Source organism: Taurulus bubalis (genome assembly GCF_910589615.1).
Source record: "Taurulus bubalis genome assembly, chromosome: 3".
Taxonomy (NCBI): Eukaryota; Metazoa; Chordata; class Actinopteri; order Perciformes; family Cottidae; genus Taurulus; species Taurulus bubalis.
In genome coordinates, this window is record NC_136591.1 from 39,970,009 (window position 1) to 40,040,377 (window position 70,369).

At 47.2% G+C, this 70,369-nt stretch overlaps 6 protein-coding genes across 6 annotated transcripts in view; 2 read left to right on the plus strand and 4 right to left on the minus strand.

Annotated features, from left to right (window-relative positions):
* Positions 1 to 902, minus strand: part of LOC306734099 (uncharacterized protein) — a 3,005-nt gene extending 2,103 nt beyond the window's left edge. The window contains exons 1-2 of the mRNA XM_079215431.1: positions 694 to 902; positions 1 to 478 (exon numbers count right to left, since the gene is read on the minus strand). The exon at positions 1 to 478 is cut by the window's left edge and continues 529 nt beyond it. Coding sequence (XP_079071557.1) covers positions 1 to 478; positions 694 to 760 — 545 coding nt within the window. The 5' untranslated portion in view covers positions 761 to 902. The remainder of the gene's footprint in view (positions 479 to 693) is intronic.
* A 1,135-nt stretch (positions 903 to 2,037) lies between these two features.
* LOC306734106 (uncharacterized protein) lies at positions 2,038 to 5,136 on the minus strand. The gene is made up of 8 exons (XM_079215438.1): positions 5,028 to 5,136; positions 4,640 to 4,763; positions 3,065 to 3,755; positions 2,909 to 2,980; positions 2,775 to 2,822; positions 2,608 to 2,630; positions 2,210 to 2,296; positions 2,038 to 2,120 (listed from the first exon to the last, which is right to left on the minus strand). Exons 2-7 carry the CDS (start codon positions 4,679 to 4,681, stop codon positions 2,267 to 2,269), a joined length of 906 nt encoding a protein of 301 aa, XP_079071564.1. The 5' UTR covers positions 4,682 to 4,763; positions 5,028 to 5,136; the 3' UTR covers positions 2,038 to 2,120; positions 2,210 to 2,266.
* A 13,921-nt stretch (positions 5,137 to 19,057) lies between these two features.
* On the plus strand, positions 19,058 to 21,235 carry LOC306734103 (tripartite motif-containing protein 16-like). Its single transcript, XM_079215435.1, has one exon. The coding sequence runs from the start codon at positions 19,091 to 19,093 to the stop codon at positions 20,780 to 20,782; it is 1,692 nt and encodes a 563-aa protein (XP_079071561.1). The 5' UTR covers positions 19,058 to 19,090; the 3' UTR covers positions 20,783 to 21,235.
* Positions 21,236 to 32,621: 11,386 nt separating this feature from the next.
* LOC306734101 (uncharacterized protein) lies at positions 32,622 to 35,623 on the minus strand. The gene is made up of 4 exons (XM_079215433.1): positions 35,415 to 35,623; positions 34,193 to 35,199; positions 33,991 to 34,102; positions 32,622 to 33,802 (listed from the first exon to the last, which is right to left on the minus strand). Exons 1-4 carry the CDS (start codon positions 35,479 to 35,481, stop codon positions 32,748 to 32,750), a joined length of 2,241 nt encoding a protein of 746 aa, XP_079071559.1. The 5' UTR covers positions 35,482 to 35,623; the 3' UTR covers positions 32,622 to 32,747.
* A 1,135-nt stretch (positions 35,624 to 36,758) lies between these two features.
* Positions 36,759 to 38,368, minus strand: LOC306734107 (uncharacterized protein). Its single transcript, XM_079215439.1, has 6 exons — positions 37,800 to 38,368; positions 37,644 to 37,715; positions 37,510 to 37,557; positions 37,343 to 37,365; positions 36,931 to 37,017; positions 36,759 to 36,841 (listed from the first exon to the last, which is right to left on the minus strand). The coding sequence occupies exons 1-5, from the start codon at positions 38,260 to 38,262 to the stop codon at positions 36,988 to 36,990; spliced, it is 636 nt and encodes a 211-aa protein (XP_079071565.1). The 5' UTR covers positions 38,263 to 38,368; the 3' UTR covers positions 36,759 to 36,841; positions 36,931 to 36,987.
* A 14,192-nt stretch (positions 38,369 to 52,560) lies between these two features.
* LOC306733672 (tripartite motif-containing protein 16-like) lies at positions 52,561 to 54,756 on the plus strand. The gene has a single exon (XM_079214951.1). The coding sequence runs from the start codon at positions 52,594 to 52,596 to the stop codon at positions 54,280 to 54,282; it is 1,689 nt and encodes a 562-aa protein (XP_079071077.1). The 5' UTR covers positions 52,561 to 52,593; the 3' UTR covers positions 54,283 to 54,756.
* Positions 54,757 to 70,369: the final 15,613 nt, after the last annotated feature.

Sequence of the window (70,369 nt, forward strand, 5' to 3'; positions counted from 1 at the left end):
ACACGCTGAATCCTCCACATGTTCAGCATGGAGGACTTGAAGAGGAGCAGATCGTTGGCATCTTTTGCGAGGTGGAAGTGATGCAGGACGTCTTCTACCCTCTGCAGCAGCTCTCTGGGCTGTGGCACCTTTGTCCTGCAGTGCTCTCTGGTGTGCTGCTTGGTGGGATTAGCAGGAGAGATACCACAGAAGGTGTACGCCTCCCTGAGCCTCTGGAGATCTCCCTGGTCCACAACAAGGAAGGCTGCAGAGAGGAACTGGCAAAAAGAGCTGTAGAGCGAGTGATGCTCTGAGACACACTCTCTGGTTAAGCGCCGCATGCAGTGAAACAAATCCAACTTGATGGTGATGTCAGTGTTGAATTTGGTCCTTGAGGCGCTGTTGTTAGCCAGGTTTCCAGACGTGGCCTCTGAGGTCCTCCAGCAGTCCCATGAAAGCTGCTCCTGGGTGCAGGACCCTGAAGGCAGCACAGCAGTCCCTAAAACATGGGAAATAAATTCACAGCCTAAGTACAAACTCAGCCTCAATATGTTTTACAGTATAAAATAATCAACCTGAAGTTTTCCATGTTTATATCTTTTCAGTCAGAAAACACTTTAAACTGAATAAAAAAATAAAAAAGACAACAAAACTATATAACGTCCAAGTCAAAAACAAAAAATGAAGTTTTCAATCTAAACTGGTTCTTCATACCTGTCCACCCACTGGTAGCCGGCCTTCTCCACTCCAGCTGCAGTGTAGCGCTGAGACAGACCCTCATACATGGGATGAAGGGACCGGTCGCACTCTGACTGCAGCATCACCCAGCTCAGGATCATCCAGTTCTCGTTCATGATGGCGTATGAAGACACGGTGCCGGACGACAGCACCACCTTCCTCGCCACCTTGCGGGTGTGGTCGGACCTCAGTGTCTGTCCGAAGGTGCCCTGTAGCAGCAGAGTGAGGTGCTGATGCTGCCGCCGGTACTCACGAACCAGACAATGCACCAGGTAGTGTGAAGATATGGACACTCCACACCAGCCGTCAGCGTCAGAGTATCCACCGAATGGCTCTGGAGCGTCGGCCTGTCTGAGGAGCCCGGTGATGGTTCTCTGGCCGTAGACTCCGGCCTCAGCGTCCCTGACGTTCTGCACACTCAGCAGGTAGGCCAGGTGAGCCCTCTCATATTTCAGATGCAGCGTCTCTGTCAGCTGCTCGGACATGTCTTCTGGTGATCTGCCGCTGCGCCTCATCTCGTCCATCACTGACTTGCAGACGGCCTTTTTGTGCGTCAGGAACGCCGGCACCATGTTGCGGAAGCGCTGCGGGAGCTTCTCCAGCCACTGAGGCTTGTCCGCATGCCAGTACTTCTCACACCCCCTGCAGGTGAGCCGGGAGGCTAAAATGTAGTACTGACAGCCGGTGCCAATAATGACCCTCGGCCTTCCAATGCCGGACGATGCTACGTGAGGGTTGGGACAACCGTAAAGACAAGGCAGGTCGTAATTGTTCCTCGCCCTCTCCATGAGCGCGTGCTCCGGCTTCCAGATGAAAAAAGGGTGAAGCTGAAAGTACTTTGGTGACGGCAGCTCGGAGACGGCGTCTATGAGCTCGGGTTGAGGTGGATGACGCCACAGGGACAGCATGTTCATTAGGTGACGTACTGGACGTGAACCCGGCCACAGCCCCAACGCCTCTAGCTCCGCCTTCATCCACAGCCTCTGCTGCTGAGAGCACTTCCACTGAGCAACGTCATGATCATGAGCAGGGACGGAGGATGCAAGCTGGTGTGGAGCATCGACAGAGACGGCAGGAGCTGCACATGGAAGAAATGTAAAACCAAATACAACATTACATGTACAATAAGAGAATATACACTGAAGTGCTGGATGGTCTGGCTTAACACAGAGAACGATATGGCAGTGACTGAAGGGGAAATAGGTGAGTGGGCCGGTGAGAGTGATAGAGCTGACAAGGTAATACAGAAGGGAGTGAGTGCAGCAGGGTGGGCAGGAGAACATGCACGCTGAACTGTGACAAGGACTACATACTTTGCATCAACACATTGGGTTCCTGATCTGCTATCACGAGCTGAGGGCCGATGGCGAGCAGCTGAGGAGGGACCGGCAGCACAGCCTTCACTGTGGATTCAAAGAACAGCAAAGAAACGACACACAGTTAGAACGACTTCCAGGACGGTGGAACGTGAGGAGGAGAGTAAGATGATTACCTTTTACTGGAGCTTTAGCCACAAGGGGCTCATCTGGCTCAGCAGGTCTGGAAACAGTCACGGTAGCCGGCGACTTAGTCCTGTGTGCTGTAAAAACAACTCTGCGTCATTTTCTTCACACAAAGTGTGTGTGTGTGTGTCTTTACCTGTTGCTTCTGCACACTGAAAATGTCCTTTACTTTAATTGCAAGTAGCGATTTTGTTTATTTAACGAAAACCAATGTATTTGTGTTTGTAAACAGGTAAAGCACAGAAACTATATCAATATATAGTATAAACACAACCTGTCAATAAAAGATGTGGCATGTTAGCCTACATATGTATATGTAGGCTAACATGCCACATCCTGGAATGATAATAAAAAGTATGCAAAAAAAAAAAAAAAGGAAAACACTTACCATCATCGGTGACATGTTAAATCCTTCAGTTAGTAGGAGAGTAAGAGAACACAGGCATGAGAACAGGCCTGAACACGGCCAAAACAACAAACTATTTGAGAGAGAACAGTAATGGGAGGGGAATTCTGGTGAACACAGAATCCTCCTCCACACTGATTGATTGAAACCTGTTGGTGAAGATACAGCCGGGGTCCTGGAGACGGCTGCTGGTGGCCCTGAAAGCACAGGCGATGACATTAGATTGTTACATGTACAGTACCATGTGTATGAAAGCTCTGTTTGTTAAAGTAGATCCACTTACTTAGTTCAGTGTGGAATTTGGACGGAGACAGATTCAGCATCTCTCTCTCCAGCTGCTCGTCCTCCTCAATTACTACGAGATGAAACATTAACATGAGGTGTGTTTGGACACTGAATGTTCACAACAAACTGTGTTTGCATGCTTTTGTGAGCTGACCTAGCGTTGTAGGCGCTGAAGTAGCTGCAGGTGGTGGACAGGACTCAGCCCTCTGCTGCTTGAGGATGTACTGCTGCAGGTTGTACATCCTGCTGTTTCTGATGCACTTCACTCTTGAAACGAAGGCCGCATAGCCATCAGCCCTGCTCTCCCAGATCTGCCCCCAGGTGTTCTTGGCCCTGGCTCCAAAGCCGACAGTAGTGTCACCCTCTGTTGCCGCTGGTGAAGCAGGCTTCCTGGAGACGAGGTACTCCCTCAGGTCCTCCACCTCCTGGAAGCTCCTGGCATAATCCAGAAAGGACAGCAGGCTGTCCTTACTGTGTCCTTGAGGGTTGAATGTACCGTCTCTCTCCTCCTCTTCTACCTTCTTCATTAGGTAAATGGTGTAGCCAATGTCGTTTTCAAGGAGCCACCTGAATAACTTCCCCTTGTACTTTCCAAATTGCAGCACATACTCCCCCATCACCTCCTGTCTGTCTGACACATCCCCTCCACGCTGGAGGACCAGAGAGAGAGCATTGGTCCTCACAAGGTCCGGTCTCTGAGCACAAGACTTGTCCTGGAGCGATGGGTCTGTTTTAATCTTCATGGCCTCATCAGAAGGGTCCTGTCGCAGATGGCCCGATGGACCCGTTCTGAACAACACCGCCTTCCTTCCTGGGAAGAAGTTGATGGTCTTCTTCATCATCTCCTGCACAGCAAAACACAATGCACTTCATAGACAGAGTCCCTCACGGTAACGGTGATCAGCATGTGTAATAACTAGGTAACAGCATGTGTTATGACAGACAGGCAGGCAGACAGGCAGATAGACATGCAGGCAGACAGGCAGATAGACATGCAGGCAGACAGGCAGCATCATTATTCTGTTGGTCACAGTTGTATTTACCTATTCAAAAGAATATGATTCATGAAGATTCAAATTACTACTGTTAATGCTGACAACGTTACACACACAACAATATACATGCATACATCACCTCACACACACACACACACACACACACACACACACACACACACACACACACACACACAATAACGTTACATGCATACGTCCCGTTACACGTCACCTTAATGTACTGACGTGACGTTGCTAGCATCAAACAGAGCTATAACCAATGCTAAACAACAACACTAAGTAAACTACAGAAACAGTTGACCCACAAATACAACTCAGAACCGTTCATGAAGACCTTGGAAGAAGAGCCGTACTTATGTTTGACTGTTTGTCCGGAGAACAAGCCGTGAAAAGACGCCGTGAGGTACAGGTTGTTTATCTACTGTAGTCTGCTCGCTGCTGCTGGACGTCTGTCTCAGGGGGAAACGGAGTTTCTTTCCCTCTAATCCAAGGGAGGAAACAGCGCCCCCAAAATCTCACTTGTGGCCAAAAATATATGACACTTGTAGTGATAAGGACTACCATAGAGAATGAATGGTAAAAGTTAAGGAAGTTAAGTCTTACTATATTCGGCTCCCGCGCGGAGGGTTGGAGGTTCGATACCAGGCCTGGAGCCTGTCGTTTTGCATGCATGTTTTTTTTTAGCACAATTTTTAGAGAGAATTTTAACATACCTGGGGTACTCTCACGAGTATCTGCCAATTCTTCATTGCCATGCCGAGCTCTATAATGCCTCAGCATTGATGAAGTGCTCTTATTGATATAAGATAGCTCTGTGGAGCAGAGCCGACACTTCACCTACAATAACATAAAAAGTTAATTTATCTGAAAACAATTCAAACCTCTTACCAGAACATTGCATTCACTTGTTAAACAAAATAGACACCCTATCTCATGATTACGAGATCAGGATCTCATAATTACATGATGACATGAATAAAGCAACTGTAAGGCTCTTTAACTGACTATCATATGAATCACAGGTCATTCACTTGATAAACTGATAAAGTGATTGCAATGCGCCACCGTAAAAAATAGTATATAAAGGAGAAAAAGATTTACCTTGTTTGGCGTCACGAGATCAAAATTATTCCACACCGGGGAAAACTTCCTAGGACGATCCATGATCAAGCAAAACTCCATCCGACAAACCCACGACATGTTGATACAGTTTGTTTCCTGATAAACACACTTTGGCGCGGCACATCCAAACGACACAGTTCCTGTATCGGTCACGTGATTCTTTCTTAAAGCAATACACGCACCGATACGAGGTTTCCCTCTTGAGCTCTCGGCACAGTGCTGATGCACCAGTGTCGCTCGTCCCATCACTAATCGAGAATGCCCTCCAGCAGCACGAGGCGCAGATGGTCCGCTTCGCTGCGGAGACGCAGCAGTCCAGGAGCAGGCTATGACGGCGATGACCGCCCAGATGCTACAACTGACGACGGCCCTGACCCAGCTGGTAGCCGCTGCGCCGTCTCCTGCCTCTCCACGTCCGGCCTCTCCACCTCCGGTCTCACCGGCGCCTGTGCCAACACACGAGCCTCGTGTGGGTACCCCGGAGCGCTACGCTGGAGAACCTGAGGGCTGCAACCCATACATCACGAACTGCTCCATCCTGTTCTCTCTGCAGCCCCACACCTTCGCCTCGGAGGAGGCTAAGGTAGCCTTCACCATCAACCACCTGACTGACAGAGCGCGACTGTGGGGTACCGCTGAATGGGAGAGACGCACGCCGGCCTGCTCTTCGTTCCTGTTTTCGGCAGAGCTTCGCAAGGTTTTCGGGGCAGTTTCCAAGGGCCCAGATCCAAGCGGGGGACTAGCGGAGCTGCGTCAGGGAGACCGGACTGTGGTAGATTATGCCTTGGAGTTTCGAACAAGAGCACGCCTTAGCGACTGGAACGAGGCAGCACAGTGCGAGGTGTTCTTGACTGGGCTAGCGGAGTATGTTAAAGATGAACTGATCTCTTTTGATTTGCCTGCCAGTTTAAATGGCTTAATAGAATTGACTTCCCGAGTGGACAGACGCATCCAGTCAAGGCGACAGGAGCGACGCAAGGGGGAGACAGATCGCCGCGCTTTCAACCAGCGCCGAGCTCCTCCGGCAGCCACCAGCTTCACCTTGGCCTCTCAACCAGTGGAGGTTGAGCCCATGGAGGTAGGGCGCACCAGTCTCACCCGCGAGGAGCGGGAGCGCCGTCGCCGGGGAGGTCTTTGCCTCTACTGTGGCCAGGCTGGTCACTTTGTATCCCGGTGCCCAGTAAAAGACATGGCTCGCCCGTAACAGGGGAGGTACTGGTGAGCCGAACCACAAGACTCTCTCCCAACCAAAGACCCCTTTTCCACGCTCAGCTGCTACTCGTGAATGGATCACAGACCCTAGCTACGTTCATTGACTCTGGTGCTGATGACAGCTTCATTGACGAGGACCTAGTCCGTCAGCTGGGTATCGAGCGGGCACCGCTGCCATGCCCTGTTCCTGCTAACGCTCTGGACGGCCACCTACTGGGGACAGTGACTCACCAGATCGAACCAGTTCGTATGCTCCTGTCGGGTAACCACCTGGAGACCATTCGGTTTCTTATCCTGCGGTCACCCCAGCATCCACTAATCCTGGGACACCCCTGGCTCCGTCGCCATAACCCCCACATCGACTGGGCCACAGGGGCCATCAGGGAGTGGAGTGCATCATGCCATCTGATCTGCCTGAAACAAGCTGCTGCAGTTCCGCAGTCAGCTTGCCCCAGCTCTGCGTCGGATCTGTCAGGAGTGCCTACGGAGTACCATGACTTTCGGGAGGTATTCAGTAAGGTCAAGGCCACATCCCTGCCCCCACATCGTCCCTACGACTGCTGCATTAACCTGCAACCAGGCACCACCCCCCCCCAGGGGCCGTCTCTACTCCTTATCGGCACCTGAGAGAGAGGCCATGGAGGCGTACATCAGTTCCTCCCTAGCTGCTGGGATCATCCGTCCCTCTTCTTCACCTGCAGGTGCGGGGTTCTTCTTCGTAGGGAAGAAGGACAAGTCACTTAGGCTATGCATTGACTACAGGGGCCTCAATGACATTACCATCAAGAACCGCTACCCACTCCCACTCATCTCTTCTGCCTTTGAGTTGCTGCGAGGGGCTACCATCTTCACCAAGTTAGACCTACGTAACGCCTATCATTTGGTCCGGATCCGAGAGGGGGACGAGTGGAAGACAGCTTTCAACACCCCCACTGGACATTATGAGTACCTGGTGATGCCCTTCGGTCTGACTAATGCCCCAGCCGTCTTCCAGGCACTGGTGAACGATGTGCTGAGAGACATGCTGAACAAGCAGGTATTTGTCTACCTTGATGACATTCTCATTTTCTCGAGGTCCCGAGAGGAGCACATCCACCATGTTCAATCGGTCCTCCAACGCCTCCTGAGGAATTCCCTGTTTGTGAAGGCAGAGAAGTGCGAGTTTCACGCCTCTTCTGTCTCCTTTCTGGGCTACATCGTGGGACAGGGGATCGTGCAGATGGACCCTGCCAAGGTGTCAGCGGTGACGTCCTGGCCCATCCCTGACTCGCGTAAGCAGCTGCAACGATTCCTGGGATTCGCCAATTTCTATCGGCGGTTTATCCGCAGCTATAGCACCGTGGCTGCCCCACTCACGGCACTTACCTCATCTAGAGTGCAGTTTCGGTGGTCACCTTCGGCTGAGGAGGCCTTCCAGAACCTGAAGGCCCGGTTTACGTCGGCTCCCATCCTGCAAGTCCCCGACCCAGAGAGACAGTTTGTGGTGGAGGTGGACGCCTCCGATGTAGGGGTGGGGGCCATCCTGTCCCAGCGGTCTGCCAGCGACCAGAAGCTCCACCCGTGCGCCTTCTTTTCCAGGCGGCTCTCACCGGCAGAGAGCAACTATGACGTGGGGAACCGAGAGCTGCTTGCCGTTAAGCTGGCCCTTGAGGAGTGGCGTCACTGGCTTGAGGGGACCAGTCTGCCATTTCTGTGTTGGACTGATCACAAGAACCTTGAGTACATTCAGTCCGCTAGGAGACTGAACTCTCGGCAAGCCAGATGGTTGTGGTACTGTTCAATGTTACTCATGACAGCTCTAGGTTGGGAGGCCAGAGACCAATAAGAGGAGGGAGTCAATGTGTGGGGCGGGGTTGAGACACGGGGTGAGCTCGGAATAAACATGTTGGCTTTACTACACAGTCTGTCTCACGCACGTTATTAAGAGAACCCGACATGGTGTCAGAAGTGCTGTGTAGCTAAAGCAGGATATGTACAAGTTGTACTACTGTAGGGACGTAGGCAAAAGTTCGGAAGAAGTGTTCGGTGAAGTTAGATGAGTAATAACGAGCAGGACGGGGAAGTAGCTACCGTTAGCATGGCGGCTAACGTTCCCGGCGCTACGTTTAACATCCAGCCGCCGGAGCCCTTCGATTTTTCCAAACCGAACGACTGGACGAAATGGATTCGGAGATTTGAGAGATTCCGTCAGGCAAGCAACCTGTTTGCAAGCTCCGAAGACAACCAGGTGAATACCTTGATATACTGCATGGGAGACGACGCAGATGACGTCTTGAGAGGCTTAAAACTAAGCGCTACAGACCAGCATGTATACACAAAAGTGAGAGACGGATTGGAGTCGTTCTTCATTGTTAGAAAGAACATTGTGTATGAGCGTGCGCGCTTTAACATGCGCAAGCAGGAGGCAAATGAAACAGTTGACGGTTTTGTAACTGCCTTACATGCATTAGCAGAGCACTGCAATTATGGGACATTGCATGACGAACTAATCAGAGATAGGATTGTAGTGGGACTGGCTGATGCAAGGCTCTCCGAACGCATGCAGATGGAGAAGGATTTAAACCTGGAAAAAGCCATTAATATGGCAAGACAATCAGAGGAGATAAAAAAACAACAAAACACATTGAGGAGTGATGCCAGTAGTGTAGGGCAGATGGATGCAGCCACTGTGGACAGAGTGTTCGAAGGCAGGAAGCTAAAAGAGAAGCCCAGGTTTAACAGATACAAAAGTGATGGAGCAAAGCCACACTTCGGCAGCCAGAGTAAACAGCCACATAGTTCCCAGTGCTACAAATGTGGTGGCTCACCTCACCCTAGACATGAGTGCCCTGCCAACGATGCAAAATGTTATTCATGTGGGAAAAAAGGTCACTTTCAGCGTGTCTGTCGTGCAGGCGGAAATGTGGACGGTATTGAGACGGAAGAGGAGGATGAAAGTTTCTTCCTGGGTTCTGTGACGTCCGACAAAGCTGCATGGACCGTTAACATAGGAATAATGAACACCACAATCAGGTTCAAACTCGACACCGGAGCGGATGTCACTGCTGTCGCACAGACTGATATGAACCGCATATTTTCCGGTACGCAGCAGCCTGTTCTCCAGAAAGCAGAGAGACCTTTGCTTGGTCCGGGACGGATGCCGCTGGATGTGTCAGGGTTCGCCAGTATGCAGCTGAGAAGTGGAGTCAAACAGTCCATGCAGAAGGTTTATGTGGTTAAAAATCTGAGTACGCCTTTGCTTGGATTTCCAGCCATTACAGCCCTTGGCCTGCTCAAACGTGTTGACGGCATAGATGTGGACACTCTCAAGTCGACGTACCCTAGACTGTGCAGTGGGCTAGGTGAGGTGAAACGGGCATATCACATAAAACTTAAACCAAATGCTGTGCCTTTCTCTCTGAAAACCCCTAGGAGAATTCCCCTGCCGCTGGTGGGGAAAGTCAAGGAAGAGCTCCAGCGAATGGAGAAGCTGGGCGTCATCAGCCGTGTGGAGGAGCCAACAGACTGGTGTGCCGGAATCGTGGTCGTACCAAAAAAAAACAGTACACGACTGAGACTGTGTGTGGATTATACTGGCTTGAATGGGTATGTGTGCCGTGAAAAGTACATTCTGCCGTCTGTGGATCAGTCCCTTGGAATGCTAGCCGGAGCAAAGGTGTTCAGTAAATTGGATGCTAACATGGGGTTCTGGCAGATCCCCTTAGCAGAAGAGTCAGTCATGTACACCACATTCATAACACCCTTCGGGCGGTTCCATTTTAACCGCCTTCCCTTCGGCATCAACTCGGCACCTGAACACTTTCAGTGCATGATGGCGGAAGTCATAGAGGGGTTGGAGGGTGTGGTCTGCCACATTGATGACTTACTGGTGTGGGGGCGGGACCAAGACGAGCATGACACTCGACTCCATGCTGTGCTACAAAGAGTAGAGAAAGCAGGCATCACCCTGAATGTGGAAAAGTGTGACCTCTCCAAGAGCGAGATGGCCTTTTTGGGCCACATCATCTCAGCCACGGGCATCCGGCCCGATCCGAAGAAGACGGAGGCTATCACGGAGATGAAGGAGCCCACAAATGTGAGTGAGATGAGGAGTTTTCTTGGCATGGTCAACCAGCTGGGGAAATTCATTCCTCAGCTGGCGGAAAAAGACAAAGCACTCCGCGACCTCCTCTCGAAAAAGAACTGCTGGGTGTGGGACACGGACCAGGTAATGGCGTTTAAGGAGCTGAAGGAGGCACTTACTTCTCCTCCAGTGCTGGCCATGTATGACCCAAACAGGGACACTAAAGTATCAGCCGATGCATCTTCGTATGGCTTGGGAGGCGTTATTCTCCAGAAGGTGAACGGTGAATGGAGTCCTGTGGCTTATGCATCGCGGTCACTTTCTCCAACGGAGCAACGCTATGCACAAGTGGAAAAGGAGGCTCTGGGCCTCATATGGGCCTGTGAACGGTTCCGGGATTACCTCCTGGGAAAGCATTTCGTCCTGGAGACCGACCATAAGCCTCTTCTCAGTCTTCTTGGAGCCCAAGCACTCGATCTTCTGCCGCCAAGAATCCAGCGCTTCAGAATGAGGCTCATGCGCTACTCATACACAATCATACATGTGCCAGGGAAGTCACTCTGGACAGCAGACACACTGTCACGCTCGCCTGTGAAAGCAAGCATGTCCCCAGATGAAAACGAACTGATGGAGAGCACAAACATATATGTGGACTGTATCATTGAAAATCTGCCTGCCAGCCCCTCATACATAGAAAATCTGAAAGAGCAGCTCAATGCTGACAATGTCTGCTCACGGGTCATGATGCTGTGCAGAGAAGGATGGCCAGCGCATGATAAACAGGAATCAGTGCTGAAAAACTACTGGCTAGAGCGAGCCACACTCACAGTGGAAGACGGGTTGCTCCTAAAAGACTCACGGCTGGTCATACCTGCAACGCTGCGGAACGATGTGCTGGCCAAGCTGCATGAAGGACACCAAGGTGTCGTGAAATGTAAAGCGCGCGCACGCCAGTCTGTATGGTGGCCGGGACTTGGTCAGCAGATAAATGACATGGTACTCAAATGCAGAACATGCATACAAGAGAGACACAATCACAATGAGCCGCTCATGCCCTCAGAGCACCCTGACCGACCATGGCAGAGGTTGGGGGCGGACCTCTTTGAACTGCTTGGTAAGACGTACTTACTTGTCGTCGACTACTTCTCGAGATATATTGAGATTGCTCTCTTATCCCACACCAGGTCCACCGACATCGTCACGCATCTAAAGGCAATCTTCGCTCGCCATGGCATCCCGGAGGTAATGATGTCAGATAACGGACCTCAGTTTTCTGGACAGGCCTTCGCCTTGTTTGCAGCTGCATACGGATTCAAACATGTCACCAGCAGCCCAAGGTTCCCGCAAAGCAACGGAGAAGCAGAACGGGCAGTCAAGACGGTGAAAAACCTTCTAAAGAAGGCAGATGATCCCTACCTGGCTCTACTCTCTTATAGAGCCACTCCTCTTCAGAATGGATACAGCCCGGCTCAGCTTCTCATGGGCCGACGTTTACGCACCACGGTGCCAGCTGTTCCCTCTCATCTGGACCCTGCACTGCCTGACAGCTGCGCACTGGCTCGGAAGGAAAAGGAGAAGAGGATGTCAGATGCTGCACATTACAACAGGCGCCACCGTGCAAAAATGCACAGTGTCTTGTCACCAGGAGAACATGTATGGGTCACCAACGCTAAGACGTCGGGAACTGTGATCCAGAAACACTCTACTCCTAGATCTTATTTGGTGGATGTACCTCAGGGGGTGGTGAGACGTAGCCGTCTGCATCTGATACCTCTACAGGAGCCTACACAAGAGAGGACATCACCACAGCAGCACACGTCAGAGCAGGCTTCCATGTCACCTGCTGCGACACCTCCAGTGTTACCTGCACAGTCTCCCACTCTCAGAACTAGGTCTGGGAGAGCCATCATTAAGCCCGATAGGCTTAACTTGTGAACAGATATGAAATGAAAGAAATCTTTGAAATATATGTTGAGTTATTGTTGTGTTATGGTGTCATGGTCATGGGAAGGCTTAGTTGAAGTTAATAAGGTTAGTTAAAACACGTGATGTTACGATGTGAGAATTCAGGGAACTGCAGTTGTTTAATTAATACACTTGTTTCATACTAGTTCCAATGCTCACCAAAATGCCTAACATTGTTTTCCTTACAGGGTTCGAATGGTCTGATGGGAACAACAGTTTATTCTTTGTTATCTTGAAAGGGAAGATGTGGTACTGTTCAATGTTACTCATGACAGCTCTAGGTTGGGAGGCCAGAGACCAATAAGAGGAGGGAGTCAATGTGTGGGGCGGGGTTGAGACACGGGGTGAGCTCGGAATAAACATGTTGGCTTTACTACACAGTCTGTCTCACGCACGTTATTAAGAGAACCCGACAATGGTCTCTGTTTTTTACCCGGTTTAACGTTTCCCTCTGTTACCGGCCCGGAACCCGTAACGTCAAGCCGGACGCCCTGTCACGTCAGTTTGTGGACAAGGGGGATTCCACCCCTTGCACTGACAAGATCCTGTCTGCCCCTGTTCTGGTTGCCTCTATCACCTGGGAGGTAGAGGAGCGAGTCAAGGCTGCCCTGGAGGCCCAGCCCGGGCCGAGCTCCTGTCCCCCTGACCGCCTGTTCGTTCCCCAGACCCTGAGGTCCGAGGTCCTCCAGTGGGCCCATAGCTCCAAGCTCACGTGCCATCCTGGGAGCCAGCGTACTAAGGATGCCTTGCAGCAGAGGTTCTGGTGGGCTACTCTGGAGAAGGATACCCGGGAATTTGTCAACGCCTGCCCTGTCTGCAACCGGCACAAACCTTCCCACCAGGCTCCCGCTGGTTTCCTGCAACCTCTGTCGGTGCCGCATCGGCCCTGGTCTCACATCTCCCTGGACTTTGTGACTGGTCTCCCGCTGTCCAACAAGCATGCCACCATCCTAACGGTGGTAGATCGGTTCAGCAAGATGGCCCACTTTGTCTCCCTGCCCAAGCTCCCCTCGGCCAAGGAGACTGCTGAGCTGGTTCTGCTGCATGTCTTCCGGCTTCACGGGCTTCCCACGAATGTAGTCTCCGACCGGGGTCCTCAGTTCACGTCAGTCTTCTGGAGGGAGTTCTGCACGCTAATCGGGGCCACAGCCAGCCTGTCATTGGGATTCCACCCACAGTCTAATGGCCAGACGGAGCGCAAGAACCAGGAGATGAAGACAGCTCTACGGTGCTTGGTCTCCGAAACTCCAGCATCCTGGTCCCAGCAGCTCCTGTGGGTGGAGTATGCTCACAACACCTTGACCAGCTCTGCCACTGGAATGTCCCCGTTCCAGTGTGCCTACGGGTTTCAACCTCCATTGTTCTCGGCCTTGGAGAAGGAGGTTTCCTGCCCCTCGGTCCAGGCTTTCGTCCGCCGCTGCCACCGTACCTGGGCCAAGGCCAGAGTTGCGCTCCTCAGCTCAGCCAACCGGTACTCCGCAGCGGCCAACCGGCGCCGCTCCAAGGCCCCCACCTACCAGGTTGGTCAGAAGGTGTGGCTGTCGACCAGGGACCTACCCTTGCGAGTGGAGGCAAAGAAGTTGGCACCCAGGTTCATCGGACCATTCGAGGTCCTGAAGGTCATCAATCCTGCAGCGGTGAGGCTCAAGCTGCCCCGGGCCATGCGGGTCCATCCGTCATTCCACATCTCCAGAGTCAAGCCGGTTCGGGAGTGTCCACTGGTCCCTGCAGTACAGCCTCCACCGCCACCGCGGTTCATCGATGGAGGTCTTACCTACACGGTTCGTCGCTTACTTTGTTCCCGCCGTCGTGGGAGAGGGTTGCAATACCTGGTAGACTGGGAGGGCTACGGCCCAGAGGAGAGATGCTGGGTCCCGGCCCGACACATTCTGGATGCCCCTCTCATAAGAGAGTTTCACTGCAGCCACCCTGACCAGCCCTCCAAGGGGCCTGTGCCCACGGGGGCTACCCAGCCGAACTCTGCTCCCTCTCTTCCGTCGGCAGAGTCAGACATCGAGGAGGAGCCGTCCTCCGACCAGGGCAATTCACCCGCCGATGAGGAGAGGGCGGAGATGTCGGAGGAGTATTAGGCCTCCCTCAGATCCTCTTCGCCAGCGTGGCGGTGGCTTTGGGACGTCAGGAGCCGTCCCTTAGAGGGGGGATTCTGTCACGGTTTAGCGCCACACTTTTCCTTAAGTTATTTTCATCCTGTCTGCCTGTCTGTATTCTAACTGTCCTGTCATTTCAGATCCTGCTGCACACCCCCTTCATCAGTCACTCCCTCCTCGTCAGTCCTCATTTCTTGCACCTGGCCCATCCCTGTCTCACCTGTTGCACATCCCCTCATTAGTCTTCACTACTTAGGTCCCCTCACTTGCACTTGTCCCCTGCCAGATTGTTTTGTGTTTTTGAACCTAGCTCTCCAGCATTCCTTGTGTGTAATCTGTAGTGACCTGTTAAGTAAAAGAATCGTATTCCGTACCTCCGCCTTCCTGAGTTGTGCTTTTGGGTCCTTGGATTATCGGGCCGTTACAAACGGAAACTTTGTATCCGTTATAGAACTTCTCGGCAGATATGACCCTATATAACGAGATAGTGAAAGAGGTCCGCGACGCAGAATTTTATTCGGTAATAATGGACACAACTCAAGACATTTCCAAAGTAGATCAACTCAGCCAGGCGCTATGTAACAATTTCAAAAGATGAAAATGACACTCCGTTAGAGGTCAAAACACATTAAAGCTTCATGGGTTTCCATGCAGTGCATGATCAAAGCGCATCTGGTTTGGAGAAAGACATAGTTGGCCTTTTAGAGAAGAAGGGTATTTCTGTCAATAAATGTCGAGGACAGGGATATGATGGTGCAGCCACAATGAGTGGGGCGTACTCCGGGCTACAAAAACGCATCTCAGACAGAGAACGTAGCGCCATCTATATTCACTGCGCTTCTCACAATTTAAACCTCGTCCTGAACGATGCATGCCAAAATGTAACAAAGGTAAAAGATTTCAATGATTCTGTGATTCTTCAAAGCAGGGCCTACACTTAAACGGCTATGCCCGACGCGTTGGGCATCCCGGCATGATGCTGTGCGCTCTCTCCGCTTTCGCTTTAAAGACGTGATGAAAGCACTGACGAAAATATGTCTATTGTCCAACAAAAAGGAAGAGTGTGCCGAGGGACTCAAACACAGCATGGAGAATTTCGAGTTTGTCCTCCAAACAGTTATACAGGGTAAACTTCTCCAAACTGTAAATGTTGTTTCACAGAGCCTCCAGAAACAGAATGTGGATGTTTTGCAGGCAAGCGAATATCTAGCCGGTGTATCGCAGAGCCTTGCTGCACTCAGAGGGGAGTTTCAAAGCCTTAAAGAAAGTGCCCAAGATCTTGCCCAGTCCTGGGGCATTCCTCCCACATTTCTTCAAAAACGCGCCAGGCGCACCAAGAGGCATTTCGATGAGTTATGCGAGGATGAGAGGCTGCTGGATCCCGAGGAACACTTTAAAGGGTCAGTGTTTTACCAGACTGTAGACATAGCCATTACACAGGTCACCCGTAGGTTCAGTGGAATGCAAGAGGTGGCAAGGAGGTTTGGGTTCCTACGCCCACGAGAACTCCTGTCAAAGTCAGACAATGATATGTACCAGTCAGCGAGTGCCCTTGCTGAGCAAGACTCTGACGACTTATCCGCGGACTTCCCAGACCAGGTGCTCGCCTTAAGACAGGCGTTAGAGTTCGCCATCAGGGAAATAAAAAATGGCTCAATTCATGATTTAGCGAACACGCTAATAATAAAACACAACTCCATACTATCAAGTGTGTCTGATGTAGCCACGGCCATCAAATTATTTCTGACAATACCCGTGACTGTCGCAAGCGCTGAAAGGTCATTTTCCAAGCTAGAACTGATCAAAACATATCTCAGAAGCTCCATGTCACAAGAGAGGCTGTCAGGTCTGGCCATCCTTAGCATAGAGAGTAAACATGCGCGCAGTTTAGATGTAAAGAGCGTGGTTAAAGCCTTTGCACACAGATTTGCTAAAAGACGCGCACATGTGTATTCAAATGCAAACCTGTAGAAAGTAGCCTACCGGTGTATCGACTATATGTAGGCATATTTGTTATGTTGTTGTAACATATGTTCTGTTTGAGCTGTTCGATAGGCCCTAGCATATGTTTTTCAGTTGGAATACATTTGTTCTCTGTTTGAGCTGTTTTTTTCTGATTGAATGCATTTCCCTCAAAAGAAAAGCTTTGGTCCTGTTCGTTTATCTTTGGATAATGACCGCTGGACAATACATTATCCCTTACATATGGGGGGGGGGCTCTCAGGGTTATTCTGCAGGGGGGCCTCATGTGTTTCCGTTACGGCACTGACTGTATTTACGCTCATCCTCAGCAAGCAGTTAAGGTTTCGCCAACTCCTCGTTTCTCAGAATAGAACCAGAGTTGGTTTGTCGCTAAGTGAGGAGAACCGGTGAGAAACACGAAGAGGTTGGTGGTGAACCGCGTGCTTCTACTCAGACTGAAGCCTCCAGGCTGCTCGGGGTTTGCAGAGGGACGGCTAGCTACAGCGGCTAACGACTGAGCTTCCTTAGTGCAGAGCCGTGCTTCTAACCTCCAACATAGCAAAGAAACTACACTCATTACATGTACCCTTAAGGGAGGCGGAGGAACGGCTAAACATGTGACACACTAAAGCAGAGAGAGCAGGAGAGGTCGAGAGGGAAGCCATCGCTAGCTGCTAAGCTAAAGTACGGGAGCTCAACTACGTGTGAACCAGTGGCGGTGCGTCAATAGAGGGCGCTAGGGCGCCGCCCCTCTTAAAATTTTGCGAAAAAAAAAAGAAAAGAATTATTATATACCAAATAATTGAAATAAGAAATATACCGTGTTGACGCGCTAAATGTGTGTGGGAGAGCGTAAGCCCTTGTCAACAACCAGTTAAATGTGACCAAATATAATATATCGCGTTCATCATGTTTCCATAGGGACGCAGGACCTTTTATCTACTACAGTGAACATCAAGGCCACAGAAGGAAAAGCCTCGCGCTGCGTGTCGCTTCATCGTATCTTCCAGTTGTTTGGCGACTCGCTGCAGGCGACGTGAGCAAAGAAGATTTAAACAGAGACTCACGCGCTCGTTCATCCGACTCGACTGGGAGCGAAGATCTGAGAAGTCCATGGCCGTCTCAGGGAGAGGCACCATACCTGGAACACACACACACTCTAAATACTAAGTAAAGTGGCATTTTTATTCATTTTTTTCCTATTTCCTACGCCGACCCGAACGCACTATAACTTGACAGGAAAAAAAAGAAAAAAAAAAAAAGTAGAAAACAATAAAATGTATTTATCTAACACACACGCTGCAGATAGAGAAAACACACACACACACACACACACACACACACACACACACACACACTCTTAGTTACTGACCGGGGTCTGAGAAGACGGCTTTGGCGTGGCAGGCCAGCAGCAGCAGCAGAATCAGGTTGAACACGGATCCGTGGAGAGTACACCACACGCTGCAGAATGAAAGCAAAGATCAGCTGGTTTAGTACATATACACACACACATATATATATTTATTTATTTATTTATGTACTAAACCAGCTGATCAAACCGACAGAAGTGACTAACTACAGCGGGAAAGCAGATTTTCTTGCTTCCTTTTTTGCATTCGTGGTTCTTTCTTATTGTCTATTTTATTGTTTGTATTCTATTATTATTATTTATTTTTTAATATCAGTGTAAACATTGACTGTGTGTGTGTATGTGAGTGTGTTCAGCTCGAGTTATGTGCTTCATATTGGAATAAAAAGCAGAAGTTTAGACGAATCTAAACTGACAGGAGTCACTAATTTGTTAATATTTTTGATAAACAGGCTGTTACTAACACTTAAACTACTAAAAAAAAATATTTTTTAAATATGCATCAAAACTATGACAAGTATTTGATAAATTAAGATAGTAATATTATCATCATTAATATTAAAAAAATATGATAATTACGATTATTATTATTTGTAATAATTTAGCCACCTGTTTATTCTTAAACAATGTATTGTATTTAATTATCTTATACTATATATTTATGTACATTCTTAGTCTTTAAGAATTATGATTAACTAAAGTTGTAAAATATATGTAGTGGAGTAAAAAAGTACAATAGAGTATCTGAAATGTACTGAGTAGAAGTATGAAGTAGCAAAGTGAGCAAGTAAAAAATACCTCGAGTATGTACTTAGTCCAGTACCTGATAGTTAGTGGAGATGAAGACAGTACAACATAAAGTACACCTGATACTGTGACGTATGTGACCGGTAGTAGACCGAAGAAGAAACACACACACACACACACACACACACACACACACACACACACACACACACACACACACTGCTGTGAAAGCTTTAATTCTGCTGGGTTCTTCAAATAGGAATAAAACTGCACACATACAAATTGAAGCTTGAAATACTGGTTTATCACTCGCAGAAGTATTTTTTTTAAAGAGTAAAACAAAGTTCACATTCACAGCGCCGCTCCTCTTCCTGGAATGAACCACAGCTTGATAAGCCCTCCCTCTTCCTCCTGCTCTCTAACACAGCCGCTGGACTCTGTCCTCTTCCCTCCCCTTCAGATCTACAGCTTTACAGATGGGTGTAACCAACATGGTGTGAAGCAATAGAGCTGACGCGCCCCGTTCACTGAACATCACGTGTTGTTCAGATCAAGTCAAAGCAGAGTCGTTTCTCAGGAAGTGAAACTCAGACAGTCGTTGCTACTGAGAGCTGAAATGGCGCAGCAAGGAGTTCAGCTGGATCGGGAAAGCTTCTCTTGTTCCATCTGTCTGGATCTACTGAAGGATCCGGTGACTACTCCCTGTGGACACAGCTACTGCATGAACTGTATTAAAGGCTTCTGGGACGAAGAGGACGGTAAGAAACTCCACAGCTGCCCTCAGTGTAGGCAGAGCTTCACACCGAGGCCTGTCCTGCTGAAAAACACCATGCTGGCAGCTTTAGTGGAGGAGCTGAAGAAGACTGGACTCCAAGCTGCTGCTGCTGATCACTGCTATGCTGGACCTGAAGATGTGGGCTGTGATGTCTGCACTGGGAGGAGACGGAAGGCCTTCAAGTCCTGTCTGCAATGTGTGATCTCTTACTGTGAGAAACACCTCCAGCCTCATATTCAATCACCTGCCTATGAGAAGCACAAGCTGGTGGAGCCGTCCAAGAAGCTCCAGGAGAACATCTGCTCTCGTCACAATGAGGTGATGAAGATCTTCTGTCGTACTGATCAGCAGTGTATCTGTTATCTCTGCTTAATGGATGACCATAAAGGCCACGACACAGTCTCAGCTGCAGCAGAAAGGACCGAGAGGCAGAGAGAGCTGGAGGGGAGTCGACTAAACATCCAGCAGAGAATCCAGGACAGAGAGAAGGACGTGAAGCTGCTCCATCAGGAGGTGGAGGCCGTCAATCTCTCAGCTGATGAAGCGGTGGAGGACAGCGAGAAGATCTTCACCCAGCTGATCCGTCTCCTGGAGAACAGAAGCTCCGATGTGAAGCAGCAGGTCAGATCCCAGCAGAAAAGGGAAGTGAGTCGAGTCAAAGAGCTTCAGGAGAAGCTGGAGCAGGAGATCGCTGAGCTGAAGAGGAAGGACGCTGAGCTGAAGCTGCTCTCACACACAGAGGATCACAACCAGTTCCTACACAACTACCCCTCACTGGCACCACTCAGTGAGTCTACAGACTCCACCGGCATCGACATCCGTCCTCTGAGATACTTTGAGGACGTGACGGCGGCTGTGTCAGAAGTCAGAGATAAACTACAGGACGTCCTGAGGGACGAGTGGACAAACGTCTCACTGGCAGGGACTGAAGTGGACGTTTTACTGTCACAACCAGAGCCCAAGACCAGAGCTGGATTCTTAAGGTATTCACGTGACATCACTCTGGATCCAAACACAGCAAACACATATCTGTTATTATCTGAGGGGAACAGAAAAGCAACATCAATGAGTAAACAACAGTCTTATTCTAGTCACACAGACAGGTTCACTTATTATTGTCAGGTCCTGAGTAGAGAGAGTCTGACTGGACGTTGTTACTGGGAGGTGGAGAGGAGAGGAGGAGGAGTTGATGTATCAGTCTCATACAAGAATATCAGCAGAACAGGGAGCAGTCATGAATGTGGGTTTGGATTCAATGACAAATCTTGGGCGTTATATTGTGACAACAACAGTTTTGCATTCCGGTACAACAACATCAGAGCTCCCGTCTCTGGTCCTCCGCCCTCCAGAGTAGGAGTGTACCTGGATCACACAGCAGGTGTTCTGTCCTTCTACAGCGTCTCTGAAACCATGACTCTCCTCCACAGAGTCCAGACCTCATTCACTCAGCCTCTCTATGCTGGAGTTAGGATTTATTATAATGATGGAGCCACTGCTGAGTTCTGTCAACTCAAACAGACAGAAGTGATTTAAGGGACAGCAGGTTCAATTATGTGTTTTAATTCTTAAACTGATGTTATTGTTCGAGAGCTGATTTCTCTTCACCTGTCAATCAAACATTGTGGGCGGTGCTTTGACGTGTTCTCATTATTGTTGTGTAGATGTTTGAGCTCCTTCCTGTGTCTGTTTAGTCGTGGAGGCTCTCACTGCTCATGGTCATCTTTGTTGACCTGAACTCATATTTCTCTGCAGGAAAATGTAAACTTCTCTGATCTCTAAATGTTTGATGAATATTGTTGTTGATGTATTTGTTGTTGTGTCTCTTCCTCTGCATGGGTCTTAAAGAGAGAAAGCACCAGAGCTTCTTTATCCTAGATATTTTATTCTCACCACTTCCTGTAAAGTATTCTATCTTTATATGTGTGAGACTAAATGTTGTTGTTGTCTGAATCAACATACAAATGATGTACTTTGTTGTATTATAAAATAAAGTATCATGATCATAATCAATAAGGAAGTCATTCACTATTATTTTACATAAGTGAGATTCAGGTGAAACTAATTTAACAGACTTTACTGATGGGATGTGAACAAACTGAAGGTTTACATCAGGGGTGTCAAACTCATTTTCACCCCGGGCCTCATCAGCATCATGGTCGTCCTCAAAGGGTTGTAACTGTAACACTGTAGACATTTAACTCCTCCCAGCATCATGTTAACTGTCTTTGTATCAGATTATTGTTTATTCAAGTGTACAAATATTGTACATGCATTTATATGAATGTAAAAATATATGGAAGCAAATTTCTCTGTTACTATGACAGAAGTCCATTTAATTTAGGGTTAAGAAACCCACATTACTAAATTATGATAAATATACAATTATAAAGATCAAACTTAAAACAGAAGAAAATAACAAAGACAAAGATCAAACGCACGTTGTTATTATATTAACTTTCTTTAAAGCTTTTTTGTCACAGTTGAGAAAGACATAACTGGTCCAACAAGTAATTGTGAGCAAATAAAGACATGCATGTGGTCTGGGGCAGTGGTTCAACTGGTCTGGGGCAGTGGTTCTACTGGTCTGGGGCAGTGGTTCCACTGGTCTGGGGCAGTGGTTCTACTGGTCTGGGGCAGTGGTTCTACTGGTCTGGGGCAGTGGTTCCACTGGTCTGGGGCAGTGGTTCTACTGGTCTGGGGCAGTGGTTCTACTGGTCTGGGGCAGTGGTTCAACTGGTCTGGGGCAGTGGTTCAACTGGTCTGGGGCAGTGGTTCTACTGGTCTGGGGCAGTGGTTCAACTGGTCTGGGGCAGTGGTTCCACTGGTCTGGGGCAAAGGTTGAACTGGTCTGGGGCAGTGGTTCTACTGGTCTGGGGCAGTGGTTCTGAACTGGTCTGGGGCAGTGGTTCTACTGGTCTGGGGCAGTGGTTCTACTGGTCTGGGGCAGTGGTTCCACTGGTCTGGGGCAGTGGTTCTACTGGTCTGGCTGCAGGACCCACCTTGACCCCTTCATGACAAGCTGAGATCCAATGTAAGGAACATTTTCAACTTCTCAAATTAATTTAATGATGTGGTGCAGTTTAAACCTGAGAAAGTACACAATATCACAGTATGCCAACACACATTTTTTTTTAATAAACATTCCCTTTTGCACTCAATTAAAACCCAAAAAGTGCATCTTAAGGACATGAGGTAGTACAACACACATAATATTTGTATAACTTCAGCCTTTTTAACAGACTCAGTGTTTTCATGCACAAACATGGAATAAAAAAGTCGGTAATGAAGCTTAACTATCACAAATAGTCCAATGTGTAAAATCATGCAAGTAAGACGTGTTGTGAACGCAGCATTGAGGAGTGTGAATAGATGGCGCTCCGCTGCATAAAACAATCTCCTTCAAAATAAAAGCACGTAAAAAATCCCCTTCAAAATAAAAGCCCATGCAAAGGTCCGCGATTCACTGAAAACGGGTCCATGAAGCCACATAAAATAACGCGGCGGGCCTTGAGTTTGATGTGGTTTACATGATGAATAAAGTATTTCTTGTTTCAAGAATGAACAAAGTTCTTTCTTCTTTCGTCTTCCCAAAAAATGCCCAAAATATAAAATACGGTTACTGGCAAACATTAAAATGTGACGCCCACCAAAGTGTCATCACGTGAGTTGATGTGCTTTGGTTTCCTGTGTAGCCGCCATGTTTTTACAGTGTAATATGACTCTGGTATGTTCTAGAAACAGTTTGATAGCTGGCTGACGCGCCTTCACTGTGTGTGTGGGGTTCATCCCGGCTTGTCTCCAGCAGGGGGCGGGGTTACGCTTTGTCCATCATTGTTGCTGAGAGCTTGTTCTTCACCTGTCAATCAAACAATGTGGGCGGTACTTTGTAATCTTATTATTGTTCTGTAAATGTTTGAGTTTGTTTAGGTGGAGCTCAGGGAGGTGACGTCAGGGGAGGCCTCACCTGTCATGAAAAGTAGAAAACTAAGAGGTTGTGTATTTATTATGTGTCCCTTCTTGACCAGCGATGACTTGTTTATCTGCATGTCATCATTCCACCGCCCAGATTATTAGTGAATTTAATCCATGACAAGCCAGAGTTCACAGCAGGAAGCAGAGTTTCAGTCTTACATGCTTCTCTGTGCTTCCATTAGACAAGTTCCCCACCCAAAACCCTACAGAGACTGTCTGCACACGGCCACTGGAGTTAATTAAGTCAAAAGTAAACACAAGAAAATACAAAATAACCTCATGAAAGTTAACACCACCAACACAAAAGTGCAACAAAATGGGATAATTAAATGTGGACTCTTAATTATCAGAGCTGTCATCTAAAGCTGTATTAGTGAAATTTTTTATCAGATGATCATATTGATTTATTCTGTCTTACTAAAAGCGGGCCATGTCATTGTAACGACGCACCGCCTATCGCTAAGGCTGAGCCCTACAGAGGAAACTCATCTCTTTACCCTTTCGCTAAGGCTGAGCCCTACAGAGGAAACTCATCTCTTTACCCTTTCGCTAAGGCTGAGCCCTACAGAGGAAACTCATCTCTTTACCCTTTCGCTAAGGCTGAGCCCTACAGAGGAAACTCATCTCTTTACCCTTTCGCTAAGGCTGAGCCCTACAGAGGAAACTCATCTCTTTACCCTTTCGCTGAGGCTGAGCCCTACAGAGGAAACTCATCTCCAAACAAATGCAATGCGATCCACAAATAAATCCATACAAATCCACAAAGAAATAGAAAAATCAACGCACAAATACATACAAATGTAGAAATATATTTGTGATTTTTTTTTTTTACATTTAAATAAATTATTGGAATGTATTTGTAAACCCTTCTGTGTGCATTTGTAAATCGAATATATTTGTGAATCTTTCTGTCATCATCTTTCTAGCCAGGTATGAAGAATAGGGCCCAGAGCAGTTCTTAAATAACACATGAGAGGTTTAAGAGAAGTTGTCAAAATAATGATACTAAATGTGTTGTGTTTTATTATATAACAATACATTCATTAAGTGTATGTTGGAAAGATTGTTACTGGACGCTGTTGTAAAGTCATCAATCAGGACATTATTGCAAGAAGAAGCAGAGTCAGAAAATACAACATGTTAACTTTAATAATTGCAATTTCAAGTCTTCTCTCCTCAAGACAGCATGCATTTAACAGAAAACTGTTTTCCTCCAACATTGTCATAGAAGACAAATCATGAATAAAAACATTTGTTCTTATAAAGTAATTTTGGGGCATTGATTACACAGATGATCATTTATCATGAACGTGCACCAATTCCTGATCATGTGACTTTCATCCAGTTGAAACGATCACTTTAACACATAATTGTTCCTTCATGAGGTCCATTATCTGAACACATATAATCCAACAATTACTTAATGTGTGTATATATATATATATATATATATATATATATATATATATATATATATATATATATATATATATATATTATATATATATTAATATATATACATATATATATATATATATTAATATTAATATAATATTAATATAATATTAATATATGTCTGTTGTATGTGTCCACACAAGAGCTAAACATCCCACCTGTCCTCAGCATGAGTTCTCAGTTCGACCACAAGGGGGCACAACAGACTTTCAGACAGACTTTGAATACTACTGTTTATTTACTAAGTCCCTGTTATGACTGGTGAACCAAAGGGGAAAAAACACAGGACTCAAACGCACGACCCAGACAGCAGCATTAGGTGGAAGATATATACTAATATACTGTATATTGATAATGTATACATGAAAAACTTGAAAGTTCATGACCTGGAGATTGCCCCACCTCTCAGGGACAACCCTTCATATTCAGTCACATGTGACGTTGAAGACCGTTCCATAAAAATAGGAAATTACACTTCCAAGTCAAATCCACACGCAAAGAAAAAAAAAGAACGCAGAATTGTAAAGAGAAGTTGATTTGTCCATATTGTTATAAATAAATGCTTTCTAAGACATTATGATTTGTTTTTGCCCTCATTGTAATTTTATTAAAAGTGTTACTTACTGTGTTAACAAAGCGAATACCTACAACTGTATTCAGGATGACAATAACTCTTCATGTGCGAACTGTATTTGTTTTATGTTTTGTCCTAACTTTTCCCGGTGGTCCTGAATGCAACACCCAAATGGGAAGTGCACTCTCAGTGAAGGAGGATCTCCACGGGGCGTCTGTCTGAGGATCCGGATCACGTTTCTGAAGTGTTCACGTCCACTCCGATGAGAAGGAAACATCCGTTCCGTGTGTTCCGGTGATGAATCCTCGCGTTTATCTGGTCGCCACTCTGCTGATTTGTTTTACTGATTACGCTCACATACTTTTACTGAAGGAACTTTTTACTGCAGCTTGAGCATTTTTTACAGTGTGGCATTAGTACTTTTACTGAAGTAAAGTATCTAAATACTTCTTCCAGATATGTAAAGGGTTAAAGTCTGAAAATGGGCCCAATGTATTTAAAAACCTTCCATCAAAACACGTCCTTTATTTAGAAGCAGAGTTACGTAACAGGTCAGACTTGAACCCTCAATCACTCAGAAATCTCTGAAGTGAAGCGTGATGTGAGTTTGTGTCACACTTTGGTTTTAAATATGCAGTGTTGGAATCTAGTTTACGCCTACCAGAGGGGAGGAGTTGGAACAGCTTGTGTCCAGGGTGTGAGAGGTCTGCAGTGATCTTTCCAGCCCGCTTCCTGTCTCAGGAGGTGTACAAGTCCAGGATGGAGGGCAGGCTGCAACCAATAGTTCTCTCTGCAGACTTGACTATCCGCTGTAGTCTGTCTCTGTCCTGTCTGGTGGCCGATCCAAACCACACAGTGATGGAAGAGCAGAGGACAGACTGGATGATGGAGTAAAACAGGATCAGCAGGTTGAACTTCCTGAGCTGGCACAGGAAGTACAGCCTCTGCTGGGCCTTTTTCCGGATGGTGTTGATGTTGGCGGTCCACTTCAAGTCCCGGGAGATTGTGGATCCCAGAACCTGAAGGACTCCACTGCAGACACAGGGCTGTTGTGTATGGTGAGGGGGGGGGGGGGGGGGGGGTGTATTGGGGGGCAAGGAGGGTAAGGAGCTCAGACATCAGGAGGAACCACCTTGGAGATAGGGTAAGGAGCTCGGACATCAGGAGGAACCTTGGAGATAGGGCAAGGAGCTCCGACATCAGGAGGAACCACCTTGGAGATAGGGCAAGGAGCTCGGACATCAGGAGGAACCTTGGAGATAGGGCAAGGAGCTCCGACATCAGGAGGAACCACCTTGGAGATAGGGCAAGGAGCTCGGACATCAGGAGGAACCTTGGAGATAGGGTAAGGAGCTCGTACATCAGGAGGAACCTTGGAGATAGGGCAAGGAGCTCGGACATCAGGAGGAACCTTGGAGATAGGGCAAGGAGCTCGGACATCAGGAGGAACCTTGGAGATAGGATAAGGAGCTCGGACATCAGGAGGAACCTTGGAGATAGGATAAGGAGCTCGGACATCAGGAGGAACCTTGGAGATAGGGTAAGGAGCTCGGACATCAGGAGGAACCTTGGAGATAGGGTAAGGAGCTCGGACATCAGGAGGAACCTTGGAGATAGGGCAAGGAGCTCCGACATCAGGAGGAACCACCTTGGAGATAGGGCAAGGAGCTCGGACATCAGGAGGAACCTTGGAGATAGGGCAAGGAGCTCCGACATCAGGAGGAACCACCTTGGAGATAGGGCAAGGAGCTCGGACATCAGGAGGAACCTTGGAGATAGGGTAAGGAGCTCGTACATCAGGAGGAACCTTGGAGATAGGGCAAGGAGCTCGGACATCAGGAGGAACCTTGGAGATAGGGCAAGGAGCTCGGACATCAGGAGGAACCTTGGAGATAGGATAAGGAGCTCGGACATCAGGAGGAACCTTGGAGATAGGATAAGGAGCTCGGACATCAGGAGGAACCTTGGAGATAGGGTAAGGAGCTCGGACATCAGGAGGAACCTTGGAGATAGGGTAAGGAGCTCGGACATCAGGAGGAACCTTGGAGATAGGGTAAGGAGCTCGGACATCAGGAGGAACCTTGGAGATAGGGTAAGGAGCCCGTACATCAGGAGGGAACTTGGAGTTGAGGCGCTGCTCCTTCGTGTCGAAAGGAATCAGCTGAGGTGGTTCGGGCATCTAGTCAGGATGCCTCCTGGACACCTCCCATTAGAGGTTTTCCCAGGCAGGTCAACTGGTAGGAGAGCCCGGGGAAGACCAAGGACACGCTGGAGGGATTATATCTCCTAGCTTGTCTGGGAACGCCTCGGGATTCCCCAGAAGGAGCTGGAAAATGTTGCGGGTGAGAGGGAAGCTTGGGTCGGCCTGCTGGGCCTGCTGCCACCGCGACCCGACCCCAGATAAGCGGATGAAAATGAATGGATGGATCATTTTTATTTTGATAACAAATGAAAAAGGGGTCTCACAGACTCGAACACCATACAAGGGTTAACGCACTTGTGTTCCCACAGGTATTCCTTTGGGAACATAAATATTTAGTATAGCCAAAGCAAAAGTTGGTGGTTTTCATCAACGTGAACTGCCTTCTAGCTCTGAATGTCCTCTTGATGTCACTCACCTGCACTGAACTCAATACAGCCAGCATCGTTGGCAGTGAAAGCAAATTAATACTTCCACAAATTAAACTCTATTTTCCTCCATGACTTTTCTTTTTTTAATTCATCCATTGATAGTTTAGCGAGGGCGGGGCTATGCAAATCACGAGTAGCCACCTGCAGGGAAAGGGGCTTGACAGCGACGTGACAGGATGTGATGCACATTTTAGTTAAAGAAATATTTAAACATTTATTTTTACTTAATATCAAGTCTTGTGCTTGGTTTTAAATTATGCTTAAAGTACAACTGCAAAAATCACATACAACACACACACACACACACACATGTGTCCGGACATGACTCGGGTTATAAGAGAACATTTATGGGAACAGGGAGCGGCCCCATACTACACAGTGCGTAGCCAGCCTGAATAGAAGTTTAATGAGAGGGTTCACTGGTTAAAAGGACACAGGATGTAGATAGTCACAGTGACCTTGTGCTGTTCCAGTATTGACCAGAGAGAGCTGTCGATGCCCAAAGACCAAGGACCGGGAGGCTTATTCTTCTCAACTTGATTGTGTATTGACAACAGTTCACTATCCAAAGAGTGGCATAAATCCTGAAATCATTAGAAATGTGAAAGAGTGCTAGTCTTCACCAGAACTTTATCAGAACATATAAGACATGAAAAGGATGAATTTATCTTCTTTTTTTTACCCGTGTCGTGTGTGTGTGTGTGTGTGTGTGTGTGTGTGTGTGTGTGTGTGTGTGTGTGTTTTATCACCTGTGCCTACTGGAAAGTCTTTTTAACCGTGATGTATGTCATACAGCGACTCTCTCCATAGCGGACTCATCCACGTTCGGCACAATTCGTACGAGGAATTTTGTAAATAAATCCCAAGGAGCACCTGTGAGAACACAAGTGCTTCAATGACCAAGTTTCTTGAGTTTGCTTGGGTTTTAGTTCAATGCTATTTTGCTCACGGTACTCACGGGAACTGCAACGGTAAGGTCGTGCTGTCACAGTGTTGATGATGCCCACCAACAGCAGGACAGCAGTGACCACAGATGGACGCATGACTCAGACCTACTTTGATTGTAGAAAAACATAAATGCTTAAGGTGAAGATAACATATTTACTGGATTATATCATTGAAATGTATAAGTGTAAGGTACAACAGTAATTCTCCCCATCAGAACACAGAGTTGCTGGTTTCCCGCTGCCTCTATCCGTTAATAATAACAGTGACAAACTAAGTGACTGATGGAGGCAGCGTCAGACCAGCAGCTCCTGTATTCTGTAAAGTGTACTCACCACAGATGTGTTCTGGTTTCTGCTGCTCGTCTGTCTGACTGTCAGGTGGATCTTCTTCTCTCTTATACTCAACTCTCATGCCCTGTGTATGTTCTGCCAATGTGCCCAAATGGATCATTACCATGTGATTATCAGAACAAACAGTAATAAAGTATTCCCATGTCTCTGAGAGACAGACTCTTGTTTAAGGCGTGAGAACAACATTCAGCTGAAACTCTCTTCAGCTGAGTTGAGGTTCTGTTGTATCCCCAGTGACTGATGTCAAAATATCCAAACTGTCACTTTCAGTGTGTTTTCAGCAACAACATTCTCTGATTACACTGGTAGCATAAAATAAATAAGTAATGTAAATGCGTTTGTTTAGTTTCTTTGCTTGTTTGCTTATTTATTTCAGACCTAATTCAGTCTAAACTCAGCTCAGCCCAGTTTGGGTCTTTTCCAACTCCCTGACCCAGAAGTGACCCTTTTTTGTTTTAATAATTATATATATATTTTGCTTTTTGCTCCCAATCTGCAGCTGGGATGGAGTTTGAGCAAATAAAGACTGGTTCAACAAGACAGAGTAAAATGAGCGGGAAAGTGAGAGCAGACAGGTGTAAGTACTTGAGTTTACTAACAGTGTTGCTGTCACGGTTCAGCGCCACGCTGTTCTTTAAGTTATTTTCATCCTGTCTGCCTGTCTGTATACTAACTGTCCTGTCATTCCAGATCCTGCCACTCACACCTGATTACCACTCATCACCGTCACCTGGCCTCACGGCCATCTCACCTGCAGCCCGTTCCCTCATTAGCTCACTATTTAGGTCCCTCACTTGCATGTGTCCTCTGCCAGATCGTCTTGTGTTCTTGAACCTAGCTCTCCAGCATTCCTTGTGTGTAACCTGTAGTTACCTGTTAAGTAAAAGAGTCATATTCTGTACCTCTGCCTTCCTGAGTTGTGCTTTTGGGTCCTTGGGTTATCGGGCCGTTACATTACGATCTGGCCAATTATGGACCCAGCACAACCTTCTGCAGCAAGCCGGTTCGAGAGGATCGAGAATAGTGATGGGACGATGATACCTCAAGGAGTGTATTGACACACTAAACAAACTGTGTCGGCACTGTATTGATACTGTGTTGGTCACCCAATAGTGACCCCTGCAGTAGTTATAAAATCATTGCAGGTAAAGAAAGTCCTTGTTCGTGTAAATGCTAAAACTGAGTTGGTATGTAAAATATAGCAAATTAGAGTAAAAATTCAGAGTTACAATTTTGTAACTTATGTGCACATTTGTCAACTTAACTGTTAAATCATATGAAATAAAAGACCAAAAAGTGATCAGTTCATGAATTTTTATTGAGAAACAAAAGTTTTTCGAGTGTCTTTGCTCCAAGGCGATTTCTCCTCTTACACACCAGCTCCCCAGCCTTGGAAAATACTCTTTCGCATGGTACAGACGATGATGGTGAGCAGAGAGTTTTAAGTGCAAGTTGATGAAGATGTGGGTATATGTTCTGGTTCCATTTCCAATATTGCAAAGGATCTTGGTTTCTGGGTGTGTTTGTTTCTGCCAGGTAGCGTTGGACTTCAATAATGGAGTCAGCTGTTGCGTTCCTCGTCTTCTGGGTCTCTGCAACCTCCATATCTAAAGTCTTCCAGAGATTGTGCCCTAAAAAAATAGTTAATCATTACTTCATTATCACATGATGAATCATATCACAAAGTGCCACAAAAATGTATTTTCATACCTGAACTGGGTTCTGACCCATGTGAAGAGCTAGGCTCTTCTTCTCTTGGGTCAGGCTCTTGGCTCCTCATTTCTTCTGCACATTCTGACTGCAGTCTCTTCACCGCTTCACTTGCCTTTTGCTGACTAACAAATCCATTCTTTTTAAATCTGGGATCTAACAGAGTTGCCAGAGTCATCACACTGAGAGATTCTATGCCGCAAATAGCGTCAGTTAGCCGCTTCCTCAGGTTTTCAGCCAGTTGCTGAGCAGCTGTTTGTGTCACTGTTGTGGCCTGACGTTGAAGCTCAATGTGGAGCATTATCTCATCATGGGAATGACCTTTGACCCAGAGACCCTTTTTTCCTCAGACAGTTCTCTTGTAGCTTGGTCAAAAGGAACAAGAACCCTGAGCATCTCTTCAATGATCTGACATTCTTCTGGAGTCAGTGGAGTGATGTCAGGTTTTAATGAGGCCAGTGACACCCAGACTGCCTCCTTCTGCTCAGTCATTCTTTCAAACATTTGGTAGGTACTGTTCCATCGTGTTGGCACCTCGTTTATTCATTTATGGCCCGGTGTTCCCAGCTGTTGCTGTATTTGAGTGAGCTTCTCTTTAGCAGTCACGCTCGATCGAAAGTATGTCACAATGTGTCGTGTTTTGTTGCGTATTTCAGTTATTGTTGGGATTTGATCGCATGATTTTCTCACAATTAAATTCAGGGAATGGGCTATACAAATGGTATGCCGTATTTGCAGCATTCGAGCACATGCAGTCATGTTTGCTGCTGCATCAGTGACAAGACACCTGACCTTTCCTGCTATGCCCCACTCCTCCATGAGGCTCCTTTTAACCGTGGCAATGTTTTCTGCAGTGTGTTTCTGAGGAAAATGCTGCACTGCCAAGACTGATGAATGGAGTTCATGGCTTTCTTTGTCCACATAGTGGCCAGTAACAGCTAGATATGCCTCCATATTCATGGACGTCCACATATCAGCTGTTAAAGTAACAGCAACAGCACTCTGGAGGTCCTTTTTGGTTTTCTCCTTTTCCTCCTCATATCTCTGGCTCACCAAGTCCTTGATGGTCTGAAAATAACCATACAAATACTGTTACACCACTAAAATATAGTTATATAGTTAGTACAAACATATAATTAAAATTCTTAAACATACCTTCCTGCTGGGTCGAGCATGCGAGGGTACAATAAGCTTCAGGAGCTCCCTGAATCCCTCATTTTCAACAAAGCTGAGTGGCTGACAGTCTTTGATGATCATATTGACCACTGCCTCATCCACTGCTTGCTTGTTAGGAACTGCAAGCCAAAAGGAACTATTTTGTCAAAAGCTTAATAAAAGGACTGTAATTCTTACAAACAATATCAAATAGACATAAGACGACATGGTGGTGTAGTGGTTAGCACTGTTGCCTCACAGCAAGAGGCCAGCCGCGTATAGCCATAGAGGACTTTCCAGACGGTACACAAAGTCAGCGGTTTGACTCCCACCTCACCCAAATAAATTGTCAGCTCCAGAATGTGAGCAGAACACAAAACAAATAATCAAGCTTTTATCATTTATTGTGATGTAATTATGCAAATAAGATATTAATCTCCAAAGATCATGCTGCAGATGTACTTATAAGGCACAACAGATGTTTATTTTACACATCTGTGCACGTATGCAGCTGATCATATCTAAATGTTTGATTATTTAATGTTCTGTGCATTGAAGACAGTCAAAGTGATGATTTCAAGATATTTTATTGTAAAACACAGCTGAATTCTAAAATGCACAGTCTCACAACACAGTCTCAGTACTTGTATGTACAATGACAAAGAATCTGAATGTGAACAACACAGTCTGTGCAGTAATGATGTCACTTCTTCTTCTCTCTGATCCACCTGTCCCTCTCAGCCTCATAGAAAGCAGATGCTGTGAAGTCCTTCCAGGTCATCTCCTCCACCATGCCCTGGTCCTGGTACAGGGAGAACACTCTGGAGGGGCAGTAGATGTACTTCCCCTTCTCCCCAGGGAAGCTGCTGTGTATGTGAGGGCTGCTGGGGCCCTGCTTCAGCGGCCGGTGGCAGAACCGGCACAGGCGACCTGTCGGCAGCTCCACCGCTGACGTCCTCTTCTTCCTCTCCTCTGACACCTTCCTCCACTCGGCCCCCCTCTGCTTTGAGGCCTCCAGCTCCCGCTCAAAGAAAGGAGACGCTGCAAAGTTCTCAAAGGACATGCGGGGGTCTTTGAGGCCTTCGCCTGCGTAGGCCTCAAAGACCTTGGTGGAGCAGTAGAAATACTTTACAGTTTTAGATTGATAGAAGAAATGAACAGAGGAACCATCAGCAAGATAACGCGACTTTGGCTGACCGCAGGCTAAACAGTTCCTCGTCATCTTCTTCTTCTTCTTCTGCTGTTGTTGCTGTTGCTGCTGCTGCTTCTCTAGGATCTCCGTCACCAGCTTCTCCACTGCATCCCGGCTCAGTGACTCCTCCTGGGGAGCAGCCACAGGTGGAGGGTTGAGGGTGGCAGCAGGCAGGGTTGTGACCGGCACACTGACCGTCTGGCTGCCGGAGGTCAAACTCTGCCACAGCTGCTGAGTCTCCAGCACCTTCTCTGGGCTGGTGTTGAGAGAGGAGCTGGTGGTTTGTTTTTTTTTGGCCAGATGCTTCACATATCTGGAGATATGTTGGCATGTGGTGGGGTGGATTAAAGTGTTTGGGTCAGTGCACGACCTCTGGACCATGGCAGCGTAGTCATCATCCACCTGCTTCAGCATGCGTGGAGCTCCGTGGTGCTTAATCAGAAGCTCGTTGATGGCAGCTCTCATGGCTCCTGTCCACCGGCTGTGGTCCAGGACTTGGACGATGCCGCCGGTTTTGATGGATCCGGTGCGAGTGGCTCGAGGAGAGGAGGATACGGGCAGCGGTGCTGTAAATAAATACAATGTTTAAAGCACATGTTTATTATAATGTCTATTGTTAGAATACAATTATATGGCGATATGTTTTTTATATGTTCATGATTATTGTTAATAAACAACATATTAAGACGATTGTCTTGATATTATGTCCGCTGCTGGTTCTAACTGTCTATATGAGAGGTCATCTGAAAGCTACCTGTGGCAGACGACGACATCAAGGGCGGCTGGAACTTGGCCTCAGACCCCTGCTGGAAAGACAGGATGCGCACAGCTGCAAGTGGAGGCTCCTTGACAGTGAGACTGGTCTCCTGAAATAAAGCATCACATGGAGATGACAATAGTTATTGACAATCTGATAATAGTTATTGATAATTGACCGGGGGATTCATCTGGATTACCTGACAGCCTGTGGCATCTGCAGCTTGAGGGAAATTATCCGTCTCCATGGCGACAGCAGCTGCCATGTTTGGCTGTGACTTGTGCTTCTCCCAGTCCAGAGGAACAGGACGACAGCCGGGCTCCACATAGTCAAGTCCAAACCTTTCCCCTGTGTCTCTGTCGGTGATCTGCAGAGCTGGATATTTTGCCTTTGCCGTCACCTTCGAAGACAAAATGTTGAGCTCTGCTATCAACGCGGGGTCGAACACACCAGGCAGCTTCAGGTCCACCAGCCTCTGGAAGTTCCAGCGCACCACTCCCGTCATGGCCTGGGCCTGAAATAGTTCGCAGGACACCCGGTTCCCAGTCACCCACTGGGCTTGGTGGGAGTGGAAGCCCTCCTGCTGAGAGGTGCCTCTCACAGGGATCCAGATGGGTACAGCAGCTCCCTCGCCCTTTGTGTGATTTAACTGCAAGGTGCCACCAAACCTATAGAGGGTTCCCTCCCCCACCTCCCCCGGGTCGCTCAGGCAGCCTCTCAGGATGTGCACACGCTGAATCCTCCACATGTTCAGCATGGAGGACTTGAAGAGGAGCAGATCGTTGGCATCTTTTGCGAGGTGGAAGTGATGCAGGACGTCTTCTACCCTCTGCAGCAGCTCTCTGGGCTGTGGCACCTTTGTCCTGCAGTGCTCTCTGGTGTGCTGCTTGGTGGGATTAGCAGGAGAGATACCACAGAAGGTGTACGCCTCCCTGAGCCTCTGGAGATCTCCCTGGTCCACAACAAGGAAGGCTGCAGAGAGGAACTGGCAAAAAGAGCTGTAGAGCGAGTGATGCTCTGAGACACACTCTCTGGTTAAGCGCCGCATGCAGTGAAACAAATCCAACTTGATGGTGATGTCAGTGTTGAATTTGGTCCTTGAGGCGCTGTTGTTAGCCAGGTTTCCAGACGTGGCCTCTGAGGTCCTCCAGCAGTCCCATGAAAGCTGCTCCTGGGTGCAGGACCCTGAAGGCAGCACAGCAGTCCCTAAAACATGGGAAATAAATTCACAGCCTAAGTACAAACTCAGCCTCAATATGTTTTACAGTATAAAATAATCAACCTGAAGTTTTCCATGTTTATATCTTTTCAGTCAGAAAACACTTTAAACTGAATAAAAAAATAAAAAAGACAACAAAACTATATAACGTCCAAGTCAAAAACAAAAAATGAAGTTTTCAATCTAAACTGGTTCTTCATACCTGTCCACCCACTGGTAGCCGGCCTTCTCCACTCCAGCTGCAGTGTAGCGCTGAGACAGACCCTCATACATGGGATGAAGGGACCGGTCGCACTCTGACTGCAGCATCACCCAGCTCAGGATCATCCAGTTCTCGTTCATGATGGCGTATGAAGACACGGTGCCGGACGACAGCACCACCTTCCTCGCCACCTTGCGGGTGTGGTCGGACCTCAGTGTCTGTCCGAAGGTGCCCTGTAGCAGCAGAGTGAGGTGCTGATGCTGCCGCCGGTACTCACGAACCAGACAATGCACCAGGTAGTGTGAAGATATGGACACTCCACACCAGCCGTCAGCGTCAGAGTATCCACCGAATGGCTCTGGAGCGTCGGCCTGTCTGAGGAGCCCGGTGATGGTTCTCTGGCCGTAGACTCCGGCCTCAGCGTCCCTGACGTTCTGCACACTCAGCAGGTAGGCCAGGTGAGCCCTCTCATATTTCAGATGCAGCGTCTCTGTCAGCTGCTCGGACATGTCTTCTGGTGATCTGCCGCTGCGCCTCATCTCGTCCATCACTGACTTGCAGACGGCCTTTTTGTGCGTCAGGAACGCCGGCACCATGTTGCGGAAGCGCTGCGGGAGCTTCTCCAGCCACTGAGGCTTGTCCGCATGCCAGTACTTCTCACACCCCCTGCAGGTGAGCCGGGAGGCTAAAATGTAGTACTGACAGCCGGTGCCAATAATGACCCTCGGCCTTCCAATGCCGGACGATGCTACGTGAGGGTTGGGACAACCGTAAAGACAAGGCAGGTCGTAATTGTTCCTCGCCCTCTCCATGAGCGCGTGCTCCGGCTTCCAGATGAAAAAAGGGTGAAGCTGAAAGTACTTTGGTGACGGCAGCTCGGAGACGGCGTCTATGAGCTCGGGTTGAGGTGGATGACGCCACAGGGACAGCATGTTCATTAGGTGACGTACTGGACGTGAACCCGGCCACAGCCCCAACGCCTCTAGCTCCGCCTTCATCCACAGCCTCTGCTGCTGAGAGCACTTCCACTGAGCAACGTCATGATCATGAGCAGGGACGGAGGATGCAAGCTGGTGTGGAGCATCGACAGAGACGGCAGGAGCTGCACATGGAAGAAATGTAAAACCAAATACAACATTACATGTACAATAAGAGAATATACACTGAAGTGCTGGATGGTCTGGCTTAACACAGAGAACGATATGGCAGTGACTGAAGGGGAAATAGGTGAGTGGGCCGGTGAGAGTGATAGAGCTGACAAGGTAATACAGAAGGGAGTGAGTGCAGCAGGGTGGGCAGGAGAACATGCACGCTGAACTGTGACAAGGACTACATACTTTGCATCAACACATTGGGTTCCTGATCTGCTATCACGAGCTGAGGGCCGATGGCGAGCAGCTGAGGAGGGACCGGCAGCACAGCCTTCACTGTGGATTCAAAGAACAGCAAAGAAACGACACACAGTTAGAACGACTTCCAGGACGGTGGAACGTGAGGAGGAGAGTAAGATGATTACCTTTTACTGGAGCTTTAGCCACAAGGGGCTCATCTGGCTCAGCAGGTCTGGAAACAGTCACGGTAGCCGGCGACTTAGTCCTGTGTGCTGTAAAAACAACTCTGCGTCATTTTCTTCACACAAAGTGTGTGTTCAGTGTGTGTGTTCAGTGTGTCTTTACCTGTTGCTTCTGCACACTGAAAATGTCCTTTACTTTAATTGCAAGTAGCGATTTTGTTTATTTAACGAAAACCAATGTATTTGTGTTTGTAAACAGGTAAAGCACAGAAACTATATCAATATATAGTATAAACACAACCTGTCAATAAAAGATGTGGCATGTTAGCCTACATATGTATATGTAGGCTAACATGCCACATCCTGGAATGATAATAAAAAGTATGCAAAAAAAAAAAAAAAGGAAAACACTTACCATCATCGGTGACATGTTAAATCCTTCAGTTAGTAGGAGAGTAAGAGAACACAGGCATGAGAACAGGCCTGAACACGGCCAAAACAACAAACTATTTGAGAGAGAACAGTAATGGGAGGGGAATTCTGGTGAACACAGAATCCTCCTCCACACTGATTGATTGAAACCTGTTGGTGAAGATACAGCCGGGGTCCTGGAGACGGCTGCTGGTGGCCCTGAAAGCACAGGCGATGACATTAGATTGTTACATGTACAGTACCATGTGTATGAAAGCTCTGTTTGTTAAAGTAGATCCACTTACTTAGTTCAGTGTGGAATTTGGACGGAGACAGATTCAGCATCTCTCTCTCCAGCTGCTCGTCCTCCTCAATTACTACGAGATGAAACATTAACATGAGGTGTGTTTGGACACTGAATGTTCACAACAAACTGTGTTTGCATGCTTTTGTGAGCTGACCTAGCGTTGTAGGCGCTGAAGTAGCTGCAGGTGGTGGACAGGACTCAGCCCTCTGCTGCTTGAGGATGTACTGCTGCAGGTTGTACATCCTGCTGTTTCTGATGCACTTCACTCTTGAAACGAAGGCCGCATAGCCATCAGCCCTGCTCTCCCAGATCTGCCCCCAGGTGTTCTTGGCCCTGGCTCCAAAGCCGACAGTAGTGTCACCCTCTGTTGCCGCTGGTGAAGCAGGCTTCCTGGAGACGAGGTACTCCCTCAGGTCCTCCACCTCCTGGAAGCTCCTGGCATAATCCAGAAAGGACAGCAGGCTGTCCTTACTGTGTCCTTGAGGGTTGAATGTACCGTCTCTCTCCTCCTCTTCTACCTTCTTCATTAGGTAAATGGTGTAGCCAATGTCGTTTTCAAGGAGCCACCTGAATAACTTCCCCTTGTACTTTCCAAATTGCAGCACATACTCCCCCATCACCTCCTGTCTGTCTGACACATCCCCTCCACGCTGGAGGACCAGAGAGAGAGCATTGGTCCTCACAAGGTCCGGTCTCTGAGCACAAGACTTGTCCTGGAGCGATGGGTCTGTTTTAATCTTCATGGCCTCATCAGAAGGGTCCTGTCGCAGATGGCCCGATGGACCCGTTCTGAACAACACCGCCTTCCTTCCTGGGAAGAAGTTGATGGTCTTCTTCATCATCTCCTGCACAGCAAAACACAATGCACTTCATAGACAGAGTCCCTCACGGTAACGGTGATCAGCATGTGTAATAACTAGGTAACAGCATGTGTTATGACAGACAGGCAGGCAGACAGTCAGATAGACAGGCAGGCAGACAGGCAGATAGACATGCAGGCAGACAGGCAGCATCATTATTCTGTTGGTCACAGTTGTATTTACCTATTCAAAAGAATATGATTCATGAAGATTCAAATTACTACTGTTAATGCTGACAACGTTACACACACAACAATATACATGCATACATCACCTCACACACACAACAATATACATGCATTTTAACATACCTGGGGTACTCTCACGAGTATCTGCCAATTCTTCATTGCCATGCCGAGCTCTATAATGCCTCAGCATTGATGAAGTGCTCTTATTGATATAAGATAGCTCTGTGGAGCAGAGCCGACACTTCACCTACAATAACATAAAAAGTTAATTTATCTGAAAACAATTCAAACCTCTTACCAGAACATTGCATTCACTTGTTAAACAAAATAGACACCCTATCTCATGATTACGAGATCAGGATCTCATAATTACATGATGACATGAATAAAGCAACTGTAAGGCTCTTTAACTGACTATCATATGAATCACAGGTCATTCACTTGATAAACTGATAAAGTGATTGCAATGCGCCACCGTAAAAAATAGTATATAAAGGAGAAAAAGATTTACCTTGTTTGGCGTCACGACGCAGCAGTCCAGGAGCAGGCTATGACGGCGATGACCGCCCAGATGCTACAACTGACGACGGCCCTGACCCAGCTGGTAGCCGCTGCGCCGTCTCCTGCCTCTCCACGTCCGGCCTCTCCACCTCCGGTCTCACCGGCGCCTGTGCCAACACACGAGCCTCGTGTGGGTACCCCGGAGCGCTACGCTGGAGAACCTGAGGGCTGCAACCCATACATCACAAACTGCTCCATCCTGTTCTCTCTGCAGCCCCACACCTTCGCCTCGGAGGAGGCTAAGGTAGCCTTCACCATCAACCACCTGACTGACAGAGCGCGACTGTGGGGTACCGCTGAATGGGAGAGACGCACGCCGGCCTGCTCTTCGTTCCTGTTTTCGGCAGAGCTTCGCAAGGTTTTCGGGGCAGTTTCCAAGGGCCCAGATCCAAGCGGGGGACTAGCGGAGCTGCGTCAGGGAGACCGGACTGTGGTAGATTATGCCTGGGAGTTTCGAACAAGAGCACGCCTTAGCGACTGGAACGAGGCAGCACAGTGCGAGGTGTTCTTGACTGGGCTAGCGGAGTATGTTAAAGATGAACTGATCTCTTTTGATTTGCCTGCCAGTTTAAATGGCTTAATAGAATTGACTTCCCGAGTGGACAGACGCATCCAGGCAAGGCGACAGGAGCGACGCAAGGGGGAGACAGATCGCCGCGCTTTCAACCAGCGCCGAGCTCCTCCGGCAGCCACCAGCTTCACCTTGGCCTCTCAACCAGTGGAGGTTGAGCCCATGGAGGTAGGGCGCACCAGTCTCACCCGCGAGGAGCGGGAGCGCCATCGCCGGGGAGGTCTTTGCCTCTACTGTGGCCAGGCTGGTCACTTTGTATCCCGGTGCCCAGTAAAAGACATGGCTCGCCCGTAACAGGGGAGGTACTGGTGAGCCGAACCACAAGACTCTCTCCCAACCAATGACCCCTTTTCCACGCTCAGCTGCTACTCGTGAACGGATCACAGACCCTAGCTACGTTCATTGACTCTGGTGCTGATGACAGCTTCATTGACGAGGACCTAGTCCGTCAGCTGGGTATCGAGCGGGCACCGCTGCCATGCCCTGTTCCTGCTAACGCTCTGGACGGCCACCTACTGGGGACAGTGACTCACCAGATCGAACCAGTTCGTATGCTCCTGTCGGGTAACCACCTGGAGACCATTCGGTTTCTTATCCTGCGGTCACCCCAGCATCCACTAATCCTGGGACACCCCTGGCTCCGTCGCCATAACCCCCACATCGACTGGGCCACAGGGGCCATCAGGGAGTGGAGTGCATCATGCCATCTGATCTGCCTGAAACAAGCTGCTGCAGTTCCGCAGTCAGCTTGCCCCAGCTCTGCGTCGGATCTGTCAGGAGTGCCTACGGAGTACCATGACTTTCGGGAGGTATTCAGTAAGGTCAAGGCCACATCCCTGCCCCCACATCGTCCCTACGACTGCTGCATTAACCTGCAACCAGGCACCACCCCCCCCAGGGGCCGTCTCTACTCCTTATCGGCACCTGAGAGAGAGGCCATGGAGGCGTACATCAGTTCCTCCCTAGCTGCTGGGATCATCCGTCCCTCTTCTTCACCTGCAGGTGCGGGGTTCTTCTTCGTAGGGAAGAAGGACAAGTCACTTAGGCTATGCATTGACTACAGGGGCCTCAATGACATTACCATCAAGAACCGCTACCCACTCCCACTCATCTCTTCTGCCTTTGAGTTGCTGCGAGGGGCTACCATCTTCACCAAGTTAGACCTACGTAACGCCTATCATTTGGTCCGGATCCGAGAGGGGGACGAGTGGAAGACAGCTTTCAACACCCCCACTGGACATTATGAGTACCTGGTGATGCCCTTCGGTCTGACTAATGCCCCAGCCGTCTTCCAGGCACTGGTGAACGATGTGCTGAGAGACATGCTGAACAAGCAGGTATTTGTCTACTTTGATGACATTCTCATTTTCTCGAGGTCCCGAGAGGAGCACATCCACCATGTTCAATCGGTCCTCCAACGCCTCCTGAGGAATTCCCTGTTTGTGAAGGCAGAGAAGTGCGAGTTTCACGCCTCTTCTGTCTCCTTTCTGGGCTACATCGTGGGACAGGGGATCGTGCAGATGGACCCTGCCAAGGTGTCAGCGGTGACGTCCTGGCCCATCCCTGACTCGCGTAAGCAGCTGCAACGATTCCTGGGATTCGCCAATTTCTATCGGCGGTTTATCCGCAGCTATAGCACCGTGGCTGCCCCACTCACGGCACTTACCTCATCTAGAGTGCAGTTTCGGTGGTCACCTTCGGCTGAGGAGGCCTTCCAGAACCTGAAGGCCCGGTTTACGTCGGCTCCCATCCTGCAAGTCCCCGACCCAGAGAGACAGTTTGTGGTGGAGGTGGACGCCTCCGATGTAGGGGTGGGGGCCATCCTGTCCCAGCGGTCTGCCAGCGACCAGAAGCTCCACCCGTGCGCCTTCTTTTCCAGGCGGCTCTCACCGGCAGAGAGCAACTATGACGTGGGGAACCGAGAGCTGCTTGCCGTTAAGCTGGCCCTTGAGGAGTGGCGTCACTGGCTTGAGGGGACCAGTCTGCCATTTCTGTGTTGGACTGATCACAAGAACCTTGAGTACATTCAGTCCGCTAGGAGACTGAACTCTCGGCAAGCCAGATGGTTGTGGTACTGTTCAATGTTACTCATGACAGCTCTAGGTTGGGAGGCCAGAGACCAATAAGAGGAGGGAGTCAATGTGTGGGGCGGGGTTGAGACACGGGGTGAGCTCGGAATAAACATGTTGGCTTTACTACACAGTCTGTCTCACGCACGTTATTAAGAGAACCCGACATGGTGTCAGAAGTGCTGTGTAGCTAAAGCAGGATATGTACAAGTTGTACTACTGTAGGGACGTAGGCAAAAGTTCGGAAGAAGTGTTCGGTGAAGTTAGATGAGTAATAACGAGCAGGACGGGGAAGTAGCTACCGTTAGCATGGCGGCTAACGCTCCCGGCGCTACGTTTAACATCCAGCCGCCGCAGCCCTTCGATTTTTCCAAACCGAACGACTGGACGAAATGGATTCGGAGATTTGAGAGATTCCGTCAGGCAAGCAACCTGTTTGCAAGCTCCGAAGACAACCAGGTGAATACCTTGATATACTGCATGGGAGACGACGCAGATGACGTCTTGAGAGGCTTAAAACTAAGCGCTACAGACCAGCATGTATACACAAAAGTGAGAGACGGATTGGAGTCGTTCTTCATTGTTAGAAAGAACATTGTGTATGAGCGTGCGCGCTTTAACATGCGCAAACAGGAGGCAAATGAAACAGTTGACGGTTTTGTAACTGCCTTACATGCATTAGCAGAGCACTGCAATTATGGGACATTGCATGACGAACTAATCAGAGATAGGATTGTAGTGGGACTGGCTGATGCAAGGCTCTCCGAACGCATGCAGATGGAGAAGGATTTAAACCTGGAAAAAGCCATTAATATGGCAAGACAATCAGAGGAGATAAAAAAACAACAAAACACATTGAGGAGTGATGCCAGTAGTGTAGGGCAGATGGATGCAGCCACTGTGGACAGAGTGTTCGAAGGCAGGAAGCTAAAAGAGAAGCCCAGGTTTAACAGATACAAAAGTGATGGAGCAAAGCCACACTTCGGCAGCCAGAGTAAACAGCCACATAGTTCCCAGTGCTACAAATGTGGTGGCTCACCTCACCCTAGACATGAGTGCCCTGCCAACGATGCAAAATGTTATTCATGTGGAAAAAAAGGTCACTTTCAGCGTGTCTGTCGTGCAGGCGGAAATGTGGACGGTATTGAGACGGAAGAGGAGGATGAAAGTTTCTTCCTGGGTTCTGTGACGTCCGACAAAGCTGCATGGACCGTTAACATAGGAATAATGAACACCACAATCAGGTTCAAACTCGACACCGGAGCGGATGTCACTGCTGTCGCACAGACTGATATGAACCGCATATTTTCCGGTACGCAGCAGCCTGTTCTCCAGAAAGCAGAGAGACCTTTGCTTGGTCCGGGACGGATGCCGCTGGATGTGTCAGGGTTCGCCAGTATGCAGCTGAGAAATGGAGTCAAACAGTCCATGCAGAAGGTTTATGTGGTTAAAAATCTGAGTACGCCTTTGCTTGGATTTCCAGCCATTACAGCCCTTGGCCTGCTCAAACGTGTTGACGGCATAGATGTGGACACTCTCAAGTCGACGTACCCTAGACTGTGCAGTGGGCTAGGTGAGGTGAAACGGGCATATCACATAAAACTTAAACCAAATGCTGTGCCTTTCTCTCTGAAAACCCCTAGGAGAATTCCCCTGCCGCTGGTGGGGAAAGTCAAGGAAGAGCTCCAGCGAATGGAGAAGCTGGGCGTCATCAGCCGTGTGGAGGAGCCAACAGACTGGTGTGCCGGAATCGTGGTCGTACCAAATTAAAACAGTACACGACTGAGACTGTGTGTGGATTATACTGGCTTGAATGGGTATGTGTGCCGTGAAAAGTACATTCTGCCGTCTGTGGATCAGTCCCTTGGAATGCTAGCCGGAGCAAAGGTGTTCAGTAAATTGGATGCTAACATGGGGTTCTGGCAGATCCCCTTAGCAGAAGAGTCAGTCATGTACACCACATTCATAACACCCTTCGGGCGGTTCCATTTTAACCGCCTTCCCTTCGGCATCAACTCGGCACCTGAACACTTTCAGTGCATGATGGCGGAAGTCATAGAGGGGTTGGAGGGTGTGGTCTGCCACATTGATGACTTACTGGTGTGGGGGCGGGACCAAGACGAGCATGACACTCGACTCCATGCTGTGCTACAAAGAGTAGAGAAAGCAGGCATCACCCTGAATGTGGAAAAGTGTGACCTCTCACAAGAGCGAGATGGCCTTTTTGGGCCACATCATCTCAGCCACGGGCATCCGGCCCGATCCGAAGAAGACGGAGGCTATCACGGAGATGAAGGAGCCCACAAATGTGAGTGAGATGAGGAGTTTTCTTGGCATGGTCAACCAGCTGGGGAAATTCATTCCTCAGCTGGCGGAAAAAGACAAAGCACTCCGCGACCTCCTCTCGAAAAAGAACTGCTGGGTGTGGGACACGGACCAGGTAATGGCGTTTAAGGAGCTGAAGGAGGCACTTACTTCTCCTCCAGTGCTGGCCATGTATGACCCAAACAGGGACACTAAAGTATCAGCCGATGCATCTTCGTATGGCTTGGGAGGCGTTATTCTCCAGAAGGTGAACGGTGAATGGAGTCCTGTGGCTTATGCATCGCGGTCACTTTCTCCAACGGAGCAACGCTATGCACAAGTGGAAAAGGAGGCTCTGGGCCTCATATGGGCCTGTGAACGGTTCCGGGATTACCTCCTGGGAAAGCATTTCGTCCTGGAGACCGACCATAAGCCTCTTCTCAGTCTTCTTGGAGCCCAAGCACTCGATCTTCTGCCGCCAAGAATCCAGCGCTTCAGGATGAGGCTCATGCGCTACTCATACACAATCATACATGTGCCAGGGAAGTCACTCTGGACAGCAGACACACTGTCACGCTCGCCTGTGAAAGCAAGCATGTCCCCAGATGAAAACGAACTGATGGAGAGCACAAACATATATGTGGACTGTATCATTGAAAATCTGCCTGCCAGCCCCTCATACATAGAAAATCTGAAAGAGCAGCTCAATGCTGACAATGTCTGCTCACGGGTCATGATGCTGTGCAGAGAAGGATGGCCAGCGCATGATAAACAGGAATCAGTGCTGAAAAACTACTGGCTAGAGCGAGCCACACTCACAGTGGAAGACGGGTTGCTCCTAAAAGACTCACGGCTGGTCATACCTGCAACGCTGCGGAACGATGTGCTGGCCAAGCTCACGCCAGTCTGTATGGTGGCCGGGACTTGGTCAGCAGATAAATGACATGGTACTCAAATGCAGAACATGCATACAAGAGAGACACAATCACAATGAGCCGCTCATGCCCTCAGAGCACCCTGACCGACCATGGCAGAGGTTGGGGGCGGACCTCTTTGAACTGCTTGGTAAGACGTACTTACTTGTCGTCGACTACTTCTCGAGATATATTGAGATTGCTCTCTTATCCCACACCAGGTCCACCGACATCGTCACGCATCTAAAGGCAATCTTCGCTCGCCATGGCATCCCGGAGGTAATGATGTCAGATAACAGACCTCAGTTTTCTGGACAGGCCTTTGCCTTGTTTGCAGCTGCATACGGATTCAAACATGTCACCAGCAGCCCAAGGTTCCCGCAAAGCAACGGAGAAGCAGAACGGGCAGTCCAGACGGTGAAAAACCTTCTAAAGAAGGCAGATGATCCCTACCTGGCTCTACTCTCTTATAGAGCCACTCCTCTTCAGAATGGATACAGCCCGGCTCAGCTTCTCATGGGCCGACGTTTACGCACCACGGTGCCAGCTGTTCCCTCTCATCTGGACCCTGCACTGCCTGACAGCTGCGCACTGGCTCGGAAGGAAAAGGAGAAGAGGATGTCAGATGCTGCACATTACAACAGGCGCCACCGTGCAAAAATGCACAGTGTCTTGTCACCAGGAGAACATGTATGGGTCACCAACGCTAAGACGTCGGGAACTGTGATCCAGAAACACTCTACTCCTAGATCTTATTTGGTGGATGTACCTCAGGGGGTGGTGAGACGTAGCCGTCTGCATCTGATACCTCTACAGGAGCCTACACAAGAGAGGACATCACCACAGCAGCACACGTCAGAGCAGGCTTCCATGTCACCTGCTGCGACACCTCCAGTGTTACCTGCACAGTCTCCCACTCTCAGAACTAGGTCTGGGAGAGCCATCATTAAGCCCGATAGGCTTAACTTGTGAACAGATATGAAATGAAAGAAATCTTTGAAATATATGTTGAGTTATTGTTGTGTTATGGTGTCATGGTCATGGGAAGGCTTAGTTGAAGTTAATAAGGTTAGTTAAAACACGTGATGTTACGATGTGAGAATTCAGGGAACTGCAGTTGTTTAATTAATACACTTGTTTCATACTAGTTCCAATGCTCACCAAAATGCCTAACATTGTTTTCCTTACAGGGTTCAAATGGTCTGATGGGAACAACAGTTTATTCTTTGTTATCTTGAAAGGGAAGATGTGGTACTGTTCAATGTTACTCATGACAGCTCTAGGTTGGGAGGCCAGAGACCAATAAGAGGAGGGAGTCAATGTGTGGGGCGGGGTTGAGACACGGGGTGAGCTCGGAATAAACATGTTGGCTTTACTACACAGTCTGTCTCACGCACGTTATTAAGAGAACCCGACAATGGTCTCTGTTTTTTACCCGGTTTAACGTTTCCCTCTGTTACCGGCCCGGAACCCGTAACGTCAAGCCGGACGCCCTGTCACGTCAGTTTGTGGACAAGGGGGATTCCACCCCTTGCACTGACAAGATCCTGTCTGCCCCTGTTCTGGTTGCCTCTATCACCTGGGAGGTAGAGGAGCGAGTCAAGGCTGCCCTGGAGGCCCAGCCCGGGCCGAGCTCCTGTCCCCCTGACCGCCTGTTCGTTCCCCAGACCCTGAGGTCCGAGGTCCTCCAGTGGGCCCATAGCTCCAAGCTCACGTGCCATCCTGGGAGCCAGCGTACTAAGGATGCCTTGCAGCAGAGGTTCTGGTGGGCTACTCTGGAGAAGGATACCCGGGAATTTGTCAACGCCTGCCCTGTCTGCAACCGGCACAAACCTTCCCACCAGGCTCCCGCTGGTTTCCTGCAACCTCTGTCGGTGCCGCATCGGCCCTGGTCTCACATCTCCCTGGACTTTGTGACCGGTCTCCCGCTGTCCAACAAGCATACCACCATCCTAACGGTGGTAGATCGGTTCAGCAAGATGGCCCACTTTGTCCCTCTGCCCAAGCTCCCCTCGGCCAAGGAGACTGCTGAGCTGGTTCTGCTGCATGTCTTCCGGCTTCACGGGCTTCCCACGAATGTAGTCTCCGACCGGGGTCCTCAGTTCACGTCAGTCTTCTGGAGGGAGTTCTGCACGCTAATCGGGGCCACAGCCAGCCTGTCATCGGGATTCCACCCACAGTCTAATGGCCAGACGGAGCGCAAGAACCAGGAGATGGAGACAGCTCTACGGTGCTTGGTCTCCGAAACTCCAGCATCCTGGTCCCAGCAGCTCCTGTGGGTGGAGTATGCTCACAACACCTTGACCAGCTCTGCCACTGGAATGTCCCCGTTCCAGTGTGCCTACGGGTTTCAACCTCCATTGTTCTCGGCCTTGGAGAAGGAGGTTTCCTGCCCCTCGGTCCAGGCTTTCGTCCGCCGCTGCCACCGTACCTGGGCCAAGGCCAGAGTTGCGCTCCTCAGCTCAGCCAACCGGTACTCCGCAGCGGCCAACCGGCGCCGCTCCAAGGCTCCCACCTACCAGGTTGGTCAGAAGGTGTGGCTGTCGACCAGGGACCTACCCTTGCGAGTGGAGGCAAAGAAGTTGGCACCCAGGTTCATCGGACCATTCGAGGTCCTGAAGGTCATCAATCCTGCAGCGGTGAGGCTCAAGCTGCCCCGGGCCATGCGGGTCCATCCGTCATTCCACATCTCCAGAGTCAAGCCGGTGCGGGAGTGTCCACTGGTCCCTGCAGTACAGCCTCCACCGCCACCGCGGTTCATCGATGGAGGTCTTACCTACACGGTTCGTCGCTTACTTCGTTCCGGCCGTCGTGGGAGAGGGTTACAATACCTGGTAGACTGGGAGGTCTACGGCCCAGAGGAGAGATGCTGGGTCCCGGCCCGACACATTCTGGATGACCCTCTCATAAGAGAGTTTCACTGCAGCCACCCTGACCAGCCCTCCAAGGGGCCTGTGCCCACGGGGGCTACCCAGCCGAACTCTGCTCCCTCAGACATCGAGGAGGAGCCGTCCTCCAACCAGGACAATTCACCCGCCGATGAGGAGAGGGCGGAGATGTCGGAGGAGTATTAGGCCTCCCTCAGATCCTCTTCGCCAGCGTGGCGATGGCTTTGGGACGTCAGGAGCCGTCCCTTAGAGGGGGGATTCTGTCACGGTTTAGCGCCACACTTTTCCTTAAGTTATTTTCATCCTGTCTGCCTGTCTGTATTCTAACTGTCCTGTCATTTCAGATCCTGCTGCACGCCCCCTTCATCAGTCACTCCCTCCTCGTCAGTCCTCATTTCTTGCACCTGGCCCATCCCTGTCTCACCTGTTGCACATCCCCTCATTAGTCTTCACTACTTAGGTCCCCTCACTTGCACTTGTCCCCTGCCAGATTGTTTTGTGTTTTTGAACCTAGCTCTCCAGCATTCCTTGTGTGTAATCTGTAGTGACCTGTTAAGTAAAAGAATCGTATTCCGTACCTCCGCCTTCCTGAGTTGTGCTTTTGGGTCCTTGGATTATCGGGCCGTTACAAACGGAAACTTTGTATCCGTTATAGAACTTCTCAGCAGATATGACCCTATATAACGAGATAGTGAAAGAGGTCCACGACGCAGAATTTTATTCGGTAATAATGGACACAACTCAAGACATTTCCAAAGTAAATCAACTCAGCCAGGTGCTGCGCTATGTAACAATTTCAAAAGATGAAAATGACACTCCGTTAGAGGTCAAAACACATGAAAGCTTCATGGGTTTCCATGCAGTGCATGATCAAAGCGCATCTGGTTTGGAGAAAGACATAGTTGGCCTTTTAGAGAAGAAGGGTATTTCTGTCAATAAATGTCGAGGACAGGGATATGATGGTGCAGCCACAATGAGTGGGGCGTACTCCGGGCTACAAAAACGCATCTCAGACAGAGAACGTAGCGCCATCTATATTCACTGCGCTTCTCACAATTTAAACCTCGTCCTGATCGATGCATGCCAAAATGTAACAAAGGTAAAAGATTTCAATGATTCTGTGATTCTTCAAAGCAGGGCCTACACTTAAACGGCTATGCCCGACACGACGCGTTGGGCATCCCGGCATGATGCTGTGCGCTCTCTCCGCTTTCGCTTTAAAGACGTGATGAAAGCACTGACGAAAATATGTCTATTGTCCAACAAAAAGGAAGAGTGTGCCGAGGGACTCAAACACAGCATGGAGAATTTCGAGTTTGTCCTCCAAACAGTTATACAGGGTAAACTTCTCGAAACTGTAAATGTTGTTTCACAGAGCCTCCAGAAACAGAATGTGGATGTTTTGCAGGCAAGCGAATATCTAGCCGGTGTATCGCAGAGCCTTGCTGCACTCAGAGGGGAGTTTCAAAGCCTTAAAGAAAGAGCCCAAGATCTTGCCCAGTCCTGGGGCATTCCTCCCACATTTCTTCAAAAACGCGCCAGGCGCACCAAGAGGCATTTCGATGAGTTATGCGAGGATGAGAGGCTGCTGGATCCCGAGGAACACTTTAAAGGGTCAGTGTTTTACCAGACTGTAGACATAGCCATTACACAGGTCACCCGTAGGTTCAGTGGAATGCAAGAGGTGGCAAGGAGGTTTGGGTTCCTACGCCCACGAGAACTCCTGTCAAAGTCAGACAATGATATGTACCAGTCAGCGAGTGCCCTTGCTGAGCAAGACTCTGACGACTTATCCGCGGACTTCCCAGACCAGGTGCTCGCCTTAAGACAGGCGTTAGAGTTCGCCATCAGGGAAATAAAAAATGGCTCAATTCATGATTTAGCGAACACGCTAATAATAAAACACAACTCCATACTATCAAGTGTGTCTGATGTAGCCACGGCCATCAAATTATTTCTGACAATACCCGTGACTGTCGCAAGCGCTGAAAGGTCATTTTCCAAGCTAGAACTGATCAAAACATATCTCAGAAGCTCCATGTCACAAGAGAGGCTGTCAGGTCTGGCCATCCTTAGCATAGAGAGTAAACATGCGCGCAGTTTAGATGTAAAGAGCGTGGTTAAAGCCTTTGCACACAGATTTGCTAAAAGACGCGCACATGTGTATTCAAATGCAAACCTGTAGAAAGTAGCCTACCGGTGTATCGACTATATGTAGGCATATTTGTTATGTTGTTGTAACATATGTTCTGTTTGAGCTGTTCGATAGGCCCTAGCATATGTTTTTCAGTTGGAATACATTTGTTCTCTGTTTGAGCTGTTTTTTCTGATTGAATGCATTTCCCTCAAAAGAAAAGCTTTGGTCCTGTTCGTTTATCTTTGGATAATGACCGCTGGACAATACATTATCCCTTACATATGGGGGGGGGGTCTCTCAGGGTTATTCTGCAGGGGGGCCTCATGTGTTTCCGTTACGGCACTGACTGTATTTACGCTCATCCTCAGCAAGCAGTTAAGGTTTCGCCAACTCCTCGTTTCTCAGAATAGAACCAGAGTTGGTTTGTCGCTAAGTGAGGAGAACCGGTGAGAAACACGAAGAGGTTGGTGGTGAACCGCGTGCTTCTACTCAGACTGAAGCCTCCAGGCTGCTCGGGGTTTGCAGAGGGACGGCTAGCTACAGCGGCTAACGACTGAGCTTCCTTAGTGCAGAGCCGTGCTTCTAACCTCCAACATAGCAAAGAAACTACACTCATTACATGTACCCTTAAGGGAGGCGGAGGAACGGCTAAACATGTGACACACTAAAGCAGAGAGAGCAGGAGAGGTCGAGAGGGAAGCCATCGCTAGCTGCTAAGCTAAAGTACGGGAGCTCAACTACGTGTGAACCAGTGGCGGTTCATCAATAGAGGGCGCTAGGGCGCCGCCCCTCTTAAAATTTTGCGATAAAAAAAAAAAAAGAATTATTATATACCAAATAATTGAAATAAGAAATATACCGTGTTGACGCGCTAAATGTGTGTGGGAGAGCGTAAGCCCCTGTCAACAACCAGTTAAATGTGACCAAATATAATATATCGCCGTTCATCATCACTGAGGAAAGCCCCTCCCCTCTCGGGCGCCGGCCAAATGTGAGTCTATGGAAGCGAGCAAACATTTCAGGGGCGTTACGGCGAGGACAGCTTCTCATTGGCGGATGAAACAAGAATCTTCGGGCGCATAAAAGTGCGCCCTAGCCAATGACATCGTTTCTTATTTCAATGTGATTGGACTATGCGTCGAATCAGAGACCTTCATCATTCCCTCACAGCCCATACAGCTCCCACGCAGCTATCACGTATCTTTCCCACAGCAGAACACATGTTGGACATTGTCAGATTTGGGTAGATATCACATCAGACTATAACCTTTTCTAAAATACCAATTCAACCCCCAGCGTGTGTGTGTGTGTGTGTGTGTGTGTGTGTGTGTGTGTGTGTGTGTGTGAGCTCCAGGCTAGAGCATCAAGGTGGCTCTTGGCCTTTTGTCTGTTGATGAGCCATCAAGACCCACAAAACATAGTGTTTTGTCTGTAGTATGAAGCCTGTTTGTAGTCGATATTTCCCCACATCTTATCTGTCTCTCTCTATATATTTATCTGTAGGTTGGTGTCACCATCCTTGGACACACCAGGGAACGCGTTGCCTTCAAAGACCACCTCACCAGTGCCTCCTTACTGCAGGGCCCCCAGTTTAAATGTCTTTACAAGCAGTGGGGCCTACTCTGTCAAACACCCAATGTAAAATGTGATGTCTCTCTTTCTGAATCTATTCTGCTCTAAACCTCTTTCATGTGAGGCTGTGGGCACCTCTTTTATTCTGTAAACCTCTGAAACCCAACCCAATGTTTCTTAAACCATTCTGCTCTGAACCTCTCATGCCCAAAGTTACACTTTGTTGATAGTTGTTATTGGACAGTGTTGAGCTCTGTGTTGTCTTGAAATAAAGCTTTGTTTTTTAGAATATTCTACTCAAAGCCTCTTTTCTTCTCATTGTGAGGTGCTATTTAAACCGCGCCGCCCAACTGCGCCCCCCCAAAAAAGAAATTAACCAGCCACCTGTTGTGCAACTCGTTCAGCAGGAAGAACACACACACACACACACACACACACACACACACACACACACACACACACACACACACACACACACACACTAGCAATGCTGTGAAAGCTTTAATTCTGCTGGGTTCTTCAAATAGGAATAAAACTGCACACATACAAATTGAAGCTTGAAATACTGGTTTATCACTCGCAGAAGTATTTTTTTTAAAGAGTAAAACAAAGTTCACATTCACAGCGCCGCTCCTCTTCCTGGAATGAACCACAGCTTGATAAGCCCTCCCTCTTCCTCCTGCTCTCTAACACAGCCGCTGGACTCTGTCCTCTTCCCTCCCCTTCAGATCTACAGCTTTACAGATGGGTGTAACCAACATGGTGTGAAGCAATAGAGCTGACGCGCCCCGTTCACTGAACATCACGTGTTGTTCAGATCAAGTCAAAGCAGAGTCGTTTCTCAGGAAGTGAAACTCAGACAGTCGTTGCTACTGAGAGCTGAAATGGCGCAGCAAGGAGTTCAGCTGGATCGGGAAAGCTTCTCTTGTTCCATCTGTCTGGATCTACTGAAGGATCCGGTGGCTACTCCCTGTGGACACAGCTACTGCATGAACTGTATTAAAAGCCACTGGGACGAAGAGGACGGTAAGAAACTCCACAGCTGCCCTCAGTGTAGGCAGAGCTTCACACCGAGGCCTGTCCTGCTGAAAAACACCATGCTGGCAGCTTTAGTGGAGGAGCTGAAGAAGACTGGACTCCAAGCTGCTGCTGCTGATCACTGCTATGCTGGACCTGAAGATGTGGGCTGTGATGTCTGCACTGGGAGGAGACGGAAGGCCTTCAAGTCCTGTCTGCAATGTGTGATCTCTTACTGTGAGAAACACCTCCAGCCTCATATTCAATCACCTGCCTATGAGAAGCACAAGCTGGTGGAGCCGTCCAAGAAGCTCCAGGAGAACATCTGCTCTCGTCACAATGAGGTGATGAAGATCTTCTGTCGTACTGATCAGCAGTTCATCTGTTACCTCTGCTCTGTGGATGACCATAAAGGCCACGACACAGTCTCAGCTGCAGCAGAAAGGACCGAGAGGCAGAGAGAGCTGGAGGGGAGTCGACTAAACATCCAGCAGAGAATCCAGGACAGAGAGAAGGACGTGAAGCTGCTCCATCAGGAGGTGGAGGCCGTCAATCTCTCAGCTGATGAAGCGGTGGAGGACAGCGAGAAGATCTTCACCCAGCTGATCCGTCTCCTGGAGAACAGAAGCTCCGATGTGAAGCAGCAGGTCAGATCCCAGCAGAAAAGGGAAGTGAGTCGAGTCAAAGAGCTTCAGGAGAAGCTGGAGCAGGAGATCGCTGAGCTGAAGAGGAAGGACGCTGAGCTGAAGCTGCTCTCACACACAGAGGATCACAACCAGTTCCTACACAACTACCCCTCACTGGCACCACTCAGTGAGTCTACAGACTCCACCGGCATCGACATCCGTCCTCTGAGATACTTTGAGGACGTGACGGCGGCTGTGTCAGAAGTCAGAGATAAACTACAGGACGTCCTGAGGGACGAGTGGACAAACGTCTCACTGGCAGTGACTGAAGTGGACGTTTTACTGTCACAAGCAGAGCCCACGACCAGAGCTGGATTCTTAAGGTATTCACGTGACATCACTCTGGATCCAAACACAGCAAACACACGGCTGTTATTATCTGAGGGGAACAGAAAAGCAACATCAATGAAGGAACAACAGTCTTATTCTAGTCACACAGACAGGTTCACTGGTTGTTATCAGGTCCTGAGTAGAGAGAGTCTGACTGGACGTTGTTACTGGGAGGTGGAGAGGAGAGGAGGAAGAGTTGATGTATCAGTCTCATACAAGAATATCATCAGAACAGGGTACAGTAATGAATGTGTGTTTGGATTCAATGACAAATCTTGGGCGTTAGATTGTGGCAACAACAGTTTTACATTCCGGTACAACAGCATCAGCGCTCCCGTCTCTGGTCCTCCGTCCTCCAGAGTAGGAGTGTACCTGGATCACACAGCAGGTGTTCTGTCCTTCTACAGCGTCTCTGAAACCATGACTCTCCTCCACAGAGTCCAGACCTCATTCACTCAGCCTCTCTATGCTGGAGTTGGGTTTTATTATGATGGAGCCACTGCTGAGTTCTGTCAACTCAAACAGACAGAAGTGATTTAAGGGACAGCAGGTTCAATTATGTGTTTTAATTCTTAAACTGATGTTATTGTTCGAGAGCTGATTTCTCTTCACCTGTCAATCAAACATTGTGGGCGGTGCTTTGACGTGTTCTCATTATTGTTGTGTAGATGTTTGAGCTCCTTCCTGTGTCTGTTTAGTCGTGGAGGCTCTCACTGCTCATGGTCATCTTTGTTGACCTGAACTCATATTTCTCTGCAGGAAAATGTAAACTTCTCTGATCTCTAAATGTTTGATGAATATTGTTGTTGATGTATTTGTTGTTGTGTCTCTTCCTCTGCATGGGTCTTAAAGAGAGAAAGCACCAGAGCTTCTTTATCCTAGATATTTTATTCTCACCACTTCCTGTAAAGTATTCTATCTTTATATGTGTGAGACTAAATGTTGTTGTTGTCTGAATCAACATACAAATGATGTACTATGTTGTATTATAAAATAAAGTATCATGATCATAATCAATAAGGAAGTCATTCACTATTATTTTACATAAGTGAGATTCAGGTGAAACTAATTTAACAGACTTTACTGATGGGATGTGAACAAACTGAAGGTTTACATCAGGGGTGTCAAACTCATTTTCACCCCGGGCCTCATCAGCATCATGGTCGTCCTCAAAGGGTTGTAACTGTAACACTGTAGACATTTAACTCCTCCCAGCATCATGTTAACTGTCTTTGTATCAGATTATTGTTTATTCAAGTGTACAAATATTGTACATGCATTTATATGAATGTAAAAATATATGGAAGCAAATTTCTCTGTTACTATGACAGAAGTCCATTTAATTTAGGGTTAAGAAACCCACATTACTAAATTATAATAAATATACAATTATAAAGATCAAACTTAAAACAGAAGAAAATAACAAAGACAAAGATCAAACGCACGTTGTTATTATATTAACTTTCTTTAAAGCTTTTTTGTCACAGTTGAGAAAGACATAACTGGTCCAACAAGTAATTGTGAGCAAATAAAGACATGCATGTGGTCTGGGGCAGTGGTTCAACTGGTCTGGGGCAGTGGTTCTACTGGTCTGGGGCAGTGGTTCAACTGGTCTGGGGCAGTGGTTCTACTGGTCTGGGGCAGTGGTTCAACTGGTCTGGGGCAGTGGTTCAACTGGTCTGGGGCAAAGGTTGAACTGGTCTGGGGCAGTGGTTCAACTGGTCTGGGGCAGTGGTTCCACTGGTCTGGGGCAAAGGTTGAACTGGTCTGGGGCAGTGGTTCTACTGGTCTGGGGCAGTGGTTCTGAACTGGTCTGGGGCAGTGGTTCTACTGGTCTGGGGCAGTGGTTCTACTGGTCTGGGGCAGTGGTTCTGAACTGGTCTGGGGCAGTGGTTCTACTGGTCTGGGGCAGTGGTTCTACTGGTCTGGGGCAGTGGTTCTGAACTGGTCTGGGGCAGTGGTTCCACTGGTCTGGGGCAGTGGTTCTACTGGTCTGGCTGCAGGACCCACCTTGACCCCTTCATGACAAGCTGAGATCCAATGTAAGGAACATTTTCAACTTCTCAAATTAATTTAATGATATGGTGCAGTTTAAACCTGAGAAAGTACACAATATCACAGTATGCCAACACACATTTTTTTTTAATAAACATTCCCTTTTGCACTCAATTAAAACCCAAAAAGTGCATCTTAAGGACATGAGGTAGTACAACACACATAATATTTGTATAACTTCAGCCTTTTTAACAGACTCAGTGTTTTCATGCACAAACATGGAATAAAAAAGTCGGTAATGAAGCTTAACTATCACAAATAGTCCAATGTGTAAAATCATGCAAGTAAGACGTGTTGTGAACGCAGCATTGAGGAGTGTGAATAGATGGCGCTCCGCTGCATAAAACAATCTCCTTCAAAATAAAAGCACGTAAAAAATCCCCTTCAAAATAAAAGCCCATGCAAAGGTCCGCGATTCACTGAAAACGGGTCCATGAAGCCACATAAAATAACGCGGCGGGCCTTGAGTTTGATGTGGTTTACATGATGAATAAAGTCTTTCTTGTTTCAAGAATGAACAAAGTTCTTTCTTCTTTCGTCTTCCCAAAAAATGCCCAAAATATAAAATACAGTTACTGGCAAACATTAAAATGTGACGCCCACCAAAGTGTCATCACGTGTGTTGATGTGCTTTGGTTTCCTGTGTAGCCGCCATGTTTTTACAGTGTAATATGACTCTGGTATGTTCTAGAAACAGTTTGATAGCTGGCTGACGCGCCTTCACTGTGTGTGTGGGGTTCATCCCGGCTTGTCTCCAGCAGGGGGCGGGGTTACGCTTTGTCCATCATTGTTGCTGAGAGCTTGTTCTTCACCTGTCAATCAAACAATGTGGGCGGTACTTTGTAATCTTATTATTGTTCTGTAAATGTTTGAGTTTGTTTAGGTGGAGCTCAGGGAGGTGACGTCAGGGGAGGCCTCACCTGTCATGAAAAGTAGAAAACTAAGAGGTTGTGTATTTATTATGTGTCCCTTCTTGACCAGCGATGACTTGTTTATCTGCATGTCATCATTCCACCGCCCAGATTATTAGTGAATTTAATCCATGACAAGCCAGAGTTCACAGCAGGAAGCAGAGTTTCAGTCTTACATGCTTCTCTGTGCTTCCATTAGACAAGTTCCCCACCCGAAACCCTACAGAGACTGTCTGCACACGGCCACTGGAGTTAATTAAGTCAAAAGTAAACACAAGAAAATACAAAATAACCTCATGAAAGTTAACACCACCAACACAAAAGTGCAACAAAATGGGATAATTAAATGTGGACTCTGTCATCTAAAGCTGTATTAGTCAAATCTTTTATCAGATGATCATATTGATTTATTCTGTCTTACTAAAAGCGGGCCATGTCATTGTAACGACGCACCGCCTATCGCTAAGGCTGAGCCCTACAGAGGAAACTCATCTCTTTACCCTTTCGCTAAGGCTGAGCCCTACAGAGGAAACTCATCTCTTTACCCTTTCGCTAAGGCTGAGCCCTACAGAGGAAACTATATATATTAATATATATATATATATATATATATATATATATATATATATATATATATTAATATATATATATATATATATATATATTAATATATATATATATATATTAATATATATATATATATATATATATATATATATATATATATATATATATATATATATATATATATATATATGTCTGTTGTATGTGTCCACACAAGAGCTAAACATCCCACCTGTCCTCAGCATGAGTTCTCAGTTCGACCACAAGGGGGCACAACAGACTTTCAGACAGACTTTGAATACTACTGTTTATTTACTAAGTCCCTGTTATGACTGGTGAACCAAAGGGGAAAAAACACAGGACTCAAACGCACGACCCAGACAGCAGCATTAGGTGGAAGATATATACTAATATACTGTATATTGATAATGTATACATGAAAAACTTGAAAGTTCATGACCTGGAGATTGCCCCACCTCTCAGGGACAACCCTTCATATTCAGTCACATGTGACGTTAAAGACCGTTCCATAAAAATAGGAAATTACACTTCCAAGTCAAATCCACACGCAAAGAAAAAAAACAAACGCAGAATTGTAAAGAGAAGTTGATTTGTCCATATTGTTATAAATAAATGCTTTCTAAGACATTATGATTTGTTTTTGCCCTCATTGTAGTTTTATTAAAAGTGTTACTTAATGTGTTAACAAGGCAAATACCTACAACTGTATTCAGGATGACAATAACTCTTCATGTGCGAACTGTATTTGTTTTATGTTTTGTCCTAACTTTTCCCGGTGGTCCTGAATGCAACACCCAAATGGGAAGTGCACTCTCAGTGAAGGAGGATCTCCACGGGGCGTCTGTCTGAGGATCCGGATCACGTTTCTGAAGTGTTCACGTCCACTCCGATGAGAAGGAAACATCCGTTCCGTGTGTTCCGGTGATGAATCCTCGCGTTTATCTGGTCGCCACTCTGCTGATTTGTTTTACTGATTACGCTCACATACTTTTACTGAAGGAACTTTTTACTGCAGCTTGAGCATTTTTTACAGTGTGGCATTAGTACTTTTACTGAAGTAAAGTATCTAAATACTTCTTCCAGATATGTAAAGGGTTAAAGTCTGAAAATGGGCCCAATGTATTTAAAAACCTTCCATCAAAACACGTCCTTTATTTAGAAGCAGAGTTACGTAACAGGTCAGACTTGAACCCTCAATCACTCAGAAATCTCTGAAGTGAAGCGTGATGTGAGTTTGTGTCACACTTTGGTTTTAAATATGCAGTGTTGGAATCTAGTTTACGCCTACCAGAGGGGAGGAGTTGGAACAGCTTGTGTCCAGGGTGTGAGAGGTCTGCAGTGATCTTTCCAGCCCGCTTCCTGTCTCAGGAGGTGTACAAGTCCAGGATGGAGGGCAGGCTGCAACCAATAGTTCTCTCTGCAGACTTGACTATCCGCTGTAGTCTGTCTCTGTCCTGTCTGGTGGCCGATCCAAACCACACAGTGATGGAAGAGCAGAGGACAGACTGGATGATGGAGTAAAACAGGATCAGCAGGTTGAACTTCCTGAGCTGGCACAGGAAGTACAGCCTCTGCTGGGCCTTTTTCTGGATGGTGTTGATGTTGGCGGTCCACTTCAAGTCCCGGGAGATTGTGGATCCCAGAACCTGAAGGACTCCACTGCAGACACAGGGCTGTTGTGTATGGTGAGGGGGGGGTTGTGTTGGGGGGCAAGGAGGGTGAGGAGCTCGGACATCAGGAGGAACCTTGGAGATAGGGTGAGGAGCTCGTACATCAGGGGGAACCTTGGAGATAGGGCAAGGAGCTCCGACATCAGGAGGAACCTTGGAGATAGGGTAAGGAGCTCGGACATCAGGAGGAACCTTGGAGATAGGATAAGGAGCTCGGACATCAGGAGGAACCTTGGAGATAGGGTAAGGAGCTCGGACATCAGGGGGAACCTTGGAGATAGGGTAAGGAGCCCGTACATCAGGAGGGAACTTGGAGTTGAGGCGCTGCTCCTTCGTGTCGAAAGGAATCAGCTGAGGTGGTTCGGGCATCTAGTCAGGATGCCTCCTGGACACCTCCCATTAGAGGTTTTCCCAGGCAGGTCAACTGGTAGGAGAGCCCGGGGAAGACCAAGGACACGCTGGAGGGATTATATCTCCTAGCTTGTCTGGGAACGCCTCGGGATTCCCCAGAAGGAGCTGGAAAATGTTGCGGGTGAGAGGGAAGCTTGGGTCGGCCTGCTGGGCCTGCTGCCACCGCGACCCGACCCCAGATAAGCGGCTGAAAATGAATGAATGGATCATTTTTATTTTGATAACAAATGAAAAAGGGGTCTCACAGACTCGAACACCATACAAGGGTTAACGCACTTGTGTTCCCACAGGTATTCCTTTGGGAACATAAATATTTAGTATAGCCAAAGCAAAAGTTGGTGGTTTTCATCAACGTGAACTGCCTTCTAGCTCTGAATGTCCTCTTGATGTCACTCACCTGCACTGAACTCAATACAGCCAGCATCGTTGGCAGTGAAAGCAAATTACTACTTCCACAAATTAAACTCTATTTTCCTCCATGACTTTTCTTTTTTTAATTCATCCATTGATAGTTTAGCGAGGGCGGGGCTATGCAAATCACGAGTAGCCACCTGCAGGGAAAGGGGCTTGACAGCGACGTGACAGGATGTGATGCACATTTTAGTTAAAGAAATATTTAAACATTTATTTTTACTTAATATCAAGTCTTGTGCTTGGTTTTAAATTATGCTTAAAGTACAACTGCAAAAATCACATACAACACACACACACACACACACACACACACACACACACACACACACACACACACACACGTGTCCGGACATGACTCGGGTTATAAGAGAACATTTATGGGAACAGGGAGCGGCCCCATACTACACAGTGCGTAGCCAGCCTGAATAGAAGTTTAATGAGAGGGTTCACTGGTTAAAAGGACACAGGATGTAGATAGTCACAGTGACCTTGTGCTGTTCCAGTATTGACCAGAGAGAGCTGTCGATGCCCAAAGACCAAGGACCGGGAGGCTTATTCTTCTCAACTTGATTGTGTATTGACAACAGTTCACTATCCAAAGAGTGGCATAAATCCTGAAATCATTAGAAATGTGAAAGAGTGCTAGTCTTCACCAGAACTTTATCAGAACATATAAGACATGAAAAGGATGAATTTATCTTCTTTTTTTACCCGTGTCGTGTGTGTGTGTGTGTGTGTGTGTGTGTGTGTGTGTGTGTGTGTGTTTTATCACCTGTGCCTACTGGAAAGTCTTTTTAACCGTGATGTATGTCATACAGCGACTCTCTCCATAGCGGACTCATCCACGTTCGGCACAATTCGTACGAGGAATTTTGTAAATAAATCCCAAGGAGCACCTGTGAGAACACAAGTGCTTCAATGACCAAGTTTCTTGAGTTTGCTTGGGTTTTAGTTCAATGCTATTTTGCTCACGGTACTCACGGGAACTGCAACGGTAAGGTCGTGCTGTCACAGTGTTGATGATGCCCACCAACAGCAGGACAGCAGTGACCACAGATGGACGCATGACTCAGACCTACTTTGATTGTAGAAAAACATAAATGCTTAAGGTGAAGATAACATATTTACTGGATTTTATCATTGAAATGTATAAGTGTAAGGTACAACAGTAATTCTCCCCATCAGAACACAGAGTTGCTGGTTTCCCGCTGCCTCTATCCGTTAATAATAACAGTGACAAACTAAGTGACTGATGGAGGCAGCGTCAGACCAGCAGCTCCTGTATTCTGTAAAGTGTACTCACCACAGATGTGTTCTGGTTTCTGCTGCTCGTCTGTCTGACTGTCAGGTGGATCTTCTTCTCTCTTATACTCAACTCTCATGCCCTGTGTATGTTCTGCCAATGTGCCCAAATGGATCATTACCATGTGATTATCAGAACAAACAGTAATAAAGTATTCCCATGTCTCTGAGAGACAGACTCTTGTTTAAGGCGTGAGAACAACATTCAGCTGAAACTCTCTTCAGCTGAGTTGAGGTTCTGTTGTATCCCCAGTGACTGATGTCAAAATATCCAAACTGTCACTTTCAGTGTGTTTTCAGCAACAACATTCTCTGATTACACTGGTAGCATAAAATAAATAAGTAATGTAAATGCGTTTGTTTAGTTTCTTTGTTTGTTTGCTTATTTATTTCAGACCTAATTCAGTCTAAACTCAGCTCAGCCCAGTTTGGGTCTTTTCCAACTCCCTGACCCAGAAGTGACCCTTTTTAGTTTTAATAATTATATATATATATATTTTGCTTTTTGCTCCCAATCTGCAGCTGGGATGGAGTTTGAGCAAATAAAGACTGGTTCAACAAGACAGAGTAAAATGAGCGGGAAAGTGAGAGCAGACAGGTGTCGGCACTTGAGTTTACTAACAGTGTTGCAACCTTGTGCGTGAACTGAAGGGCTATAGTGTGTGTGTGTGTGTGTGTGTGTGTGTGTGTGTGTGTGTGTGTGTGTGTGTGTGTGTGTGTGTGTGTGTGTGTGTGTCATGCACACACTATAGCCGGCCCAGACAGGAGGACAGAGTGAAGGTACTCAGGACCTACAATGTCCACACTCTTATGAGCCCCGGGTCCAGTTGACCCCAACATCCTGTGTGTAATATAAATGTGCAGGTGGGTGTACAGTGGGTGGTCATTGAAAATGTGTTCTGTTATATATTCTTCACTGAAAATGAGTCAAGGCCAATGAGTTTGAAAAAAGTATTAATCGTAAAGAATTCTTGTTATCATCGTCCCTGTTTGTGACTTTCATGGATAGGATATCTAGGCGCAGCCAGAGGGCGGAGAACATCAGGTTCAGGGGTCTCGGGGTCGCCTCTTTGCTGTTTGCAGATGATGTGGTCCTGTTTGCCTCCTCGGACCGTGACCTCCAGCATTCACTGGGGCGTTTTGCAGCCGAGTGTAAAGCGGCGGGGATGAGAGTCAGCTCCTCCACATCTGAGGCCATGGTGCTCTGCCGGAAACCGGTGGATTGCTCCCTCCAGGTGGGACGGAGTGCCTACCCCAAGCGAAGGAGTTCAAGTATCTCGGGGTCTTGTTCACGAGTGAGGGTAAGGTGGAGCGGGAGATCGACTGGTGGATCGGTGCGGCTGCAGCAGTAAAACAGGCGCTGTACCGGGCCGTCTTGGTGAAGAGGAGCTGAGCCGGAAGTTGGCCGGCTCAGCCTTAGCGATAGGGTAAAGAGATGAGTTTCCTCTGTAGGGCTCAGCCTTAGCGAAAGGGTAAAAAGGAGCTATCAAAGAGGAAAGTCTTAAGTCTACTCTTAAATGAGGTGACTGTCTGCCCCCCGGACTGAAAGTGGAAGCTGATTCCACAAAAGAGGATCCCGATAACTGAAAGCTCTAGCCCCCAACCTACTTTTTAACACTCTAGGAACCACAGGGAACCCTGCATTCAGTGAGCGTAATACTCTAGTGGGGTAATATGGCACTATAAGGTTCTTAAGATATGATGGTGCATAACCAGTTAAGGCTTTGTAGGTAAGGAGAAGGATTTTAAATATGATTCTTACAGGAAGCCAGTGGAGAGCAGCTAGTACAGGAGTAATGTGATCTATCTTCCGCGTCCTCGTTAGTACACGAGCTGCAGCATTCTGGTTCAACTGGAGAGATCCAAGGGACTTCCGGAGCAGCTTGATACTTGAGTTACAGTAATCCAGTCTTGAGGTAACAAATGCGAGGATCAATGTTTCTGCATCGCGTTGAGACAGGATGTGCCGGATCTTTGAGATGTTCCGTATGTGAAAAAAGGCGGTCCTTGAGATCTGTTTCACGTGGGAGCCAAAGGACAGGTCCTGGTCAAAGATAACTCTGAGATTCCTTACGGTGGTGGTAGATGCCAGAGCGATGCCATCCAGAGAAACCATATTATCAGATACTTGATTTCTGAGGTGTTCTGGGCCGAGTAAAATATCGTTTACAAATACAAACTGAGATCGATCTGATAAATACTTAAACCAGCTTAGTGCTGTACCTTTAATACCAATCGACTGGTCTAGTCTCTGTAATAAGATGTCATGGTCAATGGTGTCAAGCGCTGCACTAAGGTCTAACAAGACAAGTTCAGAGACAAGTCCCCTATCTGATGCAACTAGAAGGTCATTAGTAATTGTCACTAGTGCTGTCTCTGTGCTATGATGCTTTCTAAATCCTGACTGAAACTCCTCAAATAAACTATTGTTATGTAAAAAGTCACACAACTGATTTGTGACTACCTTCTCCAGTATCTTAGAGAGGAAGGGAAGGTTAGAGATAGGTCTGTAGTTAGCCAACACATCTGGATCCAGAGTGGCTTCTTAAGAAGAGGTTTAATTACAGCTACTTTAAAAGACTGTGGTACATGACCCGTTAGTAAAGACCCATTGATAATATCTAGTAGAGAGGCGCTAATTAAAGGTACAACTTCCTTAAACAGCTTAGTCGGAACAGGGTCCAGGAGACAGGTAGACGATTTAGAAGTAGAAACCATTGAAGACAGTTGGTCGAGGTTGATGGTAAAAAATCCATCCAGACACACAGCAGGGCCCACAGCCTCCTCCATGGCCATCCCACCTGAGGATGGACCGGCAGTAGCCGAGGGCAGGAGATCACCGATCCTGTCTCTAATAGCCAGAATCTTACCATTGAAGAAGTTCATGAAGTCATTACTACCGAGGTCTATAGGAATACACAGATCCACCGAGCTATGACTCTCAGCCAGCCTGGCCACAGTGCTAAAGAGAAACCTAGGGTTGCTCTTAGAGAATGAACCAACCAATGTTGGAGGACAAGAGGACTGCATTGTTGCAAATGAGAAGGGTGACGGAACATAGATTATATAAAAATAACTTTTGAATATGAAAAACTGTCTTTAAGAGAGGTTGCCACATTGATCTTTTTTAAATATACATTTCTAATACAAACAAGTAGATTCATATGCAGATTAAAAACACTTTTGATTTAAGGATCACTATGAGATATTGTGAATAAAGTTGTAGTTTAAATCTGCAATCATCAATATGTTTACATGAACAAGGATCACATGAATACTTGTATATGAGAGGTTGCTCATAGTGATGAACCCAGAACTGTAACATTTATGTTCAGTAAACTTTCAGAAGCATAAATACTACTGACACAAAAAACATGTGGCCATATGACGGAATTACGAATCGTTGATTGCACAGATGATCATTTAACACGAACGTGCACCTTCTCCTGATCATGTGACTTTCATCACGTTGAAACAATCACTTTAGAACTAAAATGTTCCTTCATGAGGTTCATTATCTGTAAGTATATAATATCTATGTGTTATTTTTTCCAGGCTGGGGAATGTGGAACGACTTCCCCTGCTCAGAGAAGAGGGACTTTGTGTGCGTTAAGAAAAAGTGATCATCAGGGTGGTCAAACCAGAACATGTTTTGCCTCTGACTTTATATATGCACTAAGTCTTTATGTTAAATTCTGGTATAAAGTGAACCGTGTTCAGTATTCGGTTAAAGTCTGTCTGAAAGCCAGTTGTGCCCCCTTGTGGTTGAACTGAGTAGAGCTGCAGATGAAGAGCACACATGAGGAATAACGTAAACGCAGTCCTACCATGTGTCCAGTTTGATGTGGATCAGGTGTGATGTTTATAATCCAGTGTTGGTGCTGGTCAGAGAGGGGGTCGCCTGCTTCAATGAAGAAGACATAAACTACAACTCTATTCAGGATCATTATATATTTTATGTCAAACGGTATTATTAGTTTTATTACTTTTTAACTCCTTACCTGCCAATGTGGACTTGTTGGTTTTGTTGTTTGTCTATTTATTAACCCCTCAAACGTAATTAATCTTCAGAATTAAGACAAATCCTTGGAAAAAGTAGGAAAAAGGAGCCAGTGAAGTTCAAAAGAATCAGTTTTACTTCCAATTGATGAGCAGCAGGTCAATAGGAATAATACACAGGTCACGGTTTCAATGTAGTAACAATAAATAAAACATCAGTCGGTTGTAAACTTGTTCATCATGAAAACACATCATAATAAACTCTTTGAAGGGCGTGAAACAAACTTAATTTGGGGCAACCAGCCATCAAATAGAGTATTACCAGCTGAAGAAATTCCCCATTTGTGCCAAAATATGACCAGGCTCGACACCCGACTTGGGCAGAGGCGACGCGGGCAGTAGCAGCAGCAGCGGCCGGTAGCAGCAACAACGCTAGCTAGCAGTAGCAGCGGCCGGTAGCAGCAGCAGCGCTAGCTAGCAGTTAGCGCTGCTCCTAGCTTGCTACAGCGGGGACACTGACCGGAGGTAGGAGCGGCTTGTAACCCGACATTTACGGTATATTCCTTCTTATGTTGATGTTTTTGGGGATTAGCTACAAATTCTTCCAAGTTATGATAACAAAAAAAGCAATTACAGGGCTCTCAAGTGTCACGCATTGAGCGTGACTGTCACGCATTTCGGTCTTAAGTCACGCCCTCCCGCCACACATCGTATTTCTCACGCTGAAAAAAAAACTCTAGGCTATTTAATGTGCCGCAGCGCACAAACATGACCTGGTCGCGCTGCCCTCACCATGGAGGAATCAAGCACGTCTCCCCCGAATCCCCTGGAGCTCTGCCGCGAGGTGCCACTCATCAGCCAATCAAAAAAAAGAAATGGGCGATACGAATAGCCAATCAGAAAAAGGAATCTGTTGTATCTGGGTGAAATGTAATCCAGCAACCAATGAAAATAAAGCTATTAATAATATGGGGAGGAGGGGAGCTGGTCTGTGGGCATACGGCATGGGCGAGGGCGGGGGGTGGGGGGGGAGATATGTCACTCTCACCTGTCTTAAAAACTTGAGAGCCCTGCAATTACGAGCCACTTGTAGCTCATTGTAATCATTAATTCCAGGCCCTCTTTGTTTGAACACACATTCCTTCTGTCCAGGAAAACAGCAAAATGGGGTGCGCTTGTTTTTGTTTCAGCAGACAGCTGGTGAATGTTTTAAAATAATAGAATCAGTGGTAAGGAGGCACCAGCGTGGAGGAACCGAAACAAGCGCACCCCGTTGAGCGACGATACAAAAAAAACTGATCAACTGCTTTTTTTTTTCCACAGAGTTAAACAAGCAAGTGAGTACACTGAAAAATAACACCTACCTGGACGCAAAACGTTTAGTTTGTAATGTTTTTAGGTGTTTGATTTAAGAGTGAAGAGAGACTGTAACGTCTTCAGATTATACAGAAAAGGCAAGAGAAGCTTTTTCCAGTTTAATTTAGACCACAAATCCTTCGTGCAACTCATCCAAAAACATTTCAAACCTGTGTTTTGTTTGACCGAGATAGAAAACAAATGCAGTAACTTTCCCTTCATTAAAATTGCACATCATCGATATAAAATATGAACCTTCCTATGTACAGCTAAACCAAACCTGGGCGAGGATGTACGTTACGTGATACCTGTGTTTGGAGAGCGGTCGACCGTAGTTATGAAAAACATTCCTGCCGTCAACAACTCTATGAAAACCAACAGAAATAAGGCATCTTTTAGCTGCTTGGTTGCCATCAGTTTGAAAACTTGCATTCACAGAATGAGCTTTATTATTAAGACAATTAACTATGAGCCTAAACAAAGCAAGATGAGGAGGTATGTGTGCCTCCTGGTGTGTCAATGTGGTTGCCTTAAAAGGTGCTAATTCCAGCCAATCGAAGCCTCCGAGTTCTCTAGAAAGATAACAGGAAGCTGGAAGAACGGTGGCACCCATTGGTTGGTTTAATGGTGAACTTAATATTTTAGGTCATTTTCCAACTAGCTAAACCTAAAAATTGGTTATAAGTATTATTACTATTACAGTTGGGTAGCGTAATATTCTGAATTTATAGATTTGTTTTAGGTTTTTATTGAATTGGGCTCGTTTTAAGTTGTGATTGGACTGGAAACCGCCAATCGGACCCAGTCTCAATGCTAAGCTAACGGCTGCTGGTTGTAGCTCCATGTAAACCGTCCAAACATGAGTGGTGTCGAGTAAAGGTCGCTCTCAGTGTGAATGCAGCATCACAAACCCCTCACCAACGCTGCACGCCTCCCATAACCACTGCTAGCGTCTCTCCAAGGGTTTCGCTTTGTTAAGAGACGTGTGTTAAAATAGACTTTTCAGTAAATATCAGTCACTTGTTTTTTCTTGAAATGTGAAAGTACAATTAGAAAAAAAAGGCGGATCACTTCATGTGATTTAAGTCACATAATTCAAGAGAAAAAGGGGCTTTCAGAGGAATCAGGTGACACCGTCTCCCAACTGGCAGTTGTTCTGGTTTTGTAGCATCTGAGGAACATTTGTGAATACTTTGTTAAGAATGAAGAGTTCACTAAATCCATCGAAGTCATAATGTTGAGCCCAGGTCAAACACAATACATACACATGCATACAAACACACAAAGGGGTGAAGTTGTCTTTGCATCTGCAAAAAGAAACCTCCTCAGTGTGAGTGTTTCATGATCACATGAAGGCAATAAATAAAAAACTAACTTTTGTGTCTGTTGCCATTCCATAATATTAGCTTGTTGAAACCAACGGATTGATATTCTCTTGTTGCTTCACTTCCTGTTTGAAAGAGACCGACGTATGCCTGAAACTATACGATCATTTAATCAACGATTGATCGTTTTGTCTGTAAAATGGCAGAAAATAGTGAAAAATGCCCAAGGCGATGTATTAGAAAAACGCTTGTTTCATTCCAACAACGGACCAAAATCTAAAGATATTGAGTCCAGTATCTTCATATCCCCACGTTAGCCACGTAATCTTGAACCAGGACGTATAAAGACCTCGTTCCTCGCGTGAAACAGGAAGTCAACGTTGAGGTTTTTTCACGCCACTTCCATAGTTATTTTAACCCAAACGACGATCTATTCATATACCCAACTACGTATTTTTGTTGCCTAAACCCAAATGTGTTTCCTGTGAAAAGACGTTATATAAGTAACCGACGGTAATTGACTCGGTTTAAGTCGCCACTGTTTTGAACTACACGAATAAAGTCAATACAGTGACATAGAAACCCCCCAAATCAGCCTTAAACCTCACCCTCAAAGTGTTCAATTCAATTCAGTTTATTTGTGTTGTGTTTCCCCACTACACACTTCCTTATTGCTCCTCAAATGCAGCAAAGACGACTTCACCCGGCACACGGAAAAAAACAACAGTTATTTGGTGGAGATATCTCCACGGAATAGTTAGAAACAATAAATAAGTAAAAAATCGTCCCTTCACTGAGATTTAGCAGAATACTGAGAAGTGTACTCTGAGTGTGTGTATTAGTTCTACAAGTGTAACACAGTTTACTTAGTTAACACATTAAACTTAGTTAATAAAAACAAGAATGAGGAAAAAAAACTAAACAAACACAGGATGTAAAGGACAGGCAGCTAGTTTTTGTTCCCTCACGTATAAAATTACATGTCAGTTGATAATATGAACATCTTTTAAAAATCAGCGTTGTTCACTAAACATGCCAACTGGAACTTCATAGGGTTCTGCGACTTGTCCCCATGGGAGAACCTTATTTAGTAGAACCTTTTATAAAGGTTCCACCTGGAACGCTTTCATAGTTTTCTACATAGAACCGAACATCTGTGAAAGATTCCAACGAGAACCCCGTATGAAAGGTTCTACAGGGAACCCTTCGAGTGCTTAATGGTTCCACCCAGAACCCTCTCTAGAGGTTCTACCCAGGACCTTTCCGCCTTCTAAGGGTGCTAACAAGATATCACCCAGGGGGTTCTACTGAGAATCCTTTTGTATTCCAATGGGTTCATCTGGAACCCACCAAGGGGGTTCTACCAATGACCCTTTCATATTCCATGGGGTTCATCTGGAACCCACCAAGGGGGTTCTACTAAGAACCCTTTCATATTCCAAGTGGTTCATCTGGAACACACCAAGGGGGTTCTACTAAGAACCCTTTTATATTCCAAGGGGTTCATTTGGAACCCACCAAGGGGGTTCTACTAAGAACCCTTTATTATTCCAATTGGTTCATTTGGAACCCACCAAGGGGGTTCTACCAAGAACCCTTTTATATTCCAAGGGGTTCATCTGGAACCCACCCAGGGTTCCTCATGAGTCTCCTAAAGGGACGGGGCTGATGTGTGGTAGCTCAACCCACAACAATCCTGACTGACAATCACGGGTTCTCTTTCTTCCAAAAACGGTTATTTGGAGGAAAAAGGGTTCTAATGGAACCCTTGGGGTTGAAAAGGACCCTTGAAACCCCCTTTCCACTAAAAAGGCTTCTTCAGAAGCAAATGGTTTGGGTAGAACTTCCGCCCTTCAGGAAGAACACTTATTTCCACAAAGGTGTAATCGATACCTTGAGCTCAAGTGGTTGATTTGAGAATAAATAAATAAATAGATAATAAAAATACTGTGACCTTCAGTGTCTTTGGGTGTTTGTTTAAAGTGTTGGACATAACCAACTCAGTAACAAAAAAGAGCTGCATCTATAAAGTATATGGCCCAAAGTATGTGTACCTTTGGTCCAGGGCTTCGTTATTTGGGTCCTCTATTTGCATTAAAAGGAGAATAGAGTGATATTTTAGGGTACTTCCCATTTAACAGTTTGGGGATATCCTTTAAAGCTCAAGTATATCCGTTTTCTTTCAGGGGTTCAGGGTGTAATAACACTGTGATGAAACAGGAAGTCGACCTACCTGACCTCCTTTAGTAGCTTTTTGTTCAAGAGGCTGATGCTTGTTCAAGTACAAGGGGAAGTTTGTGTTCTAACTCTTCTGTTTGCCTAAATACTGACCAGAAGTCGGCTCCTTCAAACACGGCATTTTAAAAACCCCGGTCTTAGTGACGTAGAAATCCCCGTACCTCATATTTATACATAAAGAATGTTTGCATCATGTGTATAAGACTCCATTATAATGCATATTTTCCGCTAACATCAGAAAAATCACAAAAGGTTTGACGATATCTCTGATTCTGCTGTTTGACTCATCATGAGTTTGACTATTTAATAATAGTTTTTTGGTGCACCCATTTTTCTTATTAAATCTGGCACTGGATGTTTG

Bases quoted from the DNA above. Each gene is read 5' to 3' on its own strand.
- LOC306734101 (XM_079215433.1), bottom strand. From the start codon at position 35,481: ATGAGGGTCTGTCTCAGCGCTACACTGCAGCTGGAGTGGAGAAGGCCG. The intron at 35,200-35,414 runs GTATGAAGAACC...CCCATGTTTTAG, and splicing joins GGCTACCAGTGGGTGGACAG to GGACTGCTGTGCTGCCTTCA. The intron at 34,103-34,192 runs GTAATCCAGATG...GCTTTATTTCAG, and splicing joins CAGATGCCACAGGCTGTCAG to GAGACCAGTCTCACTGTCAA.
- LOC306733672 (XM_079214951.1), top strand. From the start codon at position 52,594: ATGGCGCAGCAAGGAGTTCAGCTGGATCGGGAAAGCTTCTCTTGTTCC.
- LOC306734103 (XM_079215435.1), top strand. From the start codon at position 19,091: ATGGCGCAGCAAGGAGTTCAGCTGGATCGGGAAAGCTTCTCTTGTTCC.
- LOC306734107 (XM_079215439.1), bottom strand. From the start codon at position 38,262: ATGGGGGAGTATGTGCTGCAATTTGGAAAGTACAAGGGGAAGTTATTC. The intron at 37,558-37,643 runs GTAAGTGGATCT...CTGTGCTTTCAG, and splicing joins CAAATTCCACACTGAACTAA to GGCCACCAGCAGCCGTCTCC. The intron at 37,018-37,342 runs GTAAGTGTTTTC...TTGTTTTTACAG, and splicing joins TTAACATGTCACCGATGATG to CACACAGGACTAAGTCGCCG.
- LOC306734106 (XM_079215438.1), bottom strand. From the start codon at position 4,681: ATGGCAATGAAGAATTGGCAGATACTCGTGAGAGTACCCCAG. The intron at 2,823-2,908 runs GTAAGTGGATCT...CTGTGCTTTCAG, and splicing joins CAAATTCCACACTGAACTAA to GGCCACCAGCAGCCGTCTCC. The intron at 2,631-2,774 runs GTTTCAATCAAT...TACTAACTGAAG, and splicing joins GGCTGTATCTTCACCAACAG to GATTTAACATGTCACCGATG.